Source organism: Helianthus annuus, chromosome 9 (genome assembly GCF_002127325.2).
Source record: "Helianthus annuus cultivar XRQ/B chromosome 9, HanXRQr2.0-SUNRISE, whole genome shotgun sequence".
Taxonomy (NCBI): Eukaryota; Viridiplantae; Streptophyta; class Magnoliopsida; order Asterales; family Asteraceae; genus Helianthus; species Helianthus annuus.
Genome location: NC_035441.2, coordinates 70997540 through 71064417, shown reverse-complemented (window position 1 = coordinate 71064417; position 66878 = coordinate 70997540). Strand labels below are relative to the sequence as shown.

Below are 66878 nucleotides of genomic sequence, written 5' to 3'. Positions count from 1 at the left end.
AACACTATGTGACAATACTGATTTAATTCAAATTTCATTTCAAGACTAATTGTCATACAAGTTTCAAATAGAAATAACAACATTGTTTCAAATTGTAACATAACAATAAAAGATAGATTAATCTAGGTGTGTATCTATGTCCACCTAAATTGCATTTCTTCTTGAACATCAACTCATCAATCAACCTGCAACATATATTAAAATAGAGTTCAATGCAAAAGCAAAGGCGAGTATACAAGTTTTTGTTACATAGCATAATATAGCATAAAATAGTTTAAAGTGCTCATATCCAACATGAATCAAATTAAGCAAGTTTACTAGCATGCCGAAACAGTGTACTTATATGTTCAAACCCAAGATTCCAATGCATTAAAATAGCCAATCCCAAATAGAATAAAGTGAGGTTAACATGTTTGACTTAACAATACCCCAAGAATCATGGGCGGTGCATTACTTCTATAGTGCTATAATTGTTAAGGTAGGCTAGCAAAGTTAATGAAGCATATATCGACACAAATAGTACATTAGCATAACAAGTCTAAACAAGCATCATATAGTTTCATGTTAAGCATGGATAGAGTTTAAAATAGTTTCATGCGTTGTGTAATTTTGTATAACATACATGTTGCATCCCAAAGTGATAAAAAGGAAAATGGGATCGAGTATACTCACGGTTTTTCAAGCTTTCCTACTTGAAATCCCGCGAGTGATGTTGGTGGATGGACTAGTTTGGAGCACCTTGTCCTTCTACACGAAGAAAACATAGGTGTGTGAGTTTGGGGAAATCGGAAGATTATAGATTCGAAGTCTAAAATGTATGGGAAATAACATAAGTGAAAATAATCATCTTGTACACATAACACTTGTTCTTGACACTATTGAAACTCAAAAGAGTTTGTATGATTTCATGGATTCAAAGGTCCATTAGAGTCGTAACAAGTGCATGGTCATAGATGATGTAACATATTCTTAACAAGTAACTATTAAGTTATCATCAAGTTTAGTTACTTAGGTATATATATGGAATAAATAGATAATATAAAGATTACAAAGTCCTATGGTTCAAGCATGAGGTAGGAGATTAAAGTCTCCATTTAGGCACGTCTTTGTCTCATTGAATTCATACATGAGGTAGGAAGAACAAAGCTTCCATTTAGGTACCTCTATTGTTCACCACTACACTTGTTGTTATAAACAACAAGGAGGGTCATGAACTTACAAGTAATAATGAAATAACAACAACTAATCTATGGAAAAACATCAAGTAGTGAGTGGATTTCTATGAAAGATAGCCCAAGCTAGTCCAACTATCACACATTCATCAAGCATCATGCTTGAACACTACTTGTGGGTAAAACCCTAACTAAAACAGAATGTTTGTGAGGTCTTAACCTCTGATTTAATATTTCTCAGCCTTGTTTTTAAGCCCAACTAACCATTCGATTGATTATGAGCATTAGGACATAGGTTTGAGATGAGATTAACTCAAGTTTACAAAGTTTAGCAAAGTTTTAGATGAAAACAGAAACTCAGTCAACTTTGGAGCCTTTTTGGTTATGTTCCAAGGCCTGGTTTTCCATGGAAAACCAATGGAAACGTAGCTAAGGTCAAACCAAAGAAGTAGGAAAAAGAATCGAGTGAATCGGATAAGAAATGAGTGAGTTATGCTCACTTTTGTGAAGGTTGTTGCTTCTGCTCGAATCTTCAAATTAGCAGCTGATTAGAGGGATTTTGAGGGTGATTAGAGTGATTTGAGAGTGTTTAGGAAAGTGAAAAATGCTTGGATAGTGCTTGGTATTTATAGAGAATGTTTAGGTTAGTTGGTGGTTGAGTATTTATTGTTATATGTTGGTTTAAACTAAAAAAAATCAAGAAATCCGTGCTAAAACGCGTGCTGAAAGGAGTCTGGTCGCTTATCAGGCCTTTTGGCGAGTGTATAAATGAATTGGAGGGCGGTTTATGTTCAAAGTGAAGGCGCAACTTAGTTGGTTATGCGCGTGTGTGTGAGGGTACAGACCCGGGTTCGAGTCCTGTGGTCTGCATCCTTTTTATTCCTTTTTTTTGTTTTATTATACTTTTAAAAGGTTACATAAACAATCCCTGTAGTTAAAGTTTCAGTTACAACCCTTGGCTTTAATCAAACAACCCTTGGCTTTAATCAAAACTAAAGTTATGTTATTTTTTTTATGGAACTAACTTCGTATTTTAACTAACTAAGTTAGTTTATATTTACTAACTTTGAAATCTAACGAAACTAACCAGATTGTTAATAAAACTTTTTTTAAATAGTAATATTAATTAATTTAATTAAATAATAAAAGAAGAATAGGTAAATAACCATATTTATAAACGAATTTAAATTTGGATAAAATCCCTTAAACGATTATTCGCGAAGCTTCCGAATCTCATTATTTAAAGAGTTTTAACTAGTTTAACGAGTATCAAGTGTCGATAAATAAAGAATCAAGAATCCTTGAATAATATTTCGTTCAAACGAGAATTGTTTATCAGTTACACATAAGACTAACGTGAATACACGAACATGATAAAAAATAACTTCGTTTTCATTACAAATGAAACGAAAGTAGATTACAAAGAGAGTACAAGTGTCTAAATACGGAAAGTACAACACGTCTTGCTAAAATAAAAAGTGCGAAAAAAAGCGGAGCGTTGTAGTCTCCCCTCCTTTAGGAAATTTCGTCCCGAAATTTAGGAAGAAGTAACGAAAAGTTGTGGATACTTGGTCTTCATATCACTCTCGAGTTCCCAAGTAAATTCAGCGCCACGTTTTCCTTCCCATCGAACCTTGACGATAGGAATTTTACTGCGCCTCAGTTTCTTGACACCTCGGTCCATGATTTTGACAGGTTTCTCCACAAAATGCAAAGTGTCGTTGATTTGGAGATCTTCGAGAGGAACTTGAAGTCCTTCTTCAGCGAGACACTTCTTTAGGTTCGAGACATGAAACGTTGGATGAACGTTGTTAAGTTCTTGAGGTAAATCGAGTCGATATGCCACCTTGCTAATCCTCTCGGGTATCTTGAAAGGACCAACATAGCGAGGGGCAATCTTTCCTTTTTTACCAAAACGGACTACTCCTTTCCAAGGAGATACTTTGAGCAGCACATGGTCACCAACTTTAAATTCCAATGGTTTGCGTCTCTTGTCAGCATAGCTCTTTTGTCAACTACAAGCCTTGAGTAGATTATCGCGGGTTTGAAGAATCTTATCCGTTGTTTCTTATATGATCTCAGGACCAATAAATTGTTTGTCACCAATCTCGTGCCAGCTTAAAGGAGATCGACATTTGCGTCCATACAATGCCTCGAAAGGAGCCATTTGAATACTGGAGTGGTAGCTATTGTTGTACCAGAATTCGATCAATGGTAAATGCACATCCCAACTACCACCAAAGTCGATGACACAAGAACGGAGCATGTGCTCTAGGGTTTGGATAGTACGTTCAGTCTGTCCATCCGTTTGAGGATGAAAGGCCATACTGAGATTCAATTGAGAACCCATAGCGGACTGAAAAGTTTGCCAGAGACGTGAAGTGAAACAACCATCACGATCAGAAATGATGTCGAGAGGAATACCATGACGACATATGATTTCGTTAGTGTAGAGTCGAGCAAGTCGTTCAACCTTGAAATCTTCACGAATGGGAATGAAATGAGTGGACTTGGTCAAACGATCGATAATCACCCAAATACTTGTGACAACCGTCACTTTTCCGTACATTCCGTACACTAATTAAAACAGTAATCTGTGCTTAAATAATTGTGCATGATCTAGTTTACAAGACTAATGAATTTTTTATTACTGCTATATACATACAATGGCATTTCATGATACAAGACTTTATTCGTTGCTACATGCAACACAAGATAGTTCAGATGATACACAGAACAGAATTGGCACCAATACCAGACAAACTAAAAATACTGACGATGTTCAGTACATAGACAGACAATATTATGAGGCCCCGTATGAGCCAGAAATGACGTATTACACTAGTATAGTGTGTAGGGAAGTAAGGACCACAAAACCGCATGCCGAAGTGATTGATAAAGTGCAGGAAAATGCCTAAAACACACTAAAAGTGCAGAATTCTGCAGAAAATAACCAAAATTCAGCTATTTTCAGCATTTAAACATCTAATTATAATGCAGAAAAATGGTTTAATGGTCCAAGATACTTTCCTAAGTGTCGGGAACCGAAACTGTCATAAAAGACTACATAAAGCACACTAAACGGCGATATTTAGCACTTTAACGAACCGGTAACCAACCGAACAACCGGACATTACCCGAAGCATCAAAATTTTTCTAGAAGCACTGTTTTTATGTTACGAAGCTAGTTATGGTAACCAAATACCATATTACACCCTAAAACACTACCACACATTAAACACTAAACTTTATACTTGAAATCTAACCATACAACTTAACTTAAAGTTAGAGCTCAACTAGTACACCCCCCCCACTTCTTAGGCTGGTTACATAATGGGTCCCACTAGGGATTTTCTTGCATTATTTTAATGGATATGTAGAGTATATTCCAAACATAATATGCCTTATGCTTTCCTAATGTTGGAGGATTCCTTTAAAGATCAAGAGTTCACATTCTCTAACATTTTAACACCTCCACAAAACACACAACTCCCATTTCTTCCTCCATATTCACGGCTCCAAACACCCCTCCTATCTCCTTCATTTTCAATCCATTTCAACACATTTCAAGCATAACCTAAGGTGATTCAAGCCTAATTAGGAAGGTGGGAAGCAAAGGAACTAGAAGGACCTCTCTCTAGTGCTTTTATCCACCTCATTTCTTCTCTTGTTCTTCCCTAGCCATAGTGCTAGTAGTAAGTTCCATTGATCTTGTTTTTACTCACAATTTTAGTGGTTCAAGTATGAAGTAACTTGGTAAACTAAAGATCATAAAGAAACATAAGCATAAACATGAACATAAAGCTCTAAAACATGAAGATCAAGTTGTTCTAGTGTATGTATTGAGTTTGTTTGTTAATTTCTTGTGTTTATGGTGTAGATCACCATATGAAGCTTGCTAGATGATTATTAAACACATGATCTAGCAAGTGTAAGGATAGATCTTGAGAAATTTGTAATGATCATCCTTTTTGTTAAACATGAACTTGAAATAAACATGTTTTAAGTGTTAAATAAAATCTAGAAACGTATTGTTAACAAGAAAAATACAAGAAGAAATATTTTTAGAAAATATTCATACAAGTTGTGAAGATCTAAACCCTTCAAGAATGATATTTTTGAATAAATAACCACACTTTAAAGGGTAACTAAACTTACTAAGTACACTAGTAAGTTACTACAAATTTTTACAAGGTTTCAAGTTCATGACATAGTGTAAATTTCATATTTTTGACATATGGTAAGTGTTGAATGATTTGTTGATGATTGATGATGATTTTACAAAAGAAAATGATATGCTAAATAGCATGGACACCTCCATTTACAAAGGAAACTATGGCGAAATTTTCCAAAAATACGAACACTTAGAAAATATTTTCTAAACAAGTGTTTACAAGTGTATTTTTAACTATGATTTTCCATATAAACTTTGCCATAGATTTTTGTAACAAAAATACAAGCATTGGAGGTTGGTTTTTACAAATAAAAATGGGTAAATATGTATTTAGAATATATATTTACATTAAAGACATTGTATGTGATTATGTGAAATAGTTATATTATTTTAGGGAAAATAATATAACTTACAAATACCAATAACTTACAACACCAAAATAATACCAAAAATTAAATGGAATGAAATAAATAAGTTACACACTTGATATTGTGAAACCGAACGCAATAACGTAACTTACGAAATATTCCGAGAAGTACCGTTACAATATATTTTTGGTAAATATTATTTTGGACACAAAAGAAACGAAAGTATGATTTGTTTTATTACAAAGTATCAAGTTTTCGACAAAGAGGAAATATATTACTTTTGGAAGTAAAAATATATTTTCTTAGAATATTTAGAAAATATATAATTTTTGAAGAAAAATAATATATTTTCTTGACGATACATTATTTTTGGACAAAACAAGTCTACGTATATTTTCTAGTGAAAATATATTATTTTGGAAACTACAAATACAAGAATACGAGAATACATGCATGAAATACTCCCATCCTGGGGAAGGAAACACGAAAACAAATACTTGAAAAGTATTATAACTCTGGATGATGTAAAGACATAAAGAAAACGTAACTCAAAACATGAATACTAAGGCAAGGCACGACACGCTCGTCTAATAGACCCTAGCACATTGTAGGTAGTCGTATTTGCTGACGAGATTTGAGTTACGAGTACTGAAGACGCAAAACGGTGAGTCATGCTCCCCCTTTTCTTTAACTGTTTTTGGTTTTATAACTCTCGGGGGTGAAATACATGTACAAATACTTAAACGGTATGAAATGCCTATGAAATACTAGATCATGTGAGCATAGACTTAATACTAAAAATGCCATAAACTCTTGGTGAAAACTAGTACCAAGAAATGCTAAAAATGCCATAAGGTCTTGGTGAAAACTAGTAAAAGCTATTAAAAACATTCATTAATTAGGGACGAGGGTTAGATCTAACGGGTACAGCCGAATCCCACTCATAGTCACAACTAGTACCTAGTAGTGCTTCGGAGTCCCAGTCGAGGTTAATCGACACAGTCGAGGTTAATCGACACAGTCGAGGTTAATCGACACAGTCGAGGGAAATCGACACAGTCGAGGGTAATCGACATAGTCAAGGAGTCATAACAAGTACTCCCCATGTCCTCAAGGAGTCATAACAAGTACTCCCCATGTCCTCAAGGAGTCATAACAAGTACTCCCTATGTCCTCACATGCCTTAAAGGAGCCATTACGAGTGCTCCCTGTGCCTTAAAGTCCTTGTAAAACATACATGTTCATACATGCTTTTCATACCTGTTTACAAAGGAGTCTCTCAAAGATTTACAAGAATTACGATATACAAACAAGACGCATGAACTCGCTCAACTTTATGTTGATGTTTTCCAAAATTACATGTATTTCAGGTAACATGATGGATCTTGGGCGCAAGTGTCGTAACTAGAAGTAAAGTCCAAGTTTAGATGTCATCCACTTTTGTTGATTTGTAACCTAGACGGAGGTTGTGTTTTAAAACTTAAATAACAAGTGTTTGTAATACTCAAATTTTATGAATGGATGAACATCGTTTTGATCATGTATTTGTTTATTACGATTGAATGCAATAATATTAAACCAGTCACACATCATACGCTTCCGCAAAAGACAGGGTGTGACAATACTATCGTGGCCAGAAGGCGTACGGGGAAGTTTGGTTATGAAGTCCATAGCGATGCTATCCCATTTCCAAACGGGGATTTCAGGTTGTTCGAGTAGACCAGAAGGTCGTTGATGCTCGGCCTTGACTTTCGAATAGGTAAGACACTTAGAAACGTATGTGGCAATGTCTCTCTTCATGCCAGGCCACCAATAGGATGCACGTAGATCGTGGTACATCTTGTCAGCACCAGGATGAATCGAGTACTTGGATTTGTGTGCCTCGTTCATGATGAGTTCACGAAGATCGTCACGATTTGGCACCCAAATGCGATCATGGCAGTATTGAAGACCATTAGATTTCGTAACAAGCAGGTCTTCAGTAGCACCACGTATTTCGACGAACATGGTTCCCTCATTGACAGACGAGTATTGCGCTTCACGAATGCACGTGTGAAGATCGCTCGAGATGTGAAAACAACGAATACTACTAACATGAGACTTACGACTAAGTGCATCGGCCACGACATTCGCTTTACCAGGGTGATAGCAAATCTCACAGTCGTAGTCGTTAAGCAAATCTCGCGTTGTCGTTAAGTGCATCGGCCACGACATTCGCTTACTCTTTTTGGTTAAAGATATGTTGTAGGCTCTTATGGTTAGTGAAAACCACACAATTCGTACCATATAGGTAGTGTCGCCAAATCTTTAACGCAAAAACAACTGCGCCAAGCTCGAGGTCGTGAGTAGTATAATTTTTCTCATGTATTTTGACTTGACGAGAGGCATAAATGATGACTTTTTCTCATTGCATGAGAATGCAACCAAGACCACGGTTCAAGGCATCGAAATATACCACGAAATCATCATTCCCATCAGGAAGAGCGAGAATAGGAGCGTTACACAGCAGCTCTTTAAGAGTTTGAAAGGAGTCCTCTTGCTCAGGACCCCAAGCAAAAGGTTTTTATTTTTGAGTTAACGAGGTGAGAGGAATGGCGATCTTTGAAAATTTTGAGATGAATCGGCGATAATAACCCGCCAATCCTAAGAAGGAACGAATTTCAGAAGGGTTTCAAGGCGCGGTTCAATTCTTCACTGCTTCGATTTTGGAAGGACCAACATGGATTCCTTTTTCAGTAACAACGTGCCCAAGGAATTGGACTTCTTTGATCCAGAACTCACATTTGGAAAACTTCGCGTAAAGACGTTCGGTACGTAAAAGCTCGAGTATAAGACGTAGATGACGTTCGTGATCGGCTTGAGATTTAGAGTAAATGAGAATATCATCAATGAAGATGATCACAAAGCGATCCAAATAGGGTTTACAAACACGATTCATAAGGTCCATGAACACAACGGGTGCGTTGGTCAGACCAAAAGGCATAACCACGAACTCGTAGTGTCCATAGCGAGTGCGAAAAGCGGTTTTGGGAATGTCCTCTTCGAGAACACGAAGCTGGTGATAACCAAATCAAAGATCGATCTTGGAGAAACAAGTAGCGCCTTGAAGTTGGTCAAAAAGATCATCGATACGCGGAAGAGGATAACGATTCTTGACAGTGAATTTGTTAAGCTCACGATAGTCGATGCACATGCGAAACGAGCCATCCTTCTTTTTGACGAAGAGTACAAGAGCACCCCAAGGTGAGGTACTTGTATGAATGAAACCTTTTTTGAGAAGCTCTTGGAGGTGCGTGGATAATTCTTGCATTTCAGAGGGAGCAAGACTATACGGAGCCTTGGCAACAGGAGTCGTACTAGGTACAAGATCAATACGAAAATCGACAGTCCGAGGTGGAGGAGGACCAAGCATATCTTCAGGAAAGACGTCAGGGAAGTCTCGCACCACTGGAACATCATTTACGCTCTTTCCCTTGCCCTTTTCTTCCACAATGTGGGCTAAAAAGGCAAAGTACGGTTTGCATAAATATTTTTTCGCTTGTGTGCAGGACATCAATCTTAGTCCCTTTGAAGGTCGGTCTCCATACACGCGTAAAGTGTCACCAGATGGTAGAGGTAAACGGACATACTTCTCGTAGCAAGCGATTTCAGCATGGTTTTCACGAAACTAATCCATGCCTACGATGATGTCGAAACTACCCAATTGCATGGGTATAAGGTCGATAGCGAAGGTATGATTGTTGAGAGTAAGAAGGCAATCACGAAGAATGGAATCGACTAAAACAGATTTGCCATTGGAAACTTCGACGGAAAACGACTTAGGTAGCTTAGAGCGTGTGATATTTAACAAAGGTTCGAATTCAACGGACACAAAGCTTTTGTAAGCACCAGTATCAAATAACAACGAAGCATAAAGGTTATTAACAAGAAACGTACCATTAACGACGTCATTGTCGTTGCGTACCTGATTCACGTTAATGTTGAAAGCACGTCCACGAGGAGGTTGTAGTTCCTGATTGAGTTGAGGACACTGAGGACGAAGGTGAGTTGTGTCAACACACTTATAGCAGGCTCGAGCTGGTTTGGCGTTTGTTGAGCTGGTTGCGCTTGGCGAGCTTGCGGTGTGGGGTTATTCTTACAATAGGCGGTGTTATGGCCGAAACAATTGCAATGGGTACAGTGGCGACAATTGGCATTGGCAGGATGGTGAAAATTGCAAGTAGTACAATTGCAATAGGTCCACCAATCCAGGGCCCTTGAGCAAAACACACCAGTAGCATTTTGAGTGCGTAATTCGTCAGGGCAACCACTCTGACGGAAAGCGATTTCCATAGCATCAAACCAAGTGAGCAGTGCTGTGGCACCATCCTTGCCTGAAAATTCCAGGGGTTTGCAAGCCACAAATTTCTTGAAGAGGAATGGTGGCGTTGGTTTCTGCACCTTGGAGTCCACAGAGCCATGGGGTGAGTCCGAATTGGGGTGGATGCGACTAACGATGTCAGGTATCACTCGAGCCATTTGGTGGGCCATTTGTTCAGCGCTGAGGCCTACGAGTTCTTTCTTAGAGATTGAACCAGTGCGGGAACCCTTCTTGGACTTGGGCTTTTCGGATGAGCTTGAAGTTGCCATCTAGAAGTTCGAAATAAAAGAAAAAGATGAGACTTGATCATAATGTTTTAAGAAAACCGTTTTCATGAAATGATTCACATAGTGTAAAAGCGTTCAAATTGATTCACATAGCATAAAAGCGTAATAATTGATTCACATAGCATATAAGATTCAAATTGTATCACATAGCATAATCATGGATTTCACATAGCATAACATGAATAATGAAAGCATCGTAAATTTAGTTTGTTCACGAGGGATTATTATTGTTTTTGATTGCGATAAACGTGCGAAATGGTGTAAAAAGTTTGAAATGGACGAACGTTCAAGTATAAAATCACATATAAATTGAGATACATGAAAGAGAGGCTTAATAAAACATCAGATTTTTTCGAGTAGAGAAACATCAACTATTCCAAAGTGGGTCGAAAGCCTTTCGAATTAGAGAAAATGTGCTTTTGCCTATAGGTAAGATACTCCAGTCGAGAAGCGATTAACGGTATCTTACCCTTCCAGTTACTACACGTCTCTAATTGAATGAAACAATCGGGATTTTAGCGAGATTAAAAATCGAGGAATGAGACTTAATCGACGAGACGCGGGTTTCACCCCTAACTTGACGATTTCGTACCCTAAAGTTGAAATGGAAAGTAGAGTTGAAATGGAAAGTACCATGGTTGGTACTCGTCGGATCAAAATATAATTTCGACACTTTGACAAGGGTCCACTAGAGTTGAAATGGAAAGTACCATTAAGTTGTGGATTTCAGTCAACCATTGATCAATGTTGTTTGTGTGTGGCTAAGATTCACCTTAATATATCACATATAATCATTGTTTTGTCTTATTTGAAAATAGATTTTAAATGTGAGAAGGGTAGCTTGGTGATTTTCTATAGCAACGTTTTGGCCAAGTGGGTTTTAATGCTTGCATGTGTCCTATCAATTTAAGTCAAAGTTTAAAATAACTAAAAATCAATTCTTTTGTATTATTAATGTCATAATATATAAAACAACGTAAAATTTACATTTACATTTACAACTACTACAAATATAAGATGCTTTCGTCAGCCGGCAATAGTGACGCCATTCAATTGGATAAAAAGGGCGGCAGCCATAATAGTGCCAGGAAGCTGCCTGGCACTCCCCTATTGGCCCAAGAAATTTATGCTTTTATCCCCTTTAAAATTACGATTTTGCCATCAGTTAAAAATTATGTTTTCGCCCCCGCTTAAAAATAAATTTACGCTTATGCTCCCAGCTAAATATTTCAATTTTGCCCCCGGTAAAAAATTACGAATTTGACCCGTTTCAGTTTACACTTTTGCCATTAGTTTTTTTCCCTTAAATATACGATTTTGCCATCAGTTCAAAATTATGTTTTTGTCCACGCTTAAAAATAAATTTACGCTTTTACTCCCGGCTAAAAATTCTAATTTTCCCATCGGCTAAAAATTACGATTTTGCCCCGTATAAATTGATACTTTTGCCATTAGTTCTTTTTTTCTCACAGCCAGGTTACGATTAATTTTCCCATCGGCTAAAAATTACGATTTTGCCCCGTATAAATTGATACTTTCGCCATTAGTTTTTTTTTCTCACAGTCAGGTTACGCTTTTGCCCTCAACTTAAATTAACATTTTGTCTTCCGGGTGACATTACAAGTTTGCCCCCAGTGCAAAATCACAGTCATGCCAGCAACTTCCTGGCACTCGCCCGTTGGTCTATTTAGTTTACGATTTATCCCTGAATTAAAATTATGATTTGGCCCTCAGTTAAAAATTACGTTCTTCCCATCATTTTAGTTTTTTTTAACCAAAACTATAAAGGTTTTTTGTTTTAATTGGTTTACTCGATTTTATTTTTTTTCGTGTCAAGGTGTTGCCTAACACTGGCTCATTAGTCCTGAAAAATTACAGTTTTTCCCTGAGCTCAAAATTACGGTCTTATCATCGTTTTTGTTTTTTTTCCCTAGCAAAATTATTGTGGTCTTTTTAATTTGTTGAAAATTATTCGGCCATCGCCCCGCAACGCGGGCGGGGCATCTACTAGTATATATATATATATTGTTGATGAACTATGATGAATAGTAACTTTGTTTTTTCAATAATATATAGCTTTTTATTATTCTTTTATTTAATATATTATAATACTTTACTATTATATTTACTTTTAATAACATATTTTTAATTTTTTTCTTTTTTATAACATATATTAATTTATCAATTAATTTGATACTTATTCAATAATTTACGTTTATAATTTTTTTCTAAAAACTTAAGTACATTGTTGTGCTTGATTTTTCCCCGACATTCCGTTATAACTTTTGTTAAAAACAAAGTTGTACTCAAAATAAAGTAATTATTTGGTATTATAAAACGGTACGGTGATAAACTAAGCCGTTCTAATGGTTTGGCTTTCTAAACATATGCTTTATTTTCAAATCACGTTTGTTTTACATTATCATTTGCTCGGTTTCGCCACAACGCGCGACGTCAATATAAACTAGTTTGATACAAATTTTATTGTATAAAGAAAAATACAAAAAAAAACTATTAATAAAAAAAATCTAAAATTAGTTGTCTATTTCTTATATATCTTTAACCGCAAAATCCGAACCTACAAAACAAACAACTTAATTAGAAATTTAAATATATATAATAAACCCTTACACATTTGACACGAATTTTTACAATCGACACCGTACGTAAAAATTGCTTGCGCTTTTAAACCATTATTTTTTTACATAGAATTTAAAAAAAAAACATACGGTGTCGAATGTCAAAAAAAATTGCACACTTTCTCGAATGTAAACTTTTCTTAATTGTCGAATGTAAAATTGTTTTTTACGTACGATGAAGAATGTAAGCGCTTTGTTTTACACACGTTCGACACAATGCGCCTAAATAATTCTAACATTCGACACCGTCTGCGAAAAAAATGACGTTCATCATCGTACGTAAAAAAAATATTTTACGTGTGAGTTTACATTCGATAGTTAAAAAAAACATTTACATTCGACAAGTGCGTAAATAAATGTTTGACAATCGACATCGTACGTAAAAATTGCCCACGCTTTTACATACCGTTTACATATATTATTATTATTTTTTAATTTTTTGCATACGCTTTACATATGTATTTTATATAGATGTTTTTTCTTAAAAATACGTTGTAGCTCTCTAAATATCACACGTAAATGTAAAATAATTTTTTTACAAATGTGTGTAAAAATAGATTAACGTGTAACATTTAGAGGAGCTCAAGCCGATGATCAAGGGCTTAAAAAACATTCTTTTTACATTTGACAACGCACGTAAAAACATTTTTTTACATTCGAAAATTATTAATATTGATTATTTAACATATTCTGTTAGTTTAGGTTTACGTTTATACCTCTCTCGCGTACGGTTAGACTCGCGTACGATTAGACTTTTTTAATGTAAACTTTTTAAAACTTTTTTACGTCATGGTTGTAATTTATTTTACACCTCTGTTAATTGTTTTAACTTTTTTACGTCAATGTAACTCGCTAAAAACTTTTTTAAAACCATAAACACGATATAATTATAGTTTTATCAAAATATGCAATTTATAACCATTTTATGTAACAAACTAATCACCTATACCATTTAATGCCACAGTTTTGTATATCGGTAAAAAGTGAACCGTGGTATCTTTGCAGTTTGCCCTTAAGGAAAAGTTCATATGTAAAAGGAAAACACATACCTCATCGAACTGCCGATGTGTTTTTCTTCCTGTCAATTCTATCACCCTCTTCTTTAAGGCAACCTTTATCTGGTGGGTAGTAAATCATGTGTACATCTTATCTATAATCTATATCTATAATCTATAATACTATAAAAAGGAGAAGTGATGTACAAGATGGTAATTTTGCCATACGTATCAATTTTAAAGCATTATGTACAACAAAGATCAAGCCACAAATTGAGACAATCTCCAAATTTTTTAAGACGTCTGAGGGGCAACACAGAGATTTCATACATGAAATTCTAGAACCCTACATTTATTATGTCTCTGATGTTCACATTTAATTAAGTTATTGATTGATGAATTTCACCACCGTTCGTCCTTCTATCTACCTAAACAAGCAGTTGATCGGTCCATCATTTTTATATGAACCTGCAATCGCTCTTTAGGTGAAGATGGTGGACCATAGCGACGCAGACGTTCGGAACAGGTTCTGGTTATTGGGGTTGGAGTATGACGGCTTGGGAGTCACGGAAGTGTGGGGGAGAAGAAACATTTGGATTAGACAAGCCGACCGATTATAGAGGTGAGAGAGTTCCTCTAATTAAAAAGATGTAAGGTATTCATTAATTCTTGATCGATTACTCATCTTTTTTTTTCTATAATCTTAAATTTATCAAATTCAAATTGTGGGGTTTGGTAAAAATTTGATCTCAGAAGAAAACCCTAATGGTGGTAGACTGGTAGCTGTGAAACAACCAGTAGTTACTCACTTTTCAGTTATTTGTTTTGATTTTTGTTGAAATTTATAATGGGATTTTGGAATTTAGGGTTTAATTTGGGATGTTGTTTGGTAAAAATTTTGTTAATTGAAAATGCAGGTTGTGTTATGGCAGTATAAAGATAACAAACAGTTTTAGGCGGGGTGTTTGGATGCACGATTAAACCGATAATAGATGTATGGAGTTGCAATTATCAGTCTTGAGTATCAGGTTTTATGCTATCTTGCTTGATTTTATCGTAGCGTCTTTCAGATGAGGTAAATGCTTTTAACTGAATTAATGGTTTATCGAATGGTTCAGTTGTATGATTTATGATTGAGGGTTTCAAAACCCTAATTATTTCATGTTTTATTGTTTAGGTTAACTTCAGATGTATGATCGTTAAGGGGCCGCCGGTGATGGTATCCGATACGATTTCACCGGCGATTGAAGGGCAACTAACAGGGATAAAGATAAGAGACTATGGTCGTACACCGTTGACCCGTTTGTTGTGTGCTTCTCCAGCTTAGGCATGCCCTTCTGTGCATTTTTTTTTATAACAAAGGTCTATTCACTATTATTTTATGTCACGAGTCTTGATCAGCCTCATTTTTACAGGACTATCTTGATGACATACAAGCACAAAACACATTCTGTTGTTTCTGATGGAAAGACCATATCCAAAACGCTGATATTGATTTCTACATTATCTGACACTGCACTTGTTTCGCAAGAATACCCGTGTACACTGCTTGCATTTGTATGTTAGTGGTGCATTTATTTCGTTGTATACATGCATTGGCAAATATTCAGTTGATGTAACGGTAAACGGTTTGATGGGTGGTTTTTGTATACTGGAGAATCATGCAGCTTGCTGCATGCGCAGACTGACTATATCAATCTTTATCAAGTGCACTGGCCTGACCGGTTCGTATATATTCCCTTTAAGCTTTAAATGCATTTGAAAGTAATGTAAACAGTTTTGTATAGAATCATGCAGAGTACTTATGGTGGAACTTATAAGTTAAACGACTAGGTGATGGTCAAAACAGGTCGGGTTGGGTGTGTGTCAAAACGGGTCGATGTGAATAAATGAGTTAAGATTATTAGGCAGGTATTACCTAATACCGTATCTGTTTCATATTTGTAAAAAAAAAAAAACAAATCTAATTTCGTGTTCTCATAGCTAACAACATGTGCGGAGTTACATTATATTTTTTTAACAATATGTTTTTTCCACTGATTGTTTTAGGTTGTGATATTACATTCTTGGTCTAATACCTAAGTAGGTTTGCCAGTTTTTGGCGAGTTGCGGTTGAACTTCTGAACCGCTATCACGGGTTGAACCGGATGTGGTGAGATTGCCTAAAGTGCAAGAATTACTATGCTATTTGGATATAATGTGGATGTTGGAAATTAATTTCTTTGAAGACTTGACTTAAATATGCAGTGAAGCTATATCATGATATGCTTGAAAACAATGTATAGTGCTTTCATGATCCACAGGTATTGCATTTGGGGTAGTTTAGTCGTTGTCTTTGTTCTATAATTTATTTAGGGTATCTTTTTTTCTCTTATTCAACTTATATATAATAAAGAGTAAATTACGATTTTGGCCCCTGTGGTTATATCACTTTTACCCCAAAAGGGAATCTTTTAACATCTGAGCCCCCAACGTCTTTTTTTCTAACCCTTTTGGCTCAGATGTTAGAAGATTCCTTTTTGGTCCAAAATGGTAAAAGTGATATAACCACAGGGGCCAAAACCGTAATTTACTCTATAATAAACTTGGTTTGGTTGAGTTTGGTTTTTTTTTTTATATAAATGTTTTGTAAGATTGTATTTGTATTCATATTGTTAGAGTTCTGATTGTAATACAGGTTTGGGGATTTGAAAAAGTTTATAAAAATGGAAGACTATTCAGAAATGAAGGCATTTCACTACTTTGCAGGTAATGTATGATTAAGTTGACTTCTTATCATTTAACACTTAGCTATTTCAGTCACAATTGTATATTACAGCATGACGAACATGGCAGAAAAAAATGTAACTATCAATCCGCTCTTGCAGTTAATGGGAAACTTGCTGTTGATTATCAGGTGTGTAAACTTCTAAACTGTAGCTATTTAGACGATGAAAGAACACCGAATAGTTGGGTTCCGGATTACTACGCATGTATGGTCATCATCTTTACCTATAATAGTATATAGCCTTAATCATAGTATATAGCTCGATCGCAGGTATGGTCATCATCTTCAAGATGGTTTAGGTATAAATCTATTATGGGTTTAACTGGGTTTTTTATTTCTAAGAGCGTGTAGTAGTCAGAGGAGGAAAGACTGAGAATCTTGGACGCCTGTTGAACTGGAAAAGGGCGTGTAGTAGTCAGAGGAAAGACTGAGATCGAAATATCTGATTCTAAAACAAAGAGTGCAGCAATTGTAGTAAAAGAGGTCACTTTTCATGACTATTTATAAGAGTTTATAGGATTTAAAATTCTTATTACATGAGTTCGTACACCATGCTGGATTAACTTGATTTGGAAATCTGTTTTGTATATGCAACAAATTCCTTATCAGACCAAGAAATCCTCTCTTGTTATGAAAAATGCCGAGCTAATTCAGAACAAGGTATCTTCTTTTTTTATACCCATTTATGTTTTATTCATGCTATATCATTTTATGTTCCATTATAAGTTTATAACCTGAATGTATACTTTTTAGCTTTTGTTAAAGACTTTGGAAGGCATAAGTGATATCCGTGACGCGAGTGATCGATCTGGAATGCGAATAGTCATTGAGGTAATTTTATCATGAAATTTTCGCTTTAATCTTTATTGCTTTCAGAGATCTATTGATACTGTTCTGATTTTTCGTTTTCGGAGATTTATTGGTACTATGAAATTTTCGCTTTAATCTTTTTTGCACTTAATCTCATAAGATAATTGATTACGATTGTTATGTTGTTAATATGAGTGGGCGATACAGGTGCATTGGTTTAGTTTTGATCCGACGTACCACATTGAACGGGATCAAATGTGCTGTTATCTCACCCGTACAACTCAAATGACTCATCAGCTAATAAAATACAACTTACATGAAACTCTTACTTATGGAGGATGGATAGGAAGCTAAGGGGCCTCGGTATTGCCGGTCAATCGAAAACAAGGGTTGCAGCAACATAAAACTCTTACTATAATTATTAATAACTGATTTAACCAATTAAGAAACTTATGAGTTTGTTCATATAGCTTTCTAATAACATATTATAGTTGCGCTTTTTCAGTTATACGTATATAATTGAACAAACAAATTGAATATGAAATCATTCGGGACACTCGCTGCAACGCGCGGGCATTCCCACTAGTTTTATTTTAGTTATAAACCAACACCCAATTTGTAGTATCAAAATGAAAACAAATTACGTTTACGAAGGAGAGTACCTGTTGATTTCAAAACAAACACTAATTTCATAGTGTTACAACAGCCAAATAATCATACTAATTCAAACACAACATAATAAGTTACTGAAAATTACCATTAAACCCAATATTTCAATAAGAAAAAACTATGCCTTTCAAGAACACGTGCTTATCAACAACCCCTAAAATTTCAACACAAAAAACCTGGATCTAGAACGAGTGTCATTCAAATCGAGCACCAAAACACAAAACGTCGCCGGTTTCCTTCATGCCTTGTGACGGATCTGAAAACCACGAACTCGGAATCGGAATCGTTGAAAATGACGCTGTTTTCTTATAATCTGAACAAGTTGTGTTCTAAGTCAAAGTAGAGATGATGGACGAACTTGGGGTAGGACGCCTGTTTAAGGTTCGCCGGAACCCTAATCGGACCACCGTCTTCAAATGAGAGAGAAATATGAGAGAGAGAGATTATTTTGATGTAACTGAAAAAATAGAGAGAGAAACAAAGAAATTGGGAATTTGTTTTAAAAAAAGAAGAGAGAGGCCAATGATCCCTGGATAAGTGGTGGAGAATTTGTATTTTTCTTGAGAGATGCAAATTTAACTCTCACTTGTTGCAGAGTGATTCACTGGTGAACAATGATAGGAGACCCAGGGAAATCTGGGTTGAATTCTTAAGCCAAACGAGTTTTACTGGTAATTTCACTGTCGTGCCTACGGGCGGGTGGGTTACTGGGTTTCCCCGGAATTGGTGGTGGACTCGGGTTGCTCTCGGAGTACTCCGTTTGTCCAGTGGGTGCCCCGAAAGTGCTCGGGATTGAGTTTGTTGGCCGTTCAAAAAAAAAAAAAAGAGAGCGAGAGAGAGAATGTAGGATCGTGTTTTGACCCGAACGAGTCTATCAGAGGAGTTTTGATCAGATACAGGTGCGGAAAACAAGTACCTGACGTAGAAACAGCTAGATCTTCACTTAAATCACTTTTCTGATTGATATTACAACGTTTACATTCAAATCTACACCGGCAGCACCTCGGTATGAAATCTCACCAAAGTTCTATGAGGTTCGCTTATGTGCACCTATTTATAGGTGAAGAGGTTCCCTTCAAGGGACATGTCCGAATAAGCGGACCTGACAAATAAGCGGAGCTGACACATAAGCGGACCTCCTATGTCCATATAAGCGGACTTGACACATAAGCGGACCTCCTATGTTCATATAAGTGGACCTACCCTCTAAAACACATATACTCTCCAGTTTTCTCGTAAAACGCGCCCTAATCTATACAATACAATGTATAACATGAGCTAAGACGAAATCAACAGATGAAGTGCACCAACAAACTCCCCCTCAGATGTTGATGGAGTCGTTCATTGAGTCACGACTATGCTGTGTCTTCACATCTTCAGTCTTGATCAGTCTCTGGGCTTCTCTCTCTCTCTGTCTTCAGACTCCCCCTCTCGATTACTGGTATTTCTTTGTTCTTCAGTAACATCTTCAGGATCATTATCTGGCTTTCCATCTAACAGCTTCTCAATATCAACCAGCTTGGCTCTTCATGTTCAAAGATCGTTGTCTGGCTATCTCCAATCAGAATCCTCAGGTATTGGAACCTGGCTCTCATCTAGCTCAGATCTCAGAAACGAATAACCTGGCTCATCTTATCCTGCAAAAACTCTACCTCAAAGTAAATTTCTCTCACATACATATTTCAAACATAAACTTGCACTAATTAAGACTCTTCTTCAAAACAAACATAGATTTTGATGAACCACTTGAAAGGTTAGATTATGAAAACATTTAATTTCAAACATACACTCCCCCTCAAATATTGCTCATCATGTTTAGCACTCGGAATTTTGAAAATCAGCTTTCCAATATCAGTTGTCAAAAATCTTTTTGAATTTTTTTTAAACTTTATGCTAAAACACATTGAAAATCTTTTTGGATTTTGTAATAAATAAACATGAAATGCAGTAAGGAAATATTTACAAATAATATCTTTTGTGAGTTCGTGTAAGAGGATCATATCAGTTTATGAGACATGTCACTAACACCGTTAAGCTTGATTACATTTTTAGTTTAAAACAATTCACCTAGATTGTCAGTATATCGGTCCACTGGAATTCTCACACAAAGTTCAATTGTTTCGAGATACGATGTTAATGTCTTAGATACTAACCTATCTGTGTGTCCCACTACTTGAATATACTCCCGTATCTAAATCCCAATATTCAGTCTTACAGGTGAATATACTACAAATGATATCTGTATATAATTTAAGGGGTATGCAAGGGCCGAGGGATCTCAGGTCGATACTTCCGTATGCGCAGAGAGATATCAGCTTCGACTTTTCAGTGTGTCCCCTTTAGAGGATCTTTTAGCATTCAACAGCAGATTATCAATTTTATTGTCTAATCAGCTGAGGGCTTTTTGCTATGTTTCAAGCAAATGCAACAAGTATTATCCGAGGACTAGGTCAGAACTTCCATTCAGCAGAAGTCCTGGGATAATACCCCAGATATCATAGAGTATAAAGACCTAGTATATCAGAATACAGAACCTTTCAAACGAGATTTCAGGGGTTACCTATATATCCAAGTTTGTGTTAACCCACAGAACAAGCAAGTTTGAAATTTAGTTTATATCTCGTCACAATTTACTAAGTGTGTAAAAACCTACTGGCACATCCTCAGTGAGATTGTTTATCACATTTTATCTTTACATTTCTTTAGCATGTTGTGACAGCCTACTTATGTACTATCATTTCCTCTTTTCACAACAAAAACTCATTTTTGAATTTTATAATGTTTTTGTTGATGTGTGTAAAATGCAACATATAAATTACATCAAATGAGGCATAAAACTAACCCTTTTTTAGTACTAATGTTGGAAAAAAAGTGTTTTTGTCTTCCTTTTGTATTTTCAGGATTAAATGAGCTCAAATTAACAAAAGAAGCAAAAAGACAGCTAAATCTAACATAAATACAAGAAAAGGGACATAAGTGGATTGCCCGACCCCTCGACAGCATCCTCCCAAGCAAAATAGAGAAGGCAGAAGACTGAACACGCCCCGTGCTCAGCCAGCACGGGGCCGTGCCCAAGAAGCAGCAGAAAAGACAAACCTATAGAAGCTTCTATTGCCCACCACGGGGTCGTGCCCAGTGAACACGGGGGCGTGGCGAAAGTACTGCAGGCGCATTAATTGTAATTGCGAATTACAATTAATGAAGAGAGAAAATGTCAGACAGGCACGGGGCCGTGCCCAGCCTTTTGTTCAGCATATAAATAGGAGTGCTTGGTTTCATTGCAACTCATCCCTTGGCACACCACCTCTCTCACACTTCATCCACCACCCACCACCATCATCCATTGTCCATCATAGAGTGTGTGAGTCGTCTCAGGATCCAAGATTGATCGTAAGAGTTCTTGACAATCAAGGCCATGTTTGCCTAAGTCTCTTACATCACTTGGTGAAGACAAGTGTTTAGTATAATACTTTTTATTTTCAATCTTTTGCACTTTTTATTTGGTTTTGTATTAATGACTTTAATAACTAGTTGCTTATGTTGAAGGTGATCTTTCCTTATCGTTTGTCCGTGGTGTCTTGGCATTATTTTACTGTCTATATAAAATAAAAGATTTTCACCATTCATATCTCCATGGTCTATATGGAGGTATGTTGGCTACCTGGTCGGGGGTTAAGGGAACGGTTTGGTAAGGGTCTTGCCCTTGTTCAGCGTTTAGAGGTCCTGCAAGGGACATGGGTCAAATTTAGTAGGATCTCCTTCAATACCCATAGGTATTGGATGGCGGGGATCCAAACTCTTTGACCCCCTCATAAGTTAACTACTATTAATACTATAACCCGGCTATTTAGGACTGTATCCCTGCTGACTCAGACTACTTAGTCGAGGGTAACGTCACATCCAAAAGAGGGGCCTACCATAATTTGCATTAATTACTTAATTCATTATCTTTCAATAATCCAACCCTTTAGGATTGTATCCTTGCTGACTCAAGCTACTGGGTTGAGGGTAACGTCACCTTCAAAAGAGGGGCCTACTGTAATAACTAAGATAATCTCTTAAACAAGTGCAAAAGTGCGAAAATAATCAAAGGTTATACTAATACACGAGTCGGATCCAAGTGATTCATCTTGTTTATCTATTTTTATTTTTATTTTATTTTCAGCATTTAGTTATTTTTATTTTCTTAGTTTAAAAATCTTTTCTAACATTTTGATTTGATTAGACGTTGAGGATAAACCGGTACTAAAAGCTCTTGTGTCCTTGGACGACCTCGGTATCTTACCAACACTATACTACGTCCACGATGGGTGCACTTGCCCATATGTGTGTTTAGTGTTAGTAAATATCGTGTTTTATAAATTTAAAACTTGGCTAAAAGTGTAAAAAGGGCTTAAAATATACATCAAAAATATATTACACTACACACGCATCAAGTTTTTGGCGTCGTTGCCGGGGACACAAGGATTTTAAGAAAGCTTAAAATCGACGGCCTAATCTATTTTTCAAAACCTTTTCAAAACGCGCGCACATTTTTCTGCATTTTAGTTTAGTTTGCATTTACAGTAGCCTGAACACGGGGCCGTGCTCACTGAACACGCCCCCGTGCTGCATATTTTTAGATTAGATACCCAGATACAGAGTCTGAACATGGGGCCGTGCTCACTGAACACGCCCCCGTGCTCAACGAGACCAGTAACTTTAATTAAAATGCCTAGATACAGATCCTGAACACGGGGCTGTGTTCACCAGACACGGGGCCGTGTCCAGCCTTCTGTTTCCGTCTTTGTTTTTGTTTTCTGGTCCCGAGACTCAGTTGTGGTCTGCTGAGTGATTCTTATGGATCAATACTCAGGAGGTTACAACTACACCTTTGAGGAGGATGATTATATGAGAGACTATTGCACTAATTGTGGAAACCCGCACTCGGTACAATATTGTAACTTGTTTCAACCATCCACTTCATACAACCATTATGAGGAGCCCAGGTACGAGCCATCAACTTCATATACATCCTATGAAGACCAAAGGTATGAACCTTCTCCCTCATACTCATATTTTGATGAACCAAGGTATGAACCTTCATACTCGTACTTTGAAGATTCAAGATATGAGCCACCACCTTCATACACTTATTATGAGGAACCATGGCGTGAACAACCCACCTCATATGAGTACTATGAAGAACAAAATTTCGACCCTTATCCATCATATACTTACAATGAAGAACAATGGTGTGAACCATCTACTTCATATGAGTACTATGAGGAACCAAGGATCAAACAACCGGATTCAAGCTTCGAGGATCCCAATCCTTTCTCTATCACCGAAGTAACCGACAGGATATTAGAACACATTAAAACTATCGAACGTTGCATAAAAGAATCTCGCGCAAGGGAAGAGGAGTCCCGCGCAAGAGAAGAATTAAAAAAAGAAACGATAGTTGAAAATGTAAAAATGGAAGAACAAATAAGTGAAAAACCGACACATGAGTTAAACAGCGAAAGAGGTGAGGTCTATAACGCTAAAATACAAGAAGAGTCTAATTTTGAAGAAATTAATCTCTTGTCACCTTCTTTTGAAAATCATTGTTTAGTAACCTCTCATGCTAAGTTTCTAAAAGAGCTAAACACTAATACTAAAATTGAAGAAATGGTAAGTGTTAAGTTAACTAGTGATCAAACCTCGCTAATAAAAGAAGATCCTTTTGAAATTAACATTACACCGGTTCCATGTTTCTTTCAAAATTCATTTATTAGTAATATCACCATTGATAAAGATCTTTGTGTTAACATAATGCCTAACTACATTTTTGAAAAGTTAAGTATTAGTGATTTTGCTCCACTTCAAATACCCATTTTTCTATCCGTTCGGAAAGTAATAAAATCAATCGGTGTAGTTGAGGATGTCTTGGTTCAAGCAAATCAAATGGTTATTCCAACCGACTTTGTCATCCTTGATGACGCTCCTCTAGTCTTGGGAAAACCTTTTGTGAAAACTCATGAAGCTTTGAAAAACCGAAAATTTAACAATCTACCTCTTCAATTAGGGGCATTCAAAATAAGCATAGATCTTGAGCGTTCAATGAAATATCCTTTTGGCAATAATGACCCCCTAATTGAAGATGAAGATGAGCCACCCGATACAATTGAAGAAGATGACCACTTTGTTGAAGAAGAGGTCGCCATAGAACAAACTTTTAAGGTTCTTGATCTAGATGAGCCACAAAATAAGGTGTCTTCTAAAGACCCACCCATTGAGCTCAAAGAACTTCCTAAAGGTTTGGAATATGCTTTTCTAGACAAAGATGGTAATTTACCTGTAATTATTTCGTCTAAATTAAGTAGCTTAGAAAAAGAAAAACTAGTTAATCTTCTTAAAAAACACAAAAATGCGATTGCTTGGAAGCTTGTAGATATTAAAGGAATAAATCCTTCCATGTGCACGCACAAAATTTTAATGAATGATGACTACAAAACAGTAATACAACCACAACGAAGAGTAAATCTCAATGTGCAAGAAGTGGTTAAAAATGAAGTCATCAAGCTACTTGACGCCGGACTAATCTATCCTATCTCCGATAGTCCATGGGTAAGTCCCGTCCAAGTAGTCCCAAAGAAAGGAGGTATGACGGTAATAACTAATGAAAAAAATGAATTAATACCAACAAGAACCGTCACAGGATGGAGAGTTTGTATAGACTATAGACGATTAAATGAAGCAACAAGGAAATACCACTTTCCTTTGCCCTTCATTGATCAAATGTTAGAACGACTATCCGGTCATAAATTTTACTGTTTCTTGGATGGTTTTTCAGGTTACTTTCAAATCCCGATAGCACCTGAAGACCAAGAAAAGACGACTTTTACATGCCCCTATGGAACTTTCGCCTATCGACGCATGCCATTCGGTCTATGTAATGCACCTGCAACATTCCAACGTTGTATGGTGGCTATTTTCCATGACATGATAGAAAAGACAATGGAAGTCTTCATGGACGACTTTTCTATCTTTGGAGACTCATATGACCAATGCCTCGATAACCTTGAACGAATGCTATCCCGATGTGAGGAAACTAACCTCGCCCTTAACTGGGAAAAATGCCATTTCATGGTAACAGAGGGAATAGTACTTGGTCACAAAATCTCAAGCGAAGGAATGGAAGTTGATCGAGCAAAAATAGAGACTATTTCTCGATTACCTCCACCATCCTCCGTTAGAGCAATCAGAAGTTTCCTAGGGCATGCCGGATTTTATAGAAGGTTTATCAAGGACTTTTCGAAAATTTCAAGACCTCTAACAAAATTACTTGAAAAAGATGCACCTTTCATCTTTGACAAGGAATGCAATCAAGCATTTCTAACCCTCAAGGAAATGCTAGTCAATGCACCTAACATGATAGCGCCTGATTGGAAATTTCCTTTTGAAATCATGTGTGATGCAAGTGACTTTGCTGTTGGAGCAGTCTTGGGACAAAGAAAAGAAAAGCATTTCCACCCAATTTATTATGCTAGTAAAACACTTAATGATGCACAAGAAAATTACACAACTATTGAAAAAGAGTTACTAGCTGTGGTATTTGCTTTTGATAAATTCCGTTCTTACCTTGTTCTTTCTAAAACTGTAGTCTATACAGATCATGCAGCTATCCGATACCTCTTCATGAAACAAGACGCAAAACCCCGTTTGATCAGATGGATTCTACTCCTCCAAGAGTTCGATATTGAAATTAAAGACAAAAGAGGAGCAGAAAACACTGCTGCAGATCATCTTTCACGTCTAGAAGACCCAGCTTTGGAGGCAACCAGGGACGAATAGATCAACGAAAAATTTCCCACAGAGTCCTTGGAAATGGTGGAGAGCAGACAAGAACCATGGTATGCCGACTATGCTAATTACTTAGCTAGCGGTATAGTCACCAAAGGATGGCCGCATCATCAAAGAAAGAAATTCTTTGCTGATGTAAAGCATTACTTTTGGGAAGACCCTTATCTTTTCAAAATGTGTGCCGACCATGTAGGACCGGTTTTGACGCCGTTCGATTGCGTAACGAACGTTTCACGTGCGGAATCCGTGAACGAACGTGACCGAACACACGATAACGTACTACTAATGTGATTCCATTGCTAAATTTGACGTGTACGGTACAAGAATCACAAATACACAACTTTCTCTCTCTACTTTCTCTCTCTAGAAAGTCTTCTCCAAGTCTTCTCCAAATCTTCTCCAAAAAGTCTAACTAAAATCATGACATATCTCCTATTTATATGGTCAAGGCAACTAAATGAAAGTTTACACTAATTACAAGTTTGCCACCTTGCCATTTCTAACTAAATATGACAATATGCACTTGATTTCTTCTCGGCTTGTCTTTCTCTCTCTCTAAGACTCGAACGAAGATGTAGTCGACAGACAACTGCACCAACAGACTCCCCCTTGAATGTTGACGGAATCTTCAGTGAGAGTCTTCAATCATTTCCAGCTCTTCACTCTTGTTCGGTCTTCTTCAGGAACTCAGCCTGGAATCAAATTTTTATCAGGAACTTCCTCCTTGAATCATATGCCTGGAACTTTCTCTGGCTCTAACTTTCATCAGACTCCCCCTATCATCATGCTGGGATCTCTGTCTGGAAATCGTTATCACCATTGAAATCAACTCCTGGCTTTCTCTGTAGCAACAGGATCAGAAGCCTGCAAAACTCAAACACTCTATCACAAACCAAAATAATTGTGATTCAACTTAATGAATCAACTAATTATTCGATAGCTTTTTCAAATTAAACATTGATTCACAAATTTGAAATATTTCAATTTCTGATTCAACCTAATGAATCATTTTAAACATTTCAAATGATTTAACCAACCCGTCTGTTCATCAAGTTTAGCCTTTGAGATTTTGAAAATCAGCTCTTCACCATCAGTTGTCGAAAATCTTTTTGGATTTTTCAAAATATAAAATGTAAATGCAAAAACAGAAATTTAAATGGAAAACAAACATATTTTTGTGAGTTTGTGTAAGAGGATCATATCAGTTTTTGAGACATAACACAAGCACCGTTAAGCTTCTAATCGTTTTAAGTTCTAAACGATTCACGTAGATTGACGATATAATTGTCCTCTTAAATTTTCATACAATTTTCAATCTATTCAGGATACTATTTAGGTATTTTATGAACTTAGTTCAATTCATGTGTCCCACCTCTTGAATATACTCCCGTATCCAGAATCCCAATATTCAGTCTTACAGGTATGAACACTACAATGATGTCTGTACATAAATTAGGGGAAAGATGCGAGAACTGAGGGATCTCAGGTCAGAACTTCCGTTCAGCAGAGAGATATCAGCTTCGACTTAGCAATGTGTCCCCTTTAGAGGATCTTTTCAGCTACAACAGATGATTATCAATTTTATTGTCTAATCAACTGAGGGCTTTATGCTATATTTCAAGCATATGAAGAAAGTATTAGCCAGGGACTAGGTCAGAACTACCGTTCAGCAGAAGTCCCGGAATAATACCCCAGACATCATAGAGTATAAACACCTAGAATATCAGAATACGAGACCTTTCAAACGAGATTTCAGGGGTTACCTATATATCCAAGTAGTGTTCCCCACAAATTTCACAAGTTTGAAATTTTAGGTTTATATCCCGAATAAATCTACTAAATGTACAAAAACCTATCGTCACATCATCAGTGAGACCGTTTATCACATTTTTCATTACATTTCTTTAGCGTGCTGTGATAGTCCAACTGATTTACTATCATTTCCTCTTGTTTTGCAACAAAAACTCATTTTTACAATTTTTCAATGTTTTTGACATTTTCAAATTTTCTAATTTTTTTAAAATTTTACTCCCCCTAAAATCAAAATATGTTTCAATTTTGATTTTCTGGGAAAATTTGAAACAAACTGTACAATTCTGACAACATGATGAGAATCACTTCAATTCTCCATCCATATGGCATAAACAATCAGAACTCCCCCTCACAACAAACTATTTTCCCATAATGATTTCAAAACACTTAAGTTTGTTTTAATCAGAATGGTTTTTCCGGAAAATAAGTTTAGTTGTTTTTATCTTTTGTAAAATGGGGTTCAAATCATCACTTTGTTTACCAAATTCTTGAATGATAATTAAATCAAGTCCAATTCAATGACCTTGATTTAACCACTTGGAAGATCTAGACCAATCACTACCATACAACCACTTGTAAATTTAGCAATTCAAGCTCTTCAAACCTGTTTTTCAACCAATTACCATCTTTAGGTTGAATTCTCAAGATGCCGATTCCTACCCCTCGCTTACAAACCTGGGAGTTCCGGCAAGTCCTGCAACTTCACAAACAGATTTAGAAAAATGCCGATTCATGATCCGCAATACCATCTTGGGATCTCCGGCAAGTCAGGTTTTTCTATTTAAACAATTTCACCCAAGCCTGACTGACCTTGGGTGATTTTGAATTCTTGCTCAACAATGGTGGAAAATTTGCATCATCCATTGCTAAACTAGAATTCTCAACTTTTACCTCAACCAATGGCTCCTCTGGTTTTACCATACCAGAATCATTGCCTGCAGGTGGCTTGTCCGACTTTGATCTGTCAGATTCATCGCCGACCTTTTCCTTCTTCTTCCCTCTCTGTTCTGTCCTCAGATTTGTATCTGATGAATTCGTCTTGCTTGTTTTTGCAACTGAAGGAGTCGATTCATCAGAACTTTTATTCTGTTTATCCCGTGAACCCGAGGACAATATCTTCTCGAGATATTCTCTCGCTTTCTTTCTCTTCTTCCTCAGTCGGTCTTTCTGCCCCTGAGAAAGTTTAACTTTCTTTTCCTGAATTGACTGTACTGGAATTTTAGGTTTCAGAACCTTTTGTTCCTGGGGCTTGACTTTGACTGAAATTTTTGCCGATTTCTGAGAATTATCCCTCAATCTTTTATTCGATCTCCTTGGGCAATCTCTGGCAATGTGACCTTTGATATTGCAATTAAAACATCTCCTGGTCTCAAAACTCCAATACTGGCAGTTAACAGCAATATGCCCCTGATAGCCGCAGCTATAGCACACCCTGTTATCGTACCAATCACCATTCTTAGTCCAAACGCTCAAGTCAAAGCATTGTTTGGCTTGGTGATATTCCTTTCTCAACTTTGCTGGATTTGGCTTTGAAGCACTGTGGTCCAACCTGCACCACTTATTACCAACAATTTTAGAATTTTCATTTTTTATATTTTTTAATTTTTTCTTTTGATTGAATGAACGATCTGATGAATTTTTTCTATCTTTTTGAACAATTTTTTCATTTTTAATCTTTTGATTCTGTTCTGCTTTCTTCTTCAAAGGTTTTTGCTTCGAGCATTCACCCTTTTCAGTTGATTGCAGAACAGTTTTCTGAAATTTTTCCTTTTTATCATCAGATTTTTCATAACAATCTTTAACTTTGACAGAGTCAAAGTTTGTGACATCGTCACTTATTGGAACAGAATTGATTGGTTTTGGACATGGAATATCCAACTTGTCAGATTTAGTCGCAAAACTGATCAATTTCTTTTCAAGTTCATCAATCTTGATCCTTGAACTCTTAGCTTCGTCTTCAAGCTTAGATATTCTTTCAAGATGAGACTTGATTGAATTTTCATGTTCATTTTTCAAATTTTCAAGAACAGTCTTTTCATTTTCCAAAATTTTTATCTGTTCCTGAAATTTTGATTCACTGGCTTTCAGGTTTTTGTTTTCAAGCTTGATCCAGAAATCCTCATCTTCTGACGATTTCTGTTTGTTTTCAAAAACCTTTATATTTTCTTTCAACTTCCTGTTTTCAAATGTCAAACTGTCCAAACCACCCAACAGTTTGTCATTTTCTGCCTTCAACTTCTCACAACTTTCTTGAATCATAAGAATCTGTTTTTCATCATCCTGCTTCTCTTCTCTCAACTTCTTGATTTCCAATGCCAAACTTTCCGCATCTTTGACAAGTTTGTCATTATCAGTCTTAAAGTTGTCGCATTCGAAGCATACTGTTTTCACAGATTCTTCAACCTTCGGCACTTGTTCTTTCTCTATCTTGTATGTACCTGCACCAAAGATTGTAACAAGATCAAGAGGATTTCTATTATCATCGATATAACAGCCTCTTTTCATATCATACACCGACTTTCTTTTTGTTCCCAAACAAAAATTGATTCTTTTGTTTATTTCTTTTATCACTTCTAAACTCAAATCTTCCAAATTTATTTTTATCTTATCCAATAATTCTCTCTTCTTTTGATAATTCTCATAATCGTGATGTTTAAGTTCGCCGATGAATTTATTCAGAGTTAATTTTGAAAAATTAGAATTTTCTTTCAAATTTTTCAAAACATCATCCCATTCAACTGATAAACCATTAGCGAACTTTGATACCATCTCAGCTTCTGATATCACTATTTGATTTTCCTTCAAATAGTCTATCAAACGTTCAAAACGTTTCTCCAGATCATCCAATTTTTCATCTTTCTTACTCAAAAAGCCTTTGAAACGTTCATACCAAATTTCTTTTGATATTTTCTGATAAGAACTACTAAGATATCCTCGATACCAACTATTCATTCTCTCAAGATCATTGTTTTCTTGCACATCAAACCTCATTGTCATTTTTCACAAAAACAAACCCGACATGTGTTTACGTTCAAATGGTGGCACCTCCAGTCCACTACACTAATCAACAATTGGGCCTTGGGCTGCACAAACAACAACTCAAAGTGAAATAGGCTGAATATGGACGGTGCTTGTGGGCCTTCTAAAAATAGTGGGACGGTGGGTAAAGGTATGATTGGTTAGATTGTTTAATGGGTCGGTGGGTAATGGGCTTTGATAATGGGGCGGTCAAATGATCTTAACACACAACTGATAGTGGGGCGGTGACAGTTTACAAAGCCCAAGATTTGATGTTTATGTTTTATGAGCGGCAGGTGAAAAATATGGGATTGGTCAATGAAGGCGGTGTAGACAACTAAACAACAACAACAGGCCTTTCAGAATGATTGGATAGGTGAAATCTTGGGCGGCAATATAATAGATTCACATGGGCTGCACATGGAATTGGCTGACATATGGCGTGTACTTAATGACAACAACAACTTCTAGTGATGTAGCCGACAACAATCAGCAAGATCAGACAATCTCGTGAAGACGGTGACAAATAAGCGATTCAACCTATGATTTTTGAGCGGTTCAAAGGTTGACCTACGAGCGGTTCAAACAAGAATTACGAGCGGTTCCAGACATTGATTACGAGCGGTTCCACACCAATTTTCAAGCGGTTCCAGATGTTCACAAAGGCGGTTCCAAGCTAAATTTTCGAGCGGTTCATAGCTGAAACATGAGCGGTTCCAGACGTGATTTCGGACCAAAAAACTTCGATATCTCCAAAATTACATGGAATTTCGATCTGAAACTTGGTAGGGTTTTGATACTATGTATGTCGCACAATATATCAAAAATTCAGACGAAACGGACCGTGAAAACACGTTCAATTTGTCGAATTTCCAAGAAATGAGTAGAATATGAAGAAATCGACGAAATCGGATCTGAATCGGCTCTGAATCGGATGAAATCTGTACGAGAACGACGTGTTTGATCAAGCAATCGAGCTCCTAGCTCTGATACCACTTGTAGGACCGGTTTTGACGCCGTTCGATTGCGTAACGAACGTTTCACGTGCGGAATCCGTGAACGAACGTGACCGAACACACGATAACGTACTACTAATGTGATTCCATTGCTAAATTTGACGTGTACGGTACAAGAATCACAAATACACAACTTTCTCTCTCTACTTTCTCTCTCTAGAAAGTCTTCTCCAAGTCTTCTCCAAATCTTCTCCAAAAAGTCTAACTAAAATCATGACATATCTCCTATTTATATGGTCAAGGCAACTAAATGAAAGTTTACACTAATTACAAGTTTGCCACCTTGCCATTTCTAACTAAATATGACAATATGCACTTGATTTCTTCTCGGCTTGTCTTTCTCTCTCTCTAAGACTCGAACGAAGATGTAGTCGACAGACAACTGCACCAACAGACCAACTCATCCGAAGATGTTGTCCATGGTAACGTAGCACGAAGAATTCTCCGTCATTGTCACGAAGGTCCATACGGAGGACATCATGGTGCCGCTAGTACCGCACGAAAGGTATTTGATTCAGGATTTTATTGGCCAACCATTTACAAGGATGCACAAGACCTTTTAAAGACATGTGATGCTTGCCAAAGATCAGGTAATATTTCTTCCAAAAACGAAATGCCTCAAAATGGCATTCTCGTTTGTGAAATCTTCGATGTGTGGGGACTCGATTTCATGGGACCCTTCCCACCGTCAAAAGGAAACAGATATATACTTGTGGCAGTTGACTACTTGTCTAAATGGGAAGAGGCCGAAGCTCTTCCAAAAAACGATGGAAGAGTAGTGGTAAAATTTCTGAAAAAATTATTCTCTCATTTTGGAACACCAAAAGCTTTGATAAGTGATAGGGGTACCCATTTCTACAATCATCAACTCGAAAAAATCTTAACAAGGTATGGGGTCTATCACCGGGTCTCAACAGCATATCACCCTCAAACAAATGGGCAAGCCGAAGTGACTAACCGAGGTTTAAAACGAATACTTGAAAAAACCGTAGGGTTAAATAAAAAGGAATGGGCTGATAAATTAGATGATGCTTTATGGGCTTTTCGAGCTGCTTATAAAACCACTATAGGCACAACCCCATATAAGCTTGTCTATGGAAAAAGTTGTCACTTGCCAGTAGAAATAGCTCACAGGGCCTACTGGGCAATAAAAAGCGTAAACTTAGACTTAGAAACTGCAGGTAAAAATCGATTATGTCAAATGAATGAATTAAACGAATTAAGAAATTATGCATACTCTAACTCCGAAATTTATAAGGAAAGAATGAAAAATTTACATGACAAATATATTAAGCCTAATGAATTTCGGGTAGGAGACCAAGTTCTGTTGTTTAATTCACGACTTCGATTATTTCCTGGTAAACTAAGGTCTAGGTGGTTAGGACCTTTTTCCGTCACCCATGTTTTTCCTCACGGTGCAGTAGAAATTAAAGCTCGAAATGGTATTCCATTTAAAGTCAATAGCCAACGGCTAAAATTCTACCGAGGATCCATTGAGGATGAAGAGGAAGAGATCTCGCTTCAAACGGTTAACGAATGAAAAACACTCACATCATACCCGGTATGTTACAAACAGGTGAGTATACATCGAAACCGGTAAGTCTTCTAACCATGTCTTCGGAAAAATGGGCATGCACACGAGCACAAAAAAAAAAACTTTTGCTCGGCACGAGGCCGTGTCCGCTGGACACGGGGCCGTGTCGACGCAACTGTCGGGATAAAACCCTCATTTCATAACAGTTACCTCATTCCACACGCCCCGTTTTGCCGAAAACGCTCTGGTTCAAGGCGATTTTCCGCAGATTTCCGACGTTACCTCCACGTTTAACAACATCAAGGTATGATTCTATCATCATTAGTAGTTAGATTAGTTACTTGCATGTAGTTAAACATCAAAAATTTGGGGAAAAATCTAGGGTTCTTCAAGTTCATACGTATCGAACTCCAAATTTTTGATATAATCTGTTAGTATTAGTTTAGATTAGTGTAATGGGAAGTAAATACACTTGTATTGTTGATAGATTTGCCTGATTTCTCACTAAAACCTCAAACCCTTGTTTTTCAACTGAAAAAGATGAAATTGAAGGGGTAAACGGGTTGTTTTGGGAAAAACGGCACTTGGGGTTTCATTTTCGGGGGAAACCGCTCCTACTTGGCTAAAAATTTTCAGATTTTCGGGACCGGGATGAAAAATGAAGATTTTGAGTAACAGACGCCTGAACATGGGGTCGTGTCCAGCCCACTGTTTGCAGTTTCTTTTTAAAATCTCACTGTTTCGTGCTAACTTTTGGTGTATTCTTTCAGATGGCAAAGTTTACAAGGTTCAATGCGAGTGAGCTCGATGCTAGGGCAAGATACGAGTTACTTCAAACAAGGCCCGAGGAGTACCCCAGACAAGCATGCACGGACCTGTTAACCTTGGTAAACCAGCTGGACCGATTCAACAACATCGTTACGGGACCACTAGGGGTTGCATTAAACACTCGGCTTCGGTCGGTGCTGTCACACCCTGGCTTTGCGGAAGCGTGGTTAACTTGGTGTGACTTCTTAATACCATAGCTTAATCATAACAAAGCTATATGAATTAAAAACATGCAAGAATCATCATTAAGTTTTAAAACCAAATACAGTACCATTGTTTTAACGGGAAACACGCCCTAACAACCATAAACTTGTTCAACAAACATTACAAACTTAAACATGACATAAACACGGTTTAAGGACTGTGACTTGTCCAGGAAAGAGTCACATTCCCTAAACCCCGGATGATCTTGGAAACTAGTGCAGCGGGAAAACGTGCCATACCGTGCCAGATCTTTTAATTCCCTGAAATACATGTAAGTTGAAAAATCAACAATAATGTTGAGCGAGTTCATGTGTAAGTGAGTAAATAAACCTTTGTATTTATCAAAAATCCTGGTATGTAGCAAATAAGGAAAAAGAGATCACCAATGGTTTGCAAGGCCATTGATATGTGTGAAGTGCAAGTAGGAAGACTCAAACCTAGCGGATTTATGCGTTGGGCACAAAGTCACCCCGAGGTCCGTTATGCTGGGCCTGGGGCTGGGCTCGCTACACCCAAATAGATCTACCGCTACTGTCCCTCGGTCCTACAATGAGGATTAATGGCCTCAAGTTGCGCCTACCCACTCACATGATCTAAGTAGTAACCCTCCTTACGCTAAGCATACCATGTATAAAGTACTCGTAAATAGTAACATGTATTTCACCCCCGCAGTCTAGAAAACTGAAAACAGTTAAGAGAAAAGGGGGACATGAACTCACAGTCGGTGCGTCTCTACCAAGTACTCCAAATCGGGCAGCTGTGCAACGACCAACATGTGCTAATTCTATTAGACGGACGGCCGTGCCTTAGCTTTATAGTTTAAGTTTTTGGGAAATAGTTAGACAACTATTTCGTGTTTACTTCTCGTATATACTTGGTAGTTAATCTCCTTCCCAAGGATGGGGGATTTAATACATGTGCGTTCGAATTACACCATTAAGTCTCACTTAATATATTTATTTCTAATTCCAAAATATAAATATTTTTCTCAAAAATATTATATTTTCTTTTCACATAATATTCCCCAAAAATAATACGTTGATAAAATACGCGTTCGTAAATATTTCCGCATAATGCGTAAGTTACGTTTTAGTAATCGTGTGGTAATAATAATTACCGTTGTAACTTATATGTTCATCGTGAAAGTGTTCGTATTATTTTGGATTCGTCAACGTTTGTAAATATTATTTTTACCCTAAAAATAATATTTGTGTATTTTCACAAAATAATCATAAACAGTGTTGTGAAAAATATATTTACCAAATATATATTTGTCACGTTTAGTTTTGTGAAAATCCCACCTCCGAATATTTGTAAATAAAGTCGTGACGAAATATATTTTGAAAACATGTCAAAAATAATTCTAACACTTGTAAATAATTCTAAGTGTTAGGTTTTAGAAAAATTTCGCCAGAGTTTCCTCTGTAATTGGAGGTGGCCACGCTTTCAAGCGTATCATTTTCTTTTACAAAATCATTTCAACCACTTCTTTATTCAATCAAACAATTTCCCGACACATCAAGCTAGTCGACAAGTATGTAAATCGCATGATCACATGAACTTGTAGTTTTTCCGAAAACTATAGTGTAGATCCCGTTATAGTTTGTGGATCTTTGTATAAAATAGTTTAATCTCGTAAAAACCTCGTTTTTAGAATAAATCCATCTTTACATCTTTCCGTCATCTTTTACAAAGATTGTTATTTTGTCGAAACCTTTCGTTTCACAAGTGTTTATACACTTGTGGTTTGTAAAAATCATACTTGTTAGTGTGTCATCCGACTTTTAGAAAACATGATTTTCTCGACACTTGGTCCTTTGAAAATACCACTTGCAGATACGTAGATCCGCTAGTTTTAAACACTATTTCACAAGTAAAAATACTTTTACACAAGTTCATGTTTCTAGTGTGGTAGAGTTTCACCTTTTAACCCTTGTACCGTCCGAAACAAGCTTATGTCAAGATCCATGATCTTAACCAAACCGGGTTAAATGATGATCCGAGCTACCACAACGTAGATCGGGCCTAAATAATCACAACTTTCAAGTACTACAACTTTTACACAACTATTATGCTTTTAACCAACAAGATTCATGTTTTTAGTAGACTTTAATGTTTCAAAACGCAAGTTTCCGACTTTCAACCGTTACAAATCTTATTAACCACCTTAGATTAGTTCGAGTATGAGTTTTAAGCATTATACCTCTAGCTCGAGGCTAGGGAAGAATCTATGCGAAGAAGAGGTGGATAAAAGCAAAGTAGAAAGGTCCTTCGCCTTCCGTTAGCTCCAAGACTCCTTATGCATGACCCGTAAGACTTGTATATGATTGGAATGTGCAAGATGGAAGCCGAAAATGGATGTAGAGGGGAGGGGTGTTTCGGCCGTGAGCTATGGCAAGGGAGAGGGGTGTTTGAAGTTGAGTTGTGTTAAGTGAAAGATCAAGTGTGTTTAGTGTAGATTTTATAGACAAACTCAAGTTCCAAGTCCATTGGATCAAATGCCCTCTAGATACTAGACACAATAGAATAAAATAATCAAAAGTAACCAAGCATTGTCTCCTCCTAGTTGGGCCGGTTACAAGGGGGGGGGTCTTGGTTAGAATCCAAGTGTTGGTTAGAGATTAGTTAGATTAACTAAGTTGGTTTAGAGTTTAACTCGGTTAGTGGTGTGATGTGCTCTATAGCGGGTGTTAGGGTATTCAGGGACCCTAACTGGCTCAGAAAAAGACCAATAATGTTACTGTCAATATTTTTATGTTCCGGGTAAAGTCCGGTTGTTCGGTTGGATAGTAATCCGTTAAAGTGCTTAAGTAAGCTTTTAAGTGTCGTAAATAACATTTTTAGTGACACAATTTATTTCCCAAAGTGCCAGGAATATTTTCCTCATGTTTTGGCACTTTATTAGTTAGCCAGAAGCTGAAATGTTATTTAAAGTGCTGTGTTTTGTGCTTAGTGTACGTTTTAGGCACATCCAGTCATCGTAATTTATTCCTAGAGACGCGGTTCTACAACCCTTGTATCCCTACACTCACTATGGGTGTAGTAAAATATTTCTGGCTCATACAGGCCTTAGAGGCAGTGTCTGCCTGATGCTGGCTTTATCAGCATGTTTAATAGGTTATCCGTTCACGGTGCTACTGTGCTTTTGTGCATCATGTTTGTCACTAGAGTACAGCATGTAAATTATGTAGTGATGGAAATCAAAGTATGATGCAGATATGTACAAGTATCAACACTCAAGTAGCAGTTCATCAGTAATTTCAAGTAAGCACAGTAATTAAGCAGCAATTAATTATTAATTAAATCGTACGGATACCTGGTTTAGTGAGGGTTGTCACATTCTCCCCCTGTTAGAAAAATTTCGTCCTGAAATTTTAAATTCTGCTTGTAGAAGCAGGGTTCTTAGGAAATAAGTGGGGGTATTTCTCTTTCATTCGGTCCTCACGCTCCCAGGTGAACTCAGGACCATGGCGGGCATTCCAACGAACTTTGACGAGCTTGACACTGCTCCGCCGGGTCTTGTTCACTTTCCAATCCGTGACCTCAACGGTTTCTTCAACGAAGTGGAGCGTGTCGTCAACATGAATTTCGTCGGTAGGAATGGCAACGGTATCTTGTGTTGGACTTTTCTTCAGATTGGATACATGAAATGTATCGTGAACACCATTTAGTTCAGCAGGTAAGTCCAGCTTGTATGCTACGGTCCCAATTATTTCCAAAATCCTGAACGGACCAATATATTGCGGATGCAACTTTCCACGCTTCCCAAAGCGTGCCACACCCTTCCAGGGTGATACCTTCAACAAAACCATATCACCAACCTCAAACTCTAGAGGTTTCCTGCTTCGATCCGCGTAGGCTTTCTGCCGGTCACGGGCCGCACTGATGCGATCTCAGATCTGTGCAATCTTATCAGTGGTCTCCTGGACTACATCAGGACCAACCAACTGTCAATTACCAGCGTCAGACCAACAGAGCGGTGATCTGCATTTGCGCCCATATAAAGCTTCGAATGGCGCGACACCAATGCTGGTATGGTAGCTGTTGTTGTAGGAAAACTCAACCAGGGGCAAATGCTTGTCCCAACTACCGCCTAAATCCATATCACATGCTCTCAGCATGTCCTCCAACGTCTGAATCGTCCGCTCGCTTTGACCGTCGGTCTGCGGGTAAAACGCGGTGCTCATATTCAACTTCGAGCCAAAAGCTTCTTGGAAGGATTGCCATATCCTTGACACGAACCTTCCGTCTCTATCGGAGATAATCGAGAGAGGTACTCCATGGCGTGTAACAATCTATCTCATGTAAATTTCAGCCAATTTGCTCGTATTATCCTTTTCTCGGATAGGCAAGAAGTGTGCTGACTTCGTTAATCGATCCACTATCACCCAAATAGTGTCATGGCCTCTTGGCGTTCTTGGCAATTTCGTAATAAAATCCATGGAGATTTGTTCCCACTTCCACTTGGGAATCTCGGGTTGCTGCAGAAGTCCTGAAGGCTTCTGGTATTCCGCTTTAACCTTAGCGCAAGTTAAACATTTGCTCACATAAACAGCCACATCGCCTTTCATCCTAGGCCACCAATAATAATCTTTAAGATCCTGGTACATCTTATCCGCTCCAGGGTGGATAGAGTACTGCGACTTGTGAGCTTCAACGAAAATAACCTTCCTTAGATCACCAAACAGAGGAACCCAAGTCCTTTTCTCAAAACATAACGTTCCTTCCTCGTTTGGTACCAATAACTTCTCCATCCCACGGAGATACTCTTCCGCAAGATTTCTTTCCTTGAGAGCTTCTTTCTGCGCGACACGAATGCGCAGAGGAAAATCGGTTCGAATAACCATCTCCAAAGCCCTAACCCTTATGGGCTTGATCCTTTCCTTTCGACTTAGGGCATCGGCGACCACATTCGCCTTCCCTGGATGATTCTATATCTCACAGTCGTAGTCGTTCAACAGCTCAACCCATCGTCTTTGCCTCATATTCAACTCTGTCTGGTTGAATATATGCTGTAGGCTCTTATGATCTGTGAAGATCGTACACTTCGTACCATAAAGGTAGTGTCTCCAGATCTTCAGTGCAAATATCACTGCGCCTAGCACCAAATCATGTGTGGTATAGTTCTCTTCGTGTACTTTCAATTGGCGTGATGCGTAGGCAGTAACATTTTGGCGTTGCATCAACATACAGCCCAATCCTTGACGCGAAGCGTCACAGTATACCACGAAATCATCTGTACCCTCCGGTAGTGCTAAGATTGGCGCGTTGCAGAGCTTATCCTTCAATACCTGGAATGCTTCTTCCTGTTTGATTCCCCAATCAAACTTCTTATCCTTCTGAGTGAGGAGCGTCAATGGTTGAGCGTTCTTTGAAAAATCCTCAATGAATCTGCGGTAATAGCCAGCCAAACCCAAGAATTGCCGAATCTCGGTTGGCGTCTTTGGCGTTTCCCAATCCTTGATCGCCTCGATCTTGGTTGGATCCACGTGGATTCCATCTCCATTTACCACGTGTCCAAGGAATTGCACTTCTCTTAGCCAAAACTCGCACTTAGAGAACTTGGCATACAACTGTTCTTTCTTTAGCAGCTCCAGAATGGCTCTTACATGCTGTTCGTGCTCAGCCTTCGTCTTTGAATAAATCAAAATATCATCGATGAATACAATTACGAACTTATCCAAGTACGGCTTACAAACTCGATTCATCAAATCCATGAATACTGCAGGTGCGTTTGTCAACCCAAACGGCATAACGAGGAACTCGTAGTGTCCATATCGAGTTCTGAAGGCTGTCTTCGGGATACTCTCCTCCTGTATCCTTAACTGATGGTAACCAGATCGAAGATCGATCTTTGAATAAAAGCTTGAACCTTGTAGTTGGTCAAACAGATCATCAATCCTTGGCAGGGGATACCTATTCTTGATCGTCAGCTTGTTCAACTCTCTGTAGTCAATGCACATACGGAAACTACCGTCCTTCTTCTTGACAAACAAAACTGGAGCTCCCCAAGGCGAGAAGCTCGGTCGGATAAATCCCTTGTCTAACAACTCTTGAAGTTGTGTCGACAGTTCTTGCATCTCAGACGGAGCAAGTATGTAGGGTGCCTTAGCCACAGGCGCGGCGCCTGGAACTAAGTCAATGCGAAATTCCACTTGCCTTTGAGGCGGCAAGCCAGGCAAATCTTCTGGGAAGACTTCTGGGTACTCCCTCACGACAGGGATGTCTTCGATCTTTGGTTCTTCAGCTTTCTTATCCACAATGTGTGCCAGGAAAGCAACACATCCTTTCTGCAAACACTTTCTTGCTTTCAAGCAGCTGATAATCCTCAACGGCGTCTCACGCTTCTCTCCATGAACAACAATGGTCTCACCATCTTCGGTCGGGATACGAACGACCTTCTCATGACAAACTATCTCTGCCTTGTTACTGGATAACCAATCCATTCCTACTACCACGTCGAAGCTTCCCAACTGGACTGGTAGTAGATCTAGAGCGAACTCACGCTCTCCCAATTCGATTACGCAACCTCGAATCACCTCATTAGCTTCTACTAACTTCCCATTCGCCAATTCAATCGAGTACGGAGTATCTAACTTACTAGCGGCTAAACCAAGCATATTCTTAAATTCTAATGACACGAAGCTATAGTCGGCACCAATGTCAAACAAAATAGATGCAAAAGTTTCGGTTAATAGAGAACGTACTAGTGATCACGCCTGGATCCTGGCATGCTTCACAAGCTCCGATGTGGGAAGCTCCTTCATGGTCTTGGTTAACCTCTCTTGGGCAATCCTTCCCAAGGTGCCCCATATCTCCACTTCCGTCCTGATAGTTACTGTGGTCGTTGTTTACTTCGTGTTTTCCACTACCATCTTGACCTTGATTTCCACGTTTCTTCCGGCGGTAACACTCCTCCTTGTAGTGTCCCACCCTGCCACAGTTATCACACTTTCCATTTTTGCTTGCCCCGATATGATGGCGCGGGCATTCTTCGCACTTAGGTAGTTTACCCCTGTACCCCCTTTCCTTTTTGGCCTTGTTCTTGTTATTTGCCCGATTACCTCCTTGAAATTCATTGAGCTTTCTTTTGTTCTTCTCGGATGTCTCCCCTGGAGTTTCCTTCTTCTTGTCGGGGTTTGCAAGTTTTTCTAGTCTAATTGCTTCTGTAACGAGTGCCAAACCCATCTTGCTTGCAGCAATAGTTGTTGGTGGCGTAGATGCTGTCATCAAGCTCAAGACTTGTTGTGCCAGTTCCCAAATGAACTGTCCCAATTTCCTCATTTCTGGTTCCGCTAAGTGGGGAACAACTCGTGCCAAGTCATGAAGTCTTTGCATGTATCCCAACATTTTTGGACCTTCCATCATCAGGCTCTGGAATTCCCCTTCCAACTTCTGGGTTTCCGCTTGGGAGCAATACTTCTTATGCATCATTCCCTTCAGTTCATCCCATGATAATGCATATGCTGCGGTTTCGCTTTTTATTTGAACCTGAAGGTTCCATCATAGTCGAGCTCCATCTTGAAACAACTCAGAAACGTATAGGACTTGTTGTTCTGGCGTACAACCACTCATTCGAAAGATGGAATCCATACTTTCAATCCATTTCACAAAAGCTATGGCACCTCCAGTGCCGTCGAACTTCGGAGGCTTGTAGTTGAGGAAGTACCAGTAGGGACAACCGTTATTTTCTGAGGTACCTCTGCTAGGTTCAGAGCGTAGGGCCTCGTGTTGTGCTATAGCTGCAGCAATTATCTCTTGAAGTTCCGCCTCTGAGGTGGGCATGCGCATTTCGCGTCTTGGTGGCATCTTCTAAAAGATGTTTCACGTAGGTTAGGTCATAGCAGGTGAAATGTACGTATGTATTCAACAATATCAGCACTTAACATGTCATGTTATAAATAAATCAGCCACATAACATCCCATGTCATAGAACATAAACAATAGATCACTGCGATTACATTGCCACAAGTCGAGACCAGAATGTAAGGTTTACAGGTACCCAACTGTAACATCAATGACTTAGTAGGGGACGGCCCTAGGCAAGTCGTGCGATCGCTGGACATGTTCAGGAATCTCTGGTTCGTCCATTTTCAATTTCCAGGACTCTATCTCAAGCTTCTGAATTCCAGTCTTAGAACCACATTTCTCCTCCATCATTTCCTTGAGCTCATCCCAGCTCAGTGCCTAAGCAGCATCTGTGTCAAGGGCCTGAACCTGATGGTCCCACTATGAGAGTGTGCCGTCTAGAAATGACCTCGAGGTAAAGGTATCACTCTGTTTGGGGCGAACAGTTAGTCTTTCTTAGAATGGAGTCAATCTTTTCGGACCAACGAACAAATGCAATGGTGCTTTCTGTTTCGTCGAAGTTCAAAGGCTTGCAGTTCAGGAACTGCTTATAGGTGCGGTCAGCTGGGGATTATTTCCAGTAGTGCCATTGCTGTGCTAAAAGCGGAGAGCTTCATGTCGTGCAATTGCCTGTGAGTTGCGTTTTTGCAGCTCGGCTTCTATCCTTGGCAACATACTGGTGTTTGTGTCACGCCTGGGTGGCATTCTCTTCTGCCGAAATGGCATGAAGTGGGTTAGACAACTTTCCAATTGTCTATGAGATACATAGCACCATAAGCCATCATGTACTCACCCAATTTTACACATAAATATACTCAATGTATGGGTGGGGAAATAAATTTTCTGAGCCTTCACATAGGCTTGCCAATTTGGCTTGTTGCTTGAAATAGAATGAAGTCGAGGCTTCATCGCCTTGGTCATTCGTGTTCGAGTTATTTCCTGCTACATTGGTTTTCATTAGCTTGACCCGCAGAGTCAACCAGGATTTCTGTGCACTACAAGTCGTTATTACGTGGGCCCCCGTAATAATAAATTGTCTTGCACAGTTACCCCAAATTTTCTCTCGTCCAAGCAGATGATCAATCAAGGAGCAACAGCAGGTGCATCGGCATGAACCGGGTCATGCTCCAATGCGGTGTTAGGAGCAACGCCTGGCTCAAGGGCCACGGCTGGCTCCGGATCAACCAACTCCATCTCAAAATCAGCTGGATCAACCATCATAGAGGGTTACAGGATCCTCCAAGGGCTGGTCTAGGTGTATGAACTCAAGGTCATGGTCTGGATCAAAACCGGGTGGAAGAACAAGATCACCCTTAATACCGTGATCAAACTCAAAGCTGTGTGCGGGAACCGGTGCAGCTGATGATGCCGTATCAGGGTCGGCGTCGTGTGAATGGTGCTGCACTCCTTGTATATGCGAAAATGCGGATGTCAGGAACTCAAATGAGTCTGGGACAGGGGAATGGGCATGAGTTTCCCCTGCAGGAGCGTCCGCAAGCAGTAGGCTAATACCAGCAGCAATAGGGCCTCGCCCTCGAATGGGTCCTCTTCTAGTAGATCGTTATCGTCGTCAGAGGCCACGTCGGGGGGGGGGGGCATATCAACAATGGGATAAGCGGCAAGGGGCACAGGAGCAGGGATCACCGTGAGTGGCAAATTCCCAACAAGATGGCCATCAGTAGGCTCTGCTACGACATCAGGCAGCGCAGAGGGGCTGAAAGTCGTCATCGTCTGTGCCGGTAGTATCGGAAACGTACACCTCGTGCTCCGATGAAACTATGTCGTCTGATACTATGGCCATGGGATTCGTAGTGTCCATCTTTCTAGTACATGATGAAAGCATGACGTTTGTAACACAAACACATATACGTATAATTATCAATCATATATTCATATAAACATGTAAGTCAACAATAAACAATCAAATAATTCTCCTAGTCCCACTAGCCTCCCAGTCTCCTAGACTGACATTCCTAGTCCCACTAGCCAAATTCCTCCCAGTCTCTAAGACTGCTCTATCATCCACCTCGACCTCTTAGATCGAGCCTCGGCCTCCAAGACCGAGCCTCAGCCTCCAAGACTGAGCCTACTCTTCCTAGTCTTACTAGCCATCTACCTCGATCTCCTAGATCGAGCCTCGGCCTCCAAGACCGAGCCTCAGCCTCCCAGACTGAGCCTAAAAATAATAAATAAAATGCGCTCAACATTTGTTTATAAAAACGTTTTGGATCTGGACTTAAGTGGTATGCAGTAAAAATGTTTTCGTGAGAGCCCTAGTGATCATAGTCTAGACTCGAGAAGGAATCCTAGTTCGCTATGATCAGAGCTCTGATACCAAGCTGTCACACCCTGGCTTTGCGGAAGCGTGGTTAACTTGGTGTGACTTCTTAATACCATAGCTTAATCATAACAAAGCTATATGAATTAAAAACATGCAAGAATCATCCATTCAGTTTTAAAACCAAATACAGTAACATTGTTTTAACGGGAAACACGCCCTAACAACCATAACCTTGTTCAACAAACATTACAAACTTAAACATGACATAAACACGGTTTAAGGACTGTGACTTGTCCAGGAAAGAGTCACATTCCCTAAACCCCGGATGATCTTGGAAACTAGTGCAGCGGGAAAACGTGCCATACCGTGCCAGATCTTTTAATTCCCTGAAATACATGTAAGTTGAAAAATCAACAATAATGTTGAGCAAGTTCATGTGTAAGTGAGTAAATAAACCTTTGTATTTATCAAAAATCCTGGTATGTAGCAAATAAGGAAAAAGAGATCACCAATGGTTTGCAAGGCCATTGATATGTGTGAAGTGCAAGTAGGAAGACTCAAACCTAGCAGATTTATGCGTTGGGCACAAAGTCACCCCGAGGTCCGTTATGCTGGGCCTGGGGCTGGGCTCGCTACACCCAGATAGATCTACAGCTACTGTCCCTCGGTCCTACAATGAGGATTAATGGCCTCAAGTTGCGCCTACCCACTCACATGATCTAAGTAGTAACCCTCCTTACGCTAACCATACCATGTATAAAGTACTCGTAAATAGTAACATGTATTTCACCCCCGCAGTTTAGAAAACTGAAAACAGTTAAGAGAAAAGGGGGACATGAACTCACAGTCGGTGCGTCTCTACCAAGTACTCCAAATCGGGCAGCTGTGCAACGACCTACATGTGCTAATTCTATTAGACGGACGGCCGTGCCTTAGCTTTATAGTTTAAGTTTTTGGGAAATAGTTAGACAACTATTTCGTGTTTACTTCTCGTATATACTTGGTAGTTAATCTCCTTCCCAAGGATGGGGGATTTAATACATGTGCGTTCGAATTACACCATTAAGTCTCACTTAATATATTTATTTCTAATTCCAAAATATAAATATTTTTCTCAAAAATATTATATTTTCATTTCACATAATATTCCCCAAAAATAATACGTTGATAAAATACGCGTTCGTAAATATTTCCGCATAATGCGTAAGTTACGTTTTAGTAATCGTGTGGTAATAATAATTACCGTTGTAACTTATATGTTCATCGTGAAAGCGTTCGTATTATTTTGGATTCGTCAACGTTTGTAAATGCTAGTCAATGAATGCAATCAAGCATTTCTAACCCTCAAGGAAATGCTAGTCAATGCACCTATCATGATAGCGCCTGATTGGAAATTTCCTTTTGAAATCATGTGTGATGCAAGTGACTTTGCTGTTGGAGCAGTCTTGGGACAAAGAAAAGAAAAGCATTTCCACCCAATTTATTATGCTAGTAAAACACTTAATGATGCACAAGAAAATTACACAACTATTGAAAAAGAGTTACTAGCTGTGGTATTTGCTTTTGATAAATTCCGTTCTTACCTTGTTCTTTCTAAAACTGTAGTCTATACAGATCATGCAGCTATCCGATACCTCTTCATGAAACAAGACGCAAAATCCCGTTTGATCAGATGGATTCTACTCCTCCAAGAGTTCGATATTGAAATTAAAGACAAAAGAGGAGCAGAAAACACTGCTGCAGATCATCTTTCACGTCTAGAAGACCCAGCTTTGGAGGCAACCAGGGACGAATAGATCAACGAAAAATTTCCCACAGAGTCCTTGGAAATGGTGGAGAGCAGACAAGAACCATGGTATGCCGACTATGCTAATTACTTAGCTAGCGGTATAGTCACCAAAGGATGGCCGCATCATCAAAGAAAGAAATTCTTTGCTGATGTAAAGCATTACTTTTGGGAAGACCCTTATCTTTTCAAAATGTGTGCCGACCAACTCATCCGAAGATGTGTCCATGGTAACGTAGCACGAAGAATTCTCCGTCATTGTCACGAAGGTCCATACGGAGGACATCATGGTGCCGCTAGTACCGCACGAAAGGTATTTGATTCAGGATTTTATTGGCCAACCATTTACAAGGATGCACAAGACCTTTTAAAGACATGTGATGCTTGCCAAAGATCAGGTAATATTTCTTCCAAAAACGAAATGCCTCAAAATGGCATTCTCGTTTGTGAAATCTTCGATGTGTGGGGACTCGATTTCATGGGACCCTTCCCACCGTCAAAAGGAAACAAATATATACTTGTGGCAGTTGACTACTTGTCTAAATGGGCAGAGGCCGAAGCTCTTCCAACAAACGATAGAAGAGTAGTGGTAAAATTTCTGAAAAAATTATTCTCTCATTTTGGAACACCAAAAGCTTTGATAAGTGATAGGGGTACCCATTTCTGCAATCATCAACTCGAAAAAATCTTAACAAGGTATGGGGTCTATCACCGGGTCTCAACAGCATATCACCCTCAAACAAATGGGCAAGCCGAAGTGACTAACCGAGGTTTAAAACGAATACTTGAAAAAACCGTAGGGTTAAATAAAAAGGAATGGGCTGATAAATTAGATGATGCTTTATGGGCTTTTCGAGCTGCTTATAAAACCACTATAGGCACAACCCCATATAAGCTTGTCTATGGAAAAAGTTGTCACTTGCCAGTAGAAATAGCTCACAGGGCCTACTGGGCAATAAAAAGCGTAAACTTAGACTTAGAAACTGCAGGTAGAAATCGATTCTGTCAAATGAATGAATTAAACGAATTAAGAAATTATGCATACTCTAACTCCGAAATTTATAAGGAAAGAATGAAAAATTTACACGACAAATATATTAAGCCTAATGAATTTCGGGTAGGAGACCAAGTTCTGTTGTTTAATTCACGACTTCGATTATTTCCTGGTAAACTAAGGTCTAGGTGGTTAGGACCTTTTTCCGTCACCCATGTTTTTCCTCACGGTGCAGTAGAAATTAAAGCTCAAAATGGTATTCCATTTAAAGTCAATAGCCAACGGCTAAAATTCTACCGAGGATCCATTGAGGATGAAGAGGAAGACAATCTCGCTTCAAACGGTTAACGAATGAAAAACACTCACATCATACCCGGTATGTTACAAACAGGTGAGTATACATCGAAACCGGTAAGTCTTCTAACCATGTCTTCGGAAAAATGGGCATGCACACGAGCACAAAAAAAAAACTTTTGCTCGGCACGAGGCCGTGTCCGCTGGACACGGGGCCGTGTCGACGCAACTGTCGGGATAAAACCCTCATTTCATAACAGTTACCTCATTCCACACGCCCCGTTTTGCCGAAAACGCTCTGGTTCAAGGCGATTTTCCGCAGATTTCCGACGTTACCTCCACGTTTAACAACATCAAGGTATGATTCTATCATTATTAGTAGTTAGATTAGTTACTTGCATGTAGTTAAACATCAAAAATTTGGGGAAAAATCTAGGGTTCTTCAAGTTCATACGGATCGAACTCCAAATTTTTGATATAATCTGTTAGTATTAGTTTAGATTAGTGTAATGGGAAGTAAATACACTTGTATTGTTGATAGATTTGCCTGATTTCTCACTAAAACCTCAAACCCTTGTTTTTCAACTGAAAAAGATGAAATTGAAGGGGTAAACGGGTTGTTTTGGGAAAAACGGCACTTGGGGTTTCATTTTCGGGGGAAACCGCTCCTACTTGGCTAAAAATTTTCAGATTTTCGGGACCGGGATGAAAAATGAAGATTTTGAGTAACAGACGCCTGGACACGGGGTCGTGTCCAGCCCACTGTTTGCAGTTTCTTTTTAAAATCTCACTGTTTCGTGCTAACTTTTGGTGTATTCTTTCAGATGGCAAAGTTTACAAGGTTCAATGCGAGTGAGCTCGATGCTAGGGCAAGATACGAGTTACTTCAAACAAGGCCCGAGGAGTACCCCAGACAAGCATGCACGGACCTGTTAACCTTGGTAAACCAGCTGGACCGATTCAACAACATCGTTACGGGACCACTAGGGGTTGCATTAAACACTCGGCTTCGGTCGGTGCTGTCACACCCTGGCTTTGCGGAAGCGTGGTTAACTTGGTGTGACTTCTTAATACCATAGCTTAATCATAACAAAGCTATATGAATTAAAAACATGCAAGAATCATCCATTAAGTTTTAAAACCAAATACAGTACCATTGTTTTAACGGGAAACATGCCCTAACAACCATAACCTTGTTCAACAAACATTACAAACTTAAACATGACATAAAGACGGTTTAAGGACTGTGACTTGTCCAGGAAAGAGTCACATTCCCTAAACCCCGGATGATCTTGGAAACTAGTGCAGCGGGAAAACGTGCCATACCGTGCCAGATCTTTTAATTCCCTGAAATACATGTAAGTTGAAAAATCAACAATAATGTTGAGCGAGTTCATGTGTAAGTGAGTAAATAAACCATTGTATTTATCAAAAATCCTGGTATGTAGCAAATAAGGAAAAAGAGATCACCAATGGTTTGCAAGGCCATTGATATGTGTGAAGTGCAAGTAGGAAGACTCAAACCTAGCGGATTTATGCGTTGGGCACAAAGTCACCCCGAGGTCCGTTATGCTGGGCCTGAGGCTGGGCTCGCTACACCCAGATAGATCTACCGCTACTGTCCCTCGGTCCTACAATGAGGATTAATGGCCTCAAGTTGCGCCTACCCACTCACATGATCTAAGTAGTAACCCTCCTTACGCTAACCATACCATGTATAAAGTACTCGTAAATAGTAACATGTATTTCACCCCCGCAGTCTAGAAAACTGAAAACAGTTAAGAGAAAAGGGGGACATGAACTCACAGTCGGTGCGTCTCTACCAAGTACTCCAAATCGGGCAGCTGTGCAACGACCTACATGTGCTAATTCTATTAGACGGACGGCCATGCCTTAGCTTTATAGTTTAAGTTTTTGGGAAATAGTTAGACAACTATTTCGTGTTTACTTCTCGTATATACTTGGTAGTTAATCTCCTTCCCAAGGATGGGGGATTTAATACATGTGCGTTCGAATTACACCATTAAGTCTCACTTAATATATTTATTTCTAATTCCAAAATATAAATATTTTTCTCAAAAATATTATATTTTCTTTTCACATAATATTCCCCAAAAATAATACGTTGATAAAATACGCGTTCGTAAATATTTCCGCATAATGCGTAAGTTACGTTTTAGTAATCGTGTGGTAATAATAATTACCGTTGTAACTTATATGTTCATCGTGAAAGCGTTCGTATTATTTTGGATTCGTCAACGTTTGTAAATATTATTTTTACCCTAAAAATAATATTTGTGTATTTTCACAAAATAATCATAAACAATGTTGTGAAAAATATATTTACCAAATATATATTTGTCACGTTTAGTTTTGTGAAAATCCCACCTCCGAATATTTGTAAATAAAGTCGTGGCGAAATATATTTTGAAAACATTTCAAAAATAATTCTAACACTTGTAAATAATTCTAAGTGTTAGGTTTTAGAAAAATTTCGCCAGAGTTTCCTCTGTAACTGGAGGTGGCCACGCTTTCAAGCGTATCATTTTCTTTTACAAAATCATTTCAACCACTTCTTTATTCAATCAAACAATTTCCCGACACATCAAGCTAGTCGACAAGTATGTAAATCGCATGATCACATGAACTTGTAGTTTTTCCGAAAACTATAGTGTAGATCCCGTTATAGTTTGTGGATCTTTGTATAAAATAGTTTAATCTCGTAAAAACCTCGTTTTTAGAATAAATCCATCTTTACATCTTTCCGTCATCTTTTACAAAGATTGTTATTTTGTCGAAACCTTTCGTTTCACAAGTGTTTATACACTTGTGGTTTGTAAAAATCATACTTGTTAGTGTGTCATCCGACTTTTAGAAAACATGATTTTCTCGACACTTGGTCCTTCGAAAATACCACTTGCAGATACGTAGATCCGCTAGTTTTAAACACTATTTCACAAGTAAAAATACTTTTACACAAGTTCATGTTTCTAGTGTGGTAGAGTTTCACCTTTTAACCCTTGTACCGTCCGAAACAAGCTTATGTCAAGATCCATGATCTTAACCAAACCGGGTTAAATGATGATCCGAGCTACCACAACGTAGATCGGGCCTAAATAATCACAACTTTCAAGTACTACAACTTTTACACAACTATTATGCTTTTAACCAACAAGATTCATGTTTTTAGTAGACTTTAATGTTTCAAAACGCAAGTTTCCGACTTTCAACCGTTACAAATCTTATTAACCACCTTAGATTAGTTCGAGTATGAGTTTTAAGCATTATACCTCTAGCTCGAGGCTAGGGAAGAATCTGTGCGAAGAAGAGGTGGATAAAAGCAAAGTAGAAAGGTCCTTCGCCTTCCGTTAGCTCCAAGACTCCTTATGCGTGACCCGTAAGACTTGTATATGATTGGAATGTGCAAGATGGAAGCCGAAAATGGATGTAGAGGGGAGGGGTGTTTCGGCCGTGAGCTATGGCAAGGGAGAGGGGTGTTTGAAGTTGAGTTGTGTTAAGTGAAAGATCAAGTGTGTTTAGTGTAGATTTTATAGACAAACTCAAGTTCCAAGTCCATTGGATCAAATGCCCTCTAGATACTAGACACAATAGAATAAAATAATCAAAAGTAACCAAGCATTGTCTCCTCCTAGTTGGGCCGGTTACAAGGGGGGGGGGTCTTGGTTAGAATCCAAGTGTTGGTTAGAGATTAGTTAGATTAACTAAGTTGGTTTAGAGTTTAACTCGGTTAGTGGTGTGATGTGCTCTATAGCGGGTGTTAGGGTATTCAGGGACCCTAACTGGCTCAGAAAAAGACCAATAATGTTACTGTCAATATTTTTATGTTCCGGGTAAAGTCCGGTTGTTCTGTTGGATAGTAATCCGTTAAAGTGCTTAAGTAAGCTTTTAAGTGTCGTAAATAACATTTTTAATGACACAATTTATTTCCCAAAGTGTCAGGAATATTTTCCTCATGTTTTGGCACTTTATTAGTTAGCCAGAAGCTGAAATGTTATTTAAAGTGCTGTGTTTTGTGCTTATTGTACGTTTTAGGCACATCCAGTCATCGTAACTTATTCCTAGAGACGCGGTTCTACAACCCTTGTATCCCTACACTCACTATGGGTGTAGTAAAATATTTCTGGCTCATACAGGCCTTAAAGGCAGTGTCTGCCTGATGCTGGCTTTATCAGCATGTTCAATAGGTTATCCGTTCACGGTGCTACTGTGCTTTTGTGCATCATGTTTGTCACTAGAGTACAGCATGTAAATTATGTAGTGACGGAAATCAAAGTATGATGCAGATATGTACAAGTATCAACAGTCAAGTAGCAGTTCATCAGTAATTTCAAGTAAGCACAGTAATTAAGCAGCAATTAATTATTAATTAAATCGTACGGATACCTGGTTTAGTGAGGGTTGTCACAGGTGCATTAATGCACCATGGAGTTCTATAGTACTTTTACCTTCACTTCAAGGTGTGACCCGTTCGACAATGAAAGGGTAGCATTTCGATGTGGTGGAACGAGGTACTCGATCTCTATGGCACAGTTCGGAGCAATAGTGGGATTGTACGCTGAAGAAGAATCGGGGAATGAGGAAAATACCGGGGGATTACGAGATTTGGACGAAAATGAACGTCAAGCTGCATGGGCCCAAATCGGTGAAGGAATCTACAACCCTAGAAGCACAAAGAGTACTAAGCTGAGGGATCCACTGTATCGCTACATTCACAGGTTCCTCGCCTACTCTCTTAACCAACGTCACGACAGTAGTGGCGTTGTAGGGTTGAAAGATTTGGTTGTTCTTCACTGCATCCACAACCGAAAGCCTCTTGATGTTCCCTATCTCCTGGTGCGAAACATGCATTTAAACCGCCTTGCTCGTGCTCCAACACCTATCTTCTTTGGAGGGTGGGTGTACCGCCTCTTCAAGCACTTCACGCGTATCCCTAGGTCCTTTGAAAGAAGCCCATGGTTGGGACGAGTTGACTATCACATTTGCCGAGCCATGAACTTACTTTATGAGGCGGAAGACGGGTCAGTGAGTTTCCAAAGGACGCAAGGCCATGCATGGAACCCGCAGGAGGCCCTAGTTCTTCACGCACCACCTCCTCACTACCAGTATCAACCCCATGGTGATCCGGGTCAATCCTCCTCACAAGGAGGCGGTTTTCCTAACTTCCAAAGTTTACATGATCTTTTGCAGGAAAACCTCATGTGCACCAGGAACGCCTACAACCTTGCCAACAATACATACCACCGGGTCAGAGCTATCGAACGAAACATCAACGATATACAAGACGATATCGGCAGCATTTGGGAGTATATGGCGGGTCATGGGGATGGAGGTGATGACAGCGATGAGGACATGGACTAGGGGGTTGAAGGAGCAAGAGCGGGTTGATGGTGAGCCCACAGGTTAAAGTCCCTTTATCTATCGAAACAGTTTGTGGCCTGCGTGCCAAGTGTTGAACAATTTACTTTCCTTAACTACTTTTATTTTGTGCTTTTATTTTCTTTTACTTTGTGCTTGGAACAATTAACGATGGTAATGTAGGATGTTGGTATTACTTGGTGTGGTTTGTAGTGGTGAAACAAGTACAAAACATGGCTTAGAGTGCTAAGCATTAGCACTCGTAAGGCCAGGATGGAAAAGCCGGAGGAAGGAACCTATTTTTCAGGCTTACAGACTGTCCACACGGGGACGTGTCCAGCCGACACGCCCCCGTGCTCACCTCCCAGACCTGCTGTTTGGTTACTTTCCTGCAGATTTTTGCCAGACACGGGGCCGTGCCTAGCCACCACGCCCCCGTGTCCATCTTCTGTAAGTTTTCATTACTGGCAGTTCACCACGGGGTCGTGTCCAACGGACACGGGCCCGTCTACAGGCTGCCAGTAACATAAATTTTTGCTTTTAAACACCATGTTACACATCTAATCAACCTAAAAAATTATTTTTGAGACACATTGAGGACAATGTGTAATTTAAGTGTGGGGGGATGCTAAAACCTTGAAATTTTGCAAGTCCTAATAACAAGCCTTACACAAAACTCTATTGGAACCGCTAATCACCCAAAATTTTTTTCAAAAATTTTCATTTTTTTACTTGTCTAAAGTTTAAGTTGGGAATTCTAAGACTAACAAGGTTATATTTTTACAAATTTACAACCGATAGCGTCGTGATAAAAAGAACCAACATAAGAAAATTATGAAACGGCATGACAAGCTTAGTTAAAATTCGATTATATATACTTGATCACATAGAAAAACCCATTCCCACAAAAAGTGAGTTTTGAGCCTTTATTGAGCATACAAATATACATCTTTACGCTAAATGCTCATTTTTCGTTTCTTGTGTGAATAGCCGCTTGGTTCTTACGACTCTAGAACTTGCCACGACGATTCATTCCCGGTCCTTACCAACTTAAACCCAAGTAAGTAAATGATGGAGGCATTAGGACTAACCCTTTTTTTCTTTCAAAACCATTATTTTTATTTTTCTTTTCACCTACCCAAAAACTCCCCCTAGTTAACCCCTTTGAGCCTAAACCTTTTCATTTCTTTACCCTAAAACCTTTTTACACACCAAAAAAAAAACCCTTTTTATTTTTACCCTTTATTTTAGTAACAAGCTCGGTTTTCGTATGACTAAAAAAAATGAATGATGAAGTTAGAAATAAACAAACAAAGCTCTTAAAACAAAAGCTTGTTTGAAGAAATACTTCACTAAGAATAAAAAGTCACTAAAACAAAATGTTTTACGAAAACCGAATCTTTTTACGCTTTTCGCCCTTTTACTAACCACTAACCCAACTACCCACCTTTAGACCAAGCCTTTACCCAAAAAAGTCCTCTTGATATTTACAAAGGTAAAAAGTTAAAAAGGAGGAGGATTGATTGCTTGGCAGGCCTATGGTAGGAATAAGTTCCATGCCGCTCTCGAGTGATTCACTAAAAAAAAATACACCTTCGGCCGAGTGTGAGTGATTTCTCCCGTGAGGTATGTGAACTTGTATATAAATGGAATTTTAAAAAGGCATGCTATGCCCAAATAAGTAATTTATCTTATGAAACGTTCTAAATAAATCATAACGAATAGGATTGTAATAAATAAAAATAAAACCCAAAAAGATCTTGGATTCCCGACACTCTATGACAAGCCAAAACCTTCTCTTCTACCTATTCCATTTGGGAGTGTAAGCCACATATTAAATAGTTTTGCTTGAGGACAAGCAAAAATTCAAGTGTGGGGGTATTTGATGTGTGTAAAATGCAACATATAAATTACATCAAATGAGGCATAAAACTAACCCTTTTTTAGTACTAATGTTGGAAAAAGAGTGTTTTTTTCTTCCTTTTGTATTTTCAGGATTAAATGAGCTCAAATTAACAAAAGAAGCAAAAAGACAGCTAAATCTAACATAAATACAAGAAAAGGGACATAAGTGGATTGCCCGACCCCTCGACAGCATCCTCCCAAGCAAAATAGAGAAGGCAGAAGACTGAACACGCCCCGTGCTCAGCCAGGACGGGGCCGTGCCCAAGAAGCAGCAGAAAAGACAAACCTATAGAAGCTTCTATTGTTAGTGCACTACGTCTATTGACTTCGTCTTGTTTCATGTAATAGAATAGGATAGGATAGACTATTGAGTGCATGAGGTTCGAGAAACGAAAAGTGGTGGTTTAGCATGTAGGTCCGCTTATATGGACAGTGTACATATAAGCGAACCACACAATTCACATAGGTCCGCTTATTTGGACGTCCACATAAGCGAACCAGAACCACTATATATAGTGCACAGGTTAGCTCATTTGGCAACGGGTCTGAACTTGTAACGAAGTGCTGCCAAATTGCTTCCAGGTTGTAAACATTGTCAAGAATCAATATAAGAAGCATTATATTTAGTTTGAGCGTCTGATTCATCGATTCCGCCTTTGAATTAGATAAACGACTCTTCTGATCGACTCATTCAGGGTCAACGACGATCCAACAAGTGGTATCAGAGCTCAGGAGGAAGAGTTCAGCTCAAATTTGATCCGTTTTCTGTCTTCTACACCTTCTTTTTAGATTTGGACAAGTTTCCACGGTTAAAATTGGACAAATTTTTCACAGAATGTGTATTAGTGGATAACAAACCCTTGAAACTTTCAGATTAAAATTCGAACTAAAAATGGACGAAATGGACAAAATAACCTTCGGTTCCAGGTTCGCTCTTTCGGACAAGAGACAGGTTCGCTCGTAAGGTCCGCTTTTGTGACATTTGGTTCGCTCCAAAATACCTAGATTTGGTTCAGTGGTTCGCCTATTGTGTCACTTTTTTAGTAGATCTGCTCGAAAAAGCTAGGGTCGCTTATACAAATAAGTTAGATTCGCTCGAACGAACATCAGATAGATCCGCTCGAAAGTGTAGTTTAGATCCGCTTATTGGCCCAATCAAGTTCGCTCATCTGGTTATAACCTGGTCCGCTTATCCATACCTTGATAGATTCGCTTATTTGATCCAACAGGAAGATCCGCTTATTAGGTTCAAACAGGGTTCGCTTATCTGTCAAACCAGTTTCGCTTATTCGGTCAACTTGATTGGTTCGCTTATTCGGTCAACTTGATTGGTTCGCTTATTCGGTCAACTTGATTGGTTCGCTCATTTGTCAACTTGTTTGGTCCACTTATTTGTCAAGTCTGGGTTTCGCTCATTAGTGCAATCTGATTTCGCCCAAGTATTTCCAGAATTTCTAGACATGGCTAATGATTATCAGGATGCCTGGTGGCGAAGAGATAGTGCAAGATGGGAAATTAGAAAATTGAATGAACCATTTCAAGAAGCAAAAAGAGCCAACAGATGGAATGAAGAGTTAGAGTGTTACATGGATCCACTGGGAAATCCAGGAGTTGATCCATCAAAAGTGGATTTTGATGCTGTAACCAATTTGTTTCCAAGTGAGGGAACTTTCAACACACGAAGGTTATCTGATAAAGAGTATTTACCGGATTTGGAGAAAAAAATAAGAGAAGTTTGTTTAGCAAGTCTACCAAAGGTGGTAGAATTCAAGAAGAGAACAGATGAAAGGCTGAAAAAGATGGTTGAAGAGTTGAAAAAGGAAGCTTTTGGAGAAGTCAAAGCTGACGCAGATAAATCTAAAAAAGATGGAAAAATCTTAGATGATGATTCAGAAAGAGCTCCAGTTTTTGATCATTCATGCTCATCTGATGAAGAGTGTGATGATGATAGCAAAAAGGCCGATAATGAACAGATTCTGGAGTTACGCTTGAGTTGTGAAAAGCTAAAATCTGAGAATGATAAACTGTTAAATGATTTGAACAGTTTATCATCAGAAAACAAAATTTTGAAAGAAAAAGAAAAAGACTTTGAAAGCAAAAGAAAATCTTCAGAAAGTGAAGATTTCTGGATAAAACTGGAGAACAAGAATTTGAAAGAAAATGAAACAAAATTTCAAGAACAATTAAAAGTTTTGAAAAATGAATATCTGTGCTTGAAAGTGTTAAAATTGAAAATGAAAAATCAATCAAGTCTCATCTTGAAAGAATATCTCAGCTTGAAAATGAAGCTGAAAATTCAAGAAACAAGATTGAGGAACTTGAAAAGAAATTGAAAGGTTTTGTGACTTCATCGGATAGTTTGAAGTTTTCATGTCCAAAACCAATCATTTCTGTTCCAATAAGTGACAATGTCACAAATTTTGACAAAGTCAAAATTGAAGATTGTGATGAAATATCTGATGATGAAAAAGAGAAGAAAAGAAAAATATTTTTAGATTTACAAGAAAAATTTCAAAAGACTGTTTTGCAATCTACTGAAGTAGGTGAATGCTCGAAGCAAAAACCTGTTAAGAAGATTGCAGAACAGAAACAAAAAGATAAAAATTTGAAAAAGTCTAAAAATGAAAATAAAAGCTCATCAGATAAGTCATCCAATCGTTATGAAAAAACACAAAAATTTAAAAATGAAAACTTACAAGTGTTGGTAATAAGTGGTGCAGGTTTGACCACAGTGCTACAAAGTCAAATCCAGCTTTTCGGAGGAGTGATGACTACCACAAAGCCAGACAATGCTATGATCTGAGCGTTTGGTGTGAAGGTGGTACATGGTATGATAACAGGGTGTGTTACAACTGTGGTTATCAAGGACACATCGCTGTTAACTGCCAAAGATGGAATTATGAGACGAGAAGATGCTTTAATTGTCAAATCAGAGGCCACATTGCTAGAGATTGCCCAAGGAGATCGATGGGAAGATCGAGGGTTGAATCTCGGAGATTAGTAAAGAAACCAGTCAACGTCAAGCCCAAAGAACAGAAGGTTCAAGAACCTAAAGTTCAGGAAGCAAAAGTAAAACTTTCTCAGGGGCAAAAAGACAGACTGAGGAAAAAGAGGAAGAAAGCACGAGAGTATTTGGAAAGAATCTTGTCCTCGGGTTCTTCGGTTGGTAAAAATAAGAGTTCTGATGAATCGATTTCTTCGATTGCAAAGTCAAGCAAGACGGTTTCATCAGATACAAATTTGAGGACAAAAGAGAAAAAGGAGAAAAAGAAAAGTGTCGGCTATGAATCTGACAGATCAAAATCAGACTAGCCACACTCAGGCAATGAATCTGATTCCATAAAATCAGAAGAGCCACAACTTGAGGTAAAAAAGGAAGAAACAATTCTTTTAATGAATGATAAGGATTTTCCACCATTACAAGCCGCGAACCGAAAATCAAAAGGTGTTGATACTGGAAAAATGTTTAATAGCAATGTTGAACATATTTTTAGTAAGATGGCTGATGGTAAGGAAAAAGGAGTAACAGAAATTTATGAAGAAAAGAGAAAAGCTCAAAATACGCCTAAGACTGGTCAGGCTTGGGTGTCAGAATTGGTTGGTTAAAATTCTGACTTGCCGGAGCTTCCAGGTTGGTAAGCGAGAAGCAGGTATCGGCATTTTTCTTGAGAAATTCACAGGATGGTAACTGTGATATTTCGATCTACTAGTGGGTAATCAAGGACATTAATTTGTACTTGATTTTCTACAAGTGTTTGTGAAAATTGATCTTATATTGTTAAAATTACAAGATGATGATGTAAACCCCTAATCTTCAAATGGTTGGAAAGCAAACTAATTTTCCAGAAAAACCATTTTGATTAAAACAAACTTAAGTGTTTTGAAATCATAATGGGGAAATAGTTTGTTGTAAGGGGGAGTGTTGATGGACTACGCCGAAACCCTCACGGCTGAACAAGCATGATTACTGTCACAGATTGAGAAACGGTTTTCTAACTGTCAAAATCAATGGGTTGTAAATCATGGGGGTACTTGATAATAGATTTTCTGCAAATCAGAGCACTTTTAGCAGAAAATGGATGGCGAGACAAAGCTATCAGTATCGGGTTGTCAAATTTTTAATGGTTTTGCATTTTAGGGGGAGAAAAATTGTTAGAAAATACAAAAACATTAGAAAATTTGAAAAAGCCAAAAACATGATAAAATTCAAAAAATTGAGTTTTTGCGTAAAAAGAGGAAATGATAGTACATCAGTAGACAGTTACAGTATGCTAAAGAAATGTAATGATTAAATAGCGTTAAACAGTCTCACTGATGATATGTCGATAGGTTTTTATACACTTAGTAAACTTTTTCGGGATATAAACCTAAATTCAAACACTTGCTTATTTTGTGGGGAACACTACTTGGATATATAGGTAACCCCTGAAATCTCGTTTGAAAGGTCCCATATTCTGAGATACTAGGTCTTTATACTCAGTGATATCTGGGGTATTATTCCGGGACTTCTGCTGTATGGAAGTACTGACCTAGTCCCCGAATAATACTTTCTGCAAATGCTTGAAACACAGCATCGCCCTCAGCAAGCTGATGAAACAATAAAATTGATAGTCGCTGCTGTTGTAACAAAAAGATCCTCTAAAGGGGACACACCAAAAGTCGAGCCGTCATCTCTCTGCTGAACGGAAGTTCTGACCTGAGCTTTCACGGTTTCGCATCTAACCCCTTACAGATATCATCTGTGTATACTCACCTGTAAGACTGAATATCTGGGATTCTGGATACGGGAGTATATTCAAGAGGTGGGACACATGAATGAGTTTAAGTTCTTAAAACATCTAAATCGTATCCTGAATCAGTTGAAATTTGTATAAAAATTTAAGATGTATCAGTATATCGACAATCTAAGTGAATTGTTTAATTCTTAACGTGTAACTAAGCTCAATGGTACTTGTGACTTGTCAAAAACTGATATGATCCTCTGTCGCATACTCAAAACAAAAATATTATCTGTAAATATGTTTGTAAATATTTCTTTACTGCTTTATATTTTCAGAAAATACAAAAAGATTTTAATTTCTGCTTTATTTTCGACAACCGATGTCTGAGTTGCTGAGTTTCAAAATCTAAGTAAGTTGATTGTGTTTCTGAAAATAAAACAAGTTCATTAATTTGAAACTTGAAATTTCTAGAAAATTTCAAAAACAGTTTGTGATATCTCCAAGGTCATTAATTTGGACTTGGATGATAAACTGTGAGGGAGTTGGATTCTTTAATGCTGCAATATCTATAAAGTTTATTGATAGGGGGAGTGTATTAGAGAATTTGATTAATGGTTTCAAAATGTTGTACTTATAAATGTTTGAGGATTGCAGGAAAGATCCAGACTACGATCCCAAGAGCCGAGTCTAAGGGGGAGTCTGAAGACAAGTTCAACGCAAACGAAAGCGTGCAAAGAGCCAGCTATCGTTCCTGGAAGAGCTTGTAGTTGGAAAGCTAGGTGTCGATCCCTAAAAGCACGGAAGCTTGACGAGAGGGGGAGCCAGCTGAAAAAGGAAAAGTTGATGATAGAGCTAATGATGAGATCTTGGTGAAAAAGTCAAAGAGAGAAGATGATCAAAGAGAAAGGTTGAAGGATACTTACATTGTTACAATCTGAACAAGATGGCAAGATGATCAAGACTGAAGAGGTGGCATAACAGAGAATAGTCACTGAAGACTTCGTCAATATCCGAGGGGGAGTCTGTTAGTGCACTACGTCTATTGACTTCGTCTTGTTTCATGTAATAGAATAGGATAGGATAGAATATTGAGTGCACGAGGTTCGAGAAACGAAAAGTGGTGGTTTAGCATGTAGGTCCGCTTATATGGACAGTGTACATATAAGCGAACCACACAATTCACATAGGTCCGCTTATTTGGACGTCCACATAAGCGAACCAGAACCACTATATATAGTGCACAGGTTAGTTCATTTGGCAACGGGTCTGAACATGTAATGAAGTGCTGCCAAATTGCTTCCAGGTTGTAAACATTGTCAAGAATCAATATAAGAAGCATTATATTTAGTTTGAGCGTCTGATTCATCGATTCCGCCTTTGAATTAGATAAACGACTCTTCTGATCGACTCATTCAGGGTCAACGACGATCCAACATCTATTGCCCACCACAGGGCCATGCCCAGTGAACACGGGGGCGTGGCGAAAGTACTGCAGGCGCATTAATTGTAATTGCGAATTACAATTAATGAAGAGAGAGAATGTCAGACAGGCACGGGGCCGTGCCCAGGCTTCTGTTCAGCCTATAAATAGGAGTGCTTGGTTTCATTGCAACTCATCCCTTGGCACACCACCTCTCTCACACTTCATCCACCACCCGCCACCATCACAACACCATCATCCACCACCATCATCCATTGTCCATCATAGAGTGTGTGAGTCGTCTCGGGATCCAAGATTGATCGTAAGAGTTCTTGACAATCAAGGCCATGTTTGCCTAAGTCTCTTACATCACTTGGTGAAGACAAGTGTTTAGTATAATACTTTTTATTTTCAATCTTTTGCACTTTTTATTTGGTTTTGTATTAATGACTTTAATAACTAGTTGCTTATGTTGAAGGTGATCTTTCCTTATCGTTTGTCCGTGGTGTCTTGGCATTATTTTACTGTCTATATAAAATAAAAGATTTTCACCATTCATATCTCCACGGTCTATATGGAGGTATGTTGGCTACCTGGTCGGGGGTTAAGGGAACGGTTTGGTAAGGGTCTTGCCCTTGTTCAGCGTTTAGAGGTCCTGCAAGGGACCTGGGTCAAAATTAGTAGGATCTCCTTCAATACCCATAGGTATTGGATGGCGGGCATCCAAACTCTTTGACCCCCTCATAAGTTAACTACTATTAATACTATAACTCGGCTATTTAGGACTGTATCCCTGCTGACTCAGACTACTTAGTCGAGGGTAACGTCACCTCCAAAAGAGGGGCCTACCATAATTTGCATTAATAACTTAATTCATTATCTTTCAATAATCCGACCCTTTAGGATTGTATCCTTGCTGACTCAAACTACTGGGTTGAGGGTAACGTCGCCTTCAAAAGAGGGGCCTACTACAATAACTAAGATAATCTCTTAAACAAGTGCAAAAGTGCGAAAATAATCAAAGGTTATACTAATACACGAGTCGGATCCAAGTGATTCATCTTGTCTATCTGTTTTTATTTTTATTTTATTTTCAGCGTTTAGTTATTTTTATTTTCTTAGTTTAAAAATCTTTTCTAACATTTTGATTTGATTAGACGTTGAGGATAAACCGGTACTAAAAGCTCTTGTGTCCTTGGACGACCTCATCTCTTACTAACACTATACTACGTCCACGATGGGTGCACTTGCCCATATGTGTGTTTAGTGTTAGTAAATATTGTGTTTTATAAATTTAAAACTTGGCTAAAAGTGTAAAAAGGGCTTAAAAAATACATCAAAAATATATTACACTACACACGCATCATTTGTCTTTTTCAAATTTTCAAATGTTTTTGGATTTTCTGAAATTTCCCTACTCCCCCTAAAATGCAAATACATTTCAAAGGAAATTTGAAAACTACTAGACTTTTGACCCACTTGAAAAGTAAAGAGTAAAACAAACTGTACAGAAACATGACAACCGATATCAAATCGCCTCAATTCGCCATTCACTAGGCATAAACAATCTGAACTCCCCCTTTCACAAACCATTTTCTCATTCAGATTTCAAAACACTTAAGTTTGTTTTAATCAAAATGATTTTTTTCGGAAAATAAGTTTGTTTAGACAAAAACCATTTGTAGGTTTATCACTTTGTTAAAATTGGGGATATGGTTCATCATCTTGTTCTTTGTTTATCACGAGTTAGTAAATCAAGTACAAATTAATGTCCCTGATTTACCATTAAGCAATTAAGCAACATGTACCACTTTGTAAAAATAATCAAACAATACCACTTGTAGGTATGTCACCTCTACACAAGTCATTTTACCAATCAGAATGCCGATTCCTGCTTCGCACTTACCAACCTGGAAGCTCCGGCGTAGTCATTCAACCTGTAAAATTTTAACAAATTCAAGTATTTTCAAAACAACCTTATTAAACTTGAAAGATGCCGATTCCTGATCCACAATTACAAACTTGGGATCTCCGGCAAGTCAGGTTTTTCAAGCAAAGAAAACGTCCACCCAAGCCTGACCAGCCTTGGGTGATTTCAATTCGGATTTAGTTGGGGTGTAAGTTGCTTTCTTTTTAGCGTAGAAATCCTTTACCCCTTTCACCTTCCCATCAACCATTTTTCCGAAAATCTTCTTAACTTTCCCATTAAATGCTTTCTCAACATCAAAATTATCCTTTTCAGAATAATTCTGATTTGAGATTTCAGACTTTTCAACTTTTCTTTTAAAATTTTCAGTCCTCAATGGTGGAAAGTTCTCATCATCCATTAAAAGAACTGAGTTTTCATCACTCTCATCAAACTGTGGCTCCTCTGATTTTGTGGAATCAGATTCATCACCAGATTTTACCTCAGATTTCTTAACAACCCATTTTTGGTTGTCAAGTTTCACACTACGCCTGTAAAATCTCTTCGAACACTCACCAACTTCAAATGTTGAATTTTTGAAAACTTAAAATTGTTCAGTTGGTAGTTCGGTTTTATCAACAATAATTTCTTTCAGTTTTCCAGAAACTCCCTGTTTTGTGTTTGTCGCTTTCGGACAGTTCCATGCAATGTGACCGGCTTCATTGCATCGGAAACAGGTTCTGGTTTCTTTCTTCACATAAGGTCCATTCTTTCTTTTCTCAGCAAGAAATTCTTGGTTAGATTGTTTCTAGAATGGGCTTTTTGCTTCCTCTTCCGAGCTTGTCCCTGAAACAAATTTTGTATTTGTTTTAGAAAATTTTTCATTTTTATAGTTTTCTGGTGGAGTAAAACCAAGTCCTTTCTTTTTGTAGCTACGATTTTGGTTTGGTTTCTTTTAAAAAATAGAACCAGAATTGTAACCTTTTTTCTTGTTTAGTCGTTGTTGAACTCTTGAGGTGTAAAATTTAGGTTTACCATTAAGATTTAAATCTTTTATTTCAGAAATTTTAATTTCTGTTAATTTGAAAACCTTTTTGATCATTTCTGGTTTAACACCTCTTATTGGAAACTCCTTATCAAAATATAATTTGTCAGAACCATTCAAAGTATATACAACTTCAAATGTTTCATCATTCAAATTAGATTTTGACAACAAAAACTCTTTATTGTAAACCCGTTTTCCCGATGATTTTGAACTCTTTTCGGACGAAATCGAACTCCCGACTGACTGACACGAACTTTCGGACTCGGACTTTGACTCTGACTCCTCATCTTTATCCAACACCTGATCGACCACTCATTTTATCAGTTCGGACTCATGATTTGTGTCGGACGCTGTGAATGTAACGTCAATATTGTCCGGTAAAACATCGGTTATCTCGGATTCTAACTTAATATTGACCGCCTGTTTTAGTTCTTCCTCGTTAGGTTTTCTAGGCGAGTACCCTTCCCAAATCGGAGGCGGACACTTATTATAACAGACACCCTGTTTCTTACCAGTATCCTTCTTCTTCTTTGGCTTTGTTTCTTCATCTTTAAACGCTTCAAAACCTTCTACTGTTGGATAAATTCTATCGATTATGTAGTCACAACCTTTGTAACTTTGCAGCAATCTTCTGATTCTTTCATTCTCAGCTGCTTCATTATCCAACTCTTTCTTCCACTTTGCACATTCTTCTATGTACAAGTTGATCTCTTTCTGCTTTGTCATCATTGTAGCATTCATCATCTTCAAAGCTTTCTCTCGTTCAGAGTTAGTCTTCTCCAGACTATTCACATGCCTGTTCAATACATCATACGACTTTTTCAAGTTCTTTACATCAAACAACAATTGTTCTTTCAACTTTTCTAACTCACTAAACCTCTCATCTTTTTCTATACATTGTTTACAAGACTCTAAACATGTAAGACAGGGTTTTGTGACTTCAACGATCTTCTCGACTTCAACTCTCTTTTCAACTTCCACAATCTTCTCAATCACTTTGACTTCTTCCATTTCCTTTGCAGCTTTCCTCTCTTTCAATTTCTTCAATTTGTCTGCAAAATAAAATTCAAAAGTGTTAGAAGATAAATGAGTTTTTCCCAAATTTATCTGTTCCATTTCTTCATCATCACTTGTTTCTGATGAACTGTTTTCAGAAGAAACAGATCCTTCATCTTCACTCTTCTCTTCATCAGATAACACTTCCATCCATTCCTTCAGCATTTCTGGCTTTCGAACAATATGTGCAATGAAAGCATGAACATTTGAATCAGCTGGAATGTATTTGTCCCAGCTAAATCTGCCAGCCATTTTCTCATCATCTTGATTAACAATACCATAATAAGCTTTCCTGTTTGCATCCTCGATCATTTTTCCATGTGCCGTTTGAGGTTCTTTTTGTTGATGCGGTTGATGAGTGATTTGCTGATAAATGGTTTTCCTATAATAATCATCTTTCCCAGCAGACTCCTTCGCTCCTCTCGGCTCCTGATTCTTGCACTCTCTTTTAAAGTGGCCTTTCTCCCTACAACAAAAACAAACAACTTTAGATTTATCAAATCCAAGATTAGAAAGATTTGCATCCAAGAAATCAGTTCTCCCTGTAACCAATCTAAACTTTTCTGCTCTCCTCAAAACGCTCGCTAAGGCCCATTTAATATCCATCAGTTCTAACTCCTCTGCATCAATTTGGTCATAATCTTCCTTTGTGAGCATCGGATTACCAATTCTTCCGGTAATCAACCCTTCATAAGACTCTAATGCAGTGACCAATAATCCCATATGATGCTTTACAACTTCTTCAGAATAATTTTGACCATTTTGAAGATGTAGAGCTACATTGCACTGAATCGAATGCCCATTTCCAGCAGATGCACTTTGAACACTTGGAGGATTCACCGTTGAAAAACCACTAGAGTTGACTGATCCTTGACTGCTTGGTGTAGGTTGATTTCCAGCACTAAATGCAGTTTGTATCTTTGGACTTGCTTCAGTAGTTTGAACATTTCCTTTATAGTACAATTTAATATCTTGTTGATGAGTAGAACTGTTCATTCTAGCAATTTTCTGCTGCTCCAAATCCTGTGCCTCCAGCTTCTCGATAAACTGTGCAATAGATAGCCTGCTAAACTGTCCGGAATTCTTCAATATCATCATATATGTGCCCCATTCCTTTTGCGGTAATGCATCAGCAAGCTTTTCAACCCATTCAGATGGAGTTTTTGTAATCTTTAGCTGTGACATGGTGTGAACAAGATAACAGTATCTCTCAATAAGAGTCTTGGTCGTCTCACCAGGCATACGCGTAAACAGCTCAAACTCCTTTTTCAACAAAGCTGCTTTACTTTGTAGCATTTCAGTACTTCCCTCAAACTTCTTTTTAAGAGCTTCCCAGATATAATAAGCATTTTCATCATGTTGAAGTAACACAAATATATCCTCTTTAACAGCTTGTTGTAACAAATTAATCATCATCTTTTCTGCTTTATAACTATCTCTTTCTTGCTCCGTGAATTCTGAAATGATTTTATCGACACCCACTGAATTCTTTGGCCTCTCATATTCAGTTTCGATGCTCTCCCAAGATTTCAGATGATTCGCCTGAACCCAATTCTCGAACCGTTTCTTCCATCCGTGATAATCTTCAATTCCCATAAGTTTCGGGGGTTTTTGCATTGTTCCGGTTTCATTCTCCATTGTCATAGTCTTAGTAATGTCAGACGGACTAGCAGGGGTTGTAGCAAACGCGTTGTAAAACTCAGTATCCATTTTTCACACCTGTATCACCTGACGTAACACAAACAAACAAAACACAATCAGTTTAA

At 38.3% G+C, this 66878-nt stretch overlaps 2 long non-coding RNA genes across 15 annotated transcripts; both read left to right on the top strand.

The window, feature by feature from the left end:
* Nucleotides 1-14223: 14223 nt before the first annotated feature.
* Nucleotides 14224-15320, top strand: LOC118481994. Of its 3 annotated transcripts, none has more exons than XR_004866642.1 (3): nucleotides 14224-14645; nucleotides 14913-15070; nucleotides 15173-15320. It is a non-coding gene; the product is annotated as an uncharacterized LOC118481994 (long non-coding RNA). The 3 variants fall into 3 exon arrangements; XR_004866641.1 differs by having other exon boundaries at nucleotides 14225-14650; XR_004866640.1 differs by having other exon boundaries at nucleotides 14233-14617.
* Nucleotides 15321-15414: 94 nt separating this feature from the next.
* LOC110877630 lies at nucleotides 15415-18104 on the top strand. Of its 12 annotated transcripts, none has more exons than XR_004866636.1 (8): nucleotides 15415-15552; nucleotides 15663-15719; nucleotides 16045-16147; nucleotides 16243-16298; nucleotides 16673-16743; nucleotides 16863-17422; nucleotides 17516-17593; nucleotides 17780-18104. It is a non-coding gene; the product is annotated as an uncharacterized LOC110877630 (long non-coding RNA). The 12 variants fall into 12 exon arrangements; XR_004866638.1 differs by having other exon boundaries at nucleotides 15653-15719; XR_004866633.1 differs by having other exon boundaries at nucleotides 15415-15719; nucleotides 16863-17245; nucleotides 17372-17422.
* Nucleotides 18105-66878: the final 48774 nt, after the last annotated feature.